This window comes from Akebia trifoliata, chromosome 2 (genome assembly GCF_017979445.1).
Source record: "Akebia trifoliata isolate Shusen 1 chromosome 2, ASM1797944v1, whole genome shotgun sequence".
Taxonomy (NCBI): Eukaryota; Viridiplantae; Streptophyta; class Magnoliopsida; order Ranunculales; family Lardizabalaceae; genus Akebia; species Akebia trifoliata.
Window position 1 is genome coordinate 1 of NC_141376.1, and position 58,567 is coordinate 58,567.

The 58,567-nt window shown below is 35.7% G+C and overlaps 6 protein-coding genes across 18 annotated transcripts; 5 read left to right on the forward strand and 1 right to left on the reverse strand.

Moving 5' to 3' along the window:
• The first annotated feature begins 4,167 nt into the window (after positions 1-4,167).
• Positions 4,168-11,634, forward strand: CLC-E (chloride channel E). The gene is given in 8 exon segments (XM_086418390.1): positions 4,168-4,629; positions 4,760-5,189; positions 5,320-5,520; positions 5,842-6,308; positions 9,794-10,136; positions 10,139-10,356; positions 10,732-10,946; positions 11,044-11,634. Coding segments are annotated over 8 exon segments (2,253 nt in total). The 5' UTR covers positions 4,168-4,290; the 3' UTR covers positions 11,084-11,634.
• Positions 11,635-13,264: 1,630 nt separating this feature from the next.
• LOC147408472 (uncharacterized) lies at positions 13,265-14,263 on the forward strand. The gene has a single exon (XM_086418400.1). It carries the CDS (start codon positions 13,450-13,452, stop codon positions 14,050-14,052), a length of 603 nt encoding a protein of 200 aa, XP_086274526.1. The 5' UTR covers positions 13,265-13,449; the 3' UTR covers positions 14,053-14,263.
• Positions 14,264-15,330: 1,067 nt separating this feature from the next.
• Positions 15,331-23,158, reverse strand: LOC147408473 (secondary thiamine-phosphate synthase enzyme). The gene is made up of 7 exons (XM_086418411.1): positions 22,872-23,158; positions 22,189-22,249; positions 21,986-22,080; positions 21,862-21,895; positions 16,307-16,361; positions 16,166-16,208; positions 15,331-15,610 (listed from the first exon to the last, which is right to left on the reverse strand). Exons 1-7 carry the CDS (start codon positions 23,043-23,045, stop codon positions 15,539-15,541), a joined length of 534 nt encoding a protein of 177 aa, XP_086274537.1. The 5' UTR covers positions 23,046-23,158; the 3' UTR covers positions 15,331-15,538.
• Positions 23,159-24,751: 1,593 nt separating this feature from the next.
• Positions 24,752-33,349, forward strand: LOC147408474 (Calcineurin-like metallo-phosphoesterase superfamily protein). 7 transcript variants are annotated; one of them, XR_015170634.1, is made up of 11 exons: positions 24,752-25,072; positions 25,761-25,988; positions 26,157-26,278; positions 26,464-26,626; positions 26,951-27,091; positions 30,917-31,024; positions 31,208-31,436; positions 31,640-31,891; positions 32,925-33,092; positions 33,169-33,217; positions 33,302-33,349. XR_015170634.1 is itself a non-coding variant. In XM_086418416.1 (9 exons), the coding sequence occupies exons 1-9, from the start codon at positions 24,908-24,910 to the stop codon at positions 33,005-33,007; spliced, it is 1,491 nt and encodes a 496-aa protein (XP_086274542.1). In that variant the 5' UTR covers positions 24,752-24,907; the 3' UTR covers positions 33,008-33,349. The 7 variants fall into 7 exon arrangements, 3 of the variants coding, with proteins under 3 accessions (XP_086274542.1, XP_086274566.1, XP_086274556.1); XR_015170619.1 differs by having other exon boundaries at positions 32,925-33,217; XR_015170624.1 differs by having other exon boundaries at positions 33,169-33,349.
• Positions 33,350-41,068: 7,719 nt separating this feature from the next.
• LOC147408475 (uncharacterized) lies at positions 41,069-42,043 on the forward strand. The gene has a single exon (XM_086459902.1). The coding sequence runs from the start codon at positions 41,069-41,071 to the stop codon at positions 42,041-42,043; it is 975 nt and encodes a 324-aa protein (XP_086316028.1).
• On the forward strand, positions 41,959-53,135 carry LOC147408476 (dihydroflavonol 4-reductase-like1). 7 transcript variants are annotated; one of them, XM_086418471.1, is made up of 7 exons: positions 41,959-42,099; positions 48,825-49,705; positions 50,177-50,346; positions 51,426-51,614; positions 52,136-52,298; positions 52,431-52,623; positions 52,822-53,135. In XM_086418471.1, exons 2-7 carry the CDS (start codon positions 49,396-49,398, stop codon positions 52,958-52,960), a joined length of 1,164 nt encoding a protein of 387 aa, XP_086274597.1. In that variant the 5' UTR covers positions 41,959-42,099; positions 48,825-49,395; the 3' UTR covers positions 52,961-53,135. The 7 variants fall into 7 exon arrangements, with proteins under 7 accessions (XP_086274597.1, XP_086274612.1, XP_086274585.1 ...); XM_086418459.1 differs by having other exon boundaries at positions 41,962-42,099; positions 47,533-49,705; XM_086418450.1 differs by having other exon boundaries at positions 41,967-42,099; positions 47,262-49,705.
• The last annotated feature ends 5,432 nt before the right edge of the window (positions 53,136-58,567 follow it).

Consider the following 58,567-nt stretch of genomic DNA (forward strand, 5'->3'; position numbering starts at 1 on the left):
CTTTTCAAAAAATGTGATTTCCGTGAAGGTATCCCTTTTTCGAGGCAAGACATCGATATGTTTAAATAATCATATCTCATCACCGTAATGTTCATATCCACACGTCTGTACAAACATTAGGTATGACTCCATGTTCTTTGATTTTTTTTTCATATCAACAACCTTCCCGAAAAATGTGATTTTCGTAAAAGTATCTCTTTTTCGAGACAGGAAATCGATGCATTTAAATAGTTGTATCTCACCACTCGTGTATTGGGTTTAATCATAACTTATGTCCAATTGTCTATATGGAAAATAACTACATTTTTCGAGAAGAAAGATCTTCGATAAAGATTTATATTCTTTCCTGAAAATAGTAAACAATAGGATACTCCGCATGAGTACTCGTTCTCATCGAAAACTTGAAACTTTTGACATTTTTTTAAATACTCATAGCTTCTTATCTGTTAAATTGAAAAATTCATACTGTATATTCATTCATATGTATGGACGTTAGCTACATCTTTAAGTTCCTAGATTTTTTTTTCATACCCACAACATTCTCAAAAATTGTGTTTTTCGTGAAGGTATCCTTTTTTCGAGGCCAAACATTGATTGCATTCAAATGGTCATATCTCATCACTTGTCTATTAGATTTAATCATAACTTATGTCACCTCATCTGTATGGAAAATACTTATATTTTTTGAGAAGAAAATTTTAGATATAGATTTACCTTAATTTCCAAAAATAGTAAACAATGGCATACTCCGCATAAGAACTCGTTTTCATCAAAAACTCAAAAAAATTTACTTTTTTTAAACACTTGTATTTCCTTATCCTCTCAACCAAAAAATTCATACCTCATATCCACCCATTTTTACGGACGTTAGCTACGCCTTCATCTTCCCAAATTTTTTTCTCATACCAACAACCTTCTCAAAAAATGTTATTTTTGTGAAGGTGTCCCTTTTCCGATGTAGGACATTTATACATTCAAATGTTCATATCTCATCGCTGGTCCATTAGATTTAATCATAACTTATGTCTACCCGTCCATATCGATAATATCTACATTTCTCGGGAAGAAAGATTTTCGATATAGATTTATCTTCCTTACCGAAAATAGCAAATAATGGGATATTTTGTACGAGTACTTATTCTCATCGAAAACTTTAAAAAAATTACATTTTTTTTAAACGCTCGTATCTCCTTATCCGTTCAACCAAAAAATTCATATCATATATCCACTCGTTTGTACGGACTTTAGGGACGACTCCATATTTCTAGATTTTTTCTCATACTAGCAACCCTCCCAAAAAACTTGATTTCCGTGAAGGTATCCAATTTCTGAGACAAAACATGGATGCATTCAAATGGTCATATCTTATCACTCCACTATTGGATTTAATCATAACTTATGTCCACTCGTTCGTATGGAAAATACCTACGTTCCCCAAGAAAAAATATTTTCGATATGAATTTACCTTCCTTCCCAAAAATAGTAAACAATGGGATATTCCGCACGAGAACTCAAAATTTTTAAACGTATGTATCTCTTTATCCATTCAACCAAAAAATTCATACTGTATATTCACATGTCTATACGGACGGTAGCTACGTCTCCATGTTCTAGGATTTTTTTCTTTATTTCGACAGCTTCCCAAAAATTTTATTTCTATGAAGTTATCCTTTTTCTTTGGTAGGACATAGATGGATTCAAATGGTCATATCTCATTGCTCATCAATGTATTTAATCATAATTTATGTCCACTTGTCCGTATCGAAAATACCTACGTTTCTCGAGAAATTTTTTTGATACAAATTCACTTTCCTTCCCAAAAATAGAAACAATGAGATACTTCTCACGAGTACCCGTTCTCATAAAAAACTCAAAACATTTTACATTTTTTTGAACGTAGTATCTTCTTAGCCATTTAATCAAAAAATTCATACCCCATATCCACTTGTTTGTACAAACGTTAGCTATGTCTCCATGTTCCTAGATTTTTTTTATCTTATCGACAACCTTATCAAAAAATGTGATTTCCTTGAAGGTAGCCTTTTTTCTGAAACAAAACGGAGATGCATTTAAATGATCATATCTCACCGCTCTTCCATTGGATTTAATTGTAACTTATGTCCACCCGTCCGTAAAAAAAATAACTACGTTTCTTGAGAAGAAAGATTTACAACAAAAAAATTCATAGCGCATATCAACTCGGATGTTACCTACATCTCCATATTCCCAAAAAAAATTTCTCATACAGTCAGCTTTCCCTATAAATGTTATTTATGTGAAGGCATCCTTTTTTCAATGAAGGAAAAAAGATGCATTCAAATGGTCATATCTCATCACTCGTCCATTGTATTTAATCGTAACTTATGTCCACTCGTCCGTGTCAAAAATTCCAATGTTTCCCTAGAAGAAAGATTTTCGATATAAATTTACCTTCCTTCTTGAAAATGACAAAGAATAGGATACTCCGCACAAGTACCAATTTTCATCAAAAACTCAAAAAAATTTATGATTTTTTAAACATTGGTATCTCCTTATCCATTCTATCGAAAAATTTATACTGCATATCCACTTGTCCGTACAGACGTTACTTACGTCTTCATGTTTCTAGATTTTTTTTTCATACCGGCAGCCTTCTTGAAAAATGTGATTTTCGTGAAGGTATCCCTTTATCCAAAGCAAGATATTGATGTATTCAAATGGTCATATCTCATTACTTGTCTTTTGGAGTTAATCGTAATTTATGTTCACTCGTCCATATAAAAAATACTTATGTTTTCCAAGAAGAAAGATTTTGGATACAAATTTACCTTCCTTCCAAAAATAATAAACAATGGGATACTCCGCACAAAAACTCGTTCTCGTCGAAAACTTAAAAAAAAAAGCTATTTTTTTAAAAATGACCTTATCTCCTTATTCGTTCAATCGAAAAATTCATACTGCATATCCACCCATCTATACAAACATTGGCTAAGTCTCAATGTTCACGGATTGTTTTTCTCATACAGACAATCTTTCCAAAAAATGTTATTGCTGTGAAGGCATCCATTTTTTGAGGTAGGATATATGTGCATTCAAATGATTATATCTCATCACTTGTTCGTTGGATTTAATCGTAACTTATGTCCATTCGTCCATATCGAAAATACCTACGTTTTCCAAGAGGAAAGATTTTTTATACGGATTTACCATCTTTCCCGAAAATAGCAAACAATGGGATATTCTGTACGAGTACCCATTCTAAAAAAAAACTCAAAAAAAATTTACGTTTTTTTGAAACGCTCATATCTCCTTATCCGTTTAACCGAAAATTTCATATCACATATCTACTCGTTCGTACAGACATTAGCTATGTCTCTATGTTCCTGAATTTTTTTCTCATACTAGCAGCCTTCCTGAGAAATGTAATTTCTATGAAGGTATCCCTTTTTCGATATAGGATAGAGATGCATTCAAATGGTCATAGCTCATCGTTCATCCATTGGATTTAATCGTAACTTATGTCCACTTGTCCGTATCAAAAATACCCTTTTATTGTTAATTTTGAATATATATGAGAGAAAAGAAATGTATCGTTTAGCTTCTCCTTTTTATTAGTAGGGTATAGATTCCAAGATTAATCAATAAATACTAGTATATTTGTTGATTTATTCGCTTACTTCTCAATTCTAAGAATTTTACAAAAAATTGAAAAATTTTATGACTATGTTGAGGAGGGCACACGTAAAAGTGCAATAAATACACCTTGGGAAGATGCATCTAGGGTCATTGGTAAAAAATAAAAAATAAAAGCATTTTCTATACAAAATTCAAATTTTAGGTGTATTTAATGCACTTTAACATGTGCCCTTAGGGCAAATGTTAATAAAAGTCATGTTGAAGATAGGAGGACATGTGGATCATAAAAAAGAGAGAAAAAAATGTTCATAACAAATAAAAACATCATCTTATGACATCCAAAAACATAATTTGATGTCAATGGGATGTAGACGAAATTCTAAAGAATTTGGAAAAATAATTGTTAAAAAAGATTTTATTTTTCACCGTTGAAATTTAATTTTTAATGAGTTTGGCCGACCATTTTCAACACCTTGGCTCAAGGAAAAAAAAGAGGGAAAATGATTTTTAATTTTTAATTTTTAATTTTTATATATTTTTTAATTGTCTCTCTCTCTCTCTCTCTCTCTCTCTCTCCAACCCTTCGATCTGTTGGCAACACGACAGACCGTATTCACTCATTCATTGGCGAAGGTGTGCATCCTAATCCCAATCCCAATCCCAATCCCGATCCCAATGAGTTTAGCCTCCTGCTGTTGCTGCTTCCCCAAATTGAAATTGGGTTCTTCTTCCAAATCCAAGGTGGTTGCTTCACTTCTGACATCTTTCTGCAAAACGAAGTTGGAGCCCTACACCATAAAATTATATTTTCAATGCCACCGTAGAAATTCGGTCATGTGTTTGAGGCGTCCCGATTCCATCAGTAAAGATAAGGAGGAGAAAGGTCAAAAACAACAACCAGTTATTTCTGTTGTTCACCAAGAAAAGGATAAGGAGAAGGAGAGTTTGGGAATCATAGCTGCCTGCCTTGTTGGACTCCTTACTGGCCTTAGCGTTGTACTCTTCAATTACACGGTGCGTCCTTTTCTTTTTTTACTTTTCTGCTCTTCGCCATCAGTAATCACTACCCACTGAAATGAATCCGTGAAGTAAATAAATAGAAAATTTCTTTGTTGAATCGCATTTGGTTGTTATGTTATGTTAGGTGCATGAAATACGAGATTTCTTCTGGGATGGAATTCCTTCTCGAGGTGCTTCGTGGTTGAGGGAAGAGTCCATCCAAGATAACTGGAAACGTGTCGTTTTAGTACCCGTTTGTGGGGGTGTTATGGTATCAATATTGAATACTCTCCGTGGCGCTCTGGACACCAACGACCACCCCCCTTCCCCACCATCAGCAATGCCAATCCTGCTTTCTAATATGAAGCCCGCATTGAGTCCCCTCTTGAAGACACTTGCTGCTTCCATCACCCTTGGCACTGGCAACTCTTTGGGACCTGAAGGTCCTAGCGTTGAAATCGGCACATCCGTAGCCAAGGGGATCAGTAATATATCTGATGTCACAAGGATTAATAATACTAATAAGAAAAGTCTCTCTCTTGTTGCTGCAGGATCAGCAGCTGGTATCTCATCAGGTTTGTATTAATTCCCCACACCCACACCCACACAACTGCTGCTGCTCTTCAATCCCCCACTCCTCCTTTTTATTATTATTAATAGCTATATAATTTTTGATTATCCATTCCTCTGCCCAACTTTTTCTAGGCTTCAACGCTGCTGTTGCTGGATGCTTTTTTGCTGTTGAATCTGTCTTATGGCCATCATCAGAAGATTCATCCCCATCACTTGCAAATACTACTTCAATGGTGATACTCAGTGCAGTAATAGCATCTGTGGTATCAGAAGTAGGTCTTGGTTCTGAACCAGCATTCAAGGTCCCCGAATATGATTTCCGAACTCCCAGCGGTACGCCTTTATTTATTTCTCCTCAATCTACCAAGCTTTAGATAGTGGAATCAAATTGTGTGGGAACTCAAGTCCAAGCTCGCTCAAACTCTATAAGTTACTTTGACAAGCCTTTTCTTTAGAAACTTATAAAAAAAATATGTATAGTGATTTGTTAGATCCTTTGTTTTTTCCAAGTATTTGCTTAAGGGTACTTAACTCAAGATATTTTTAATTAACTTGAACTTGTGATTCTTTTTCCTTTTTTTTTTAACATTAAATATATATATATATATATATATATATAACTGATATTGTTATTTTGATTAAATACATCTTCAGAACTTCCACTGTATCTTTTGCTGGGTATCCTATGCGGTTTGGTTTCATTAACCTTATCTAAATGCACATCATATGCAATTACGGTTGTTGATAATGTTCACAAGGCAATAGGGATACCAAAGGCTGTGTTTCCTGTACTGGGTGGCTTAGTTGTTGGGCTGATAGCATTAGCATATCCTGAGATTCTTTATTGGGGTTTTGAGAATGTTGACATTTTGTTGGAGTCTCGGCCACTTGTAAAAGGCCTCTCAGCCGATCTGTTGCTTCAGTTAGTAGGTGTTAAGATAGTAGCAACTTCCTTATGTCGGGCTTCTGGCCTAGTGGGGGGCTACTATGCCCCATCTCTCTTCATTGGTGCTGCAACGGGCATGGCATATGGGAAATTTGCTGGCTATGTGATGTCCCAGTCCAATCCTATATTTCATCTCTCATTCTTGGAAGTGGCATCACCTCAAGCATATGGCCTGGTACACTTCTGAGACAATTCTATTGTCAGTGTCTGGTAAATATATTTCATATTAGAAGTTAACTATTTTCAATACTCATTTATGTTGAGATTGAAGACATTATTTTCAAAAAAAAAATTCTACTGTACTTATTTTTGTTTCACATGTTTTCCCGTCTTATACTTTTAGTTAACATCTTTGAACAATATGCTTATCAATCTCATCCTATTTATGCACACCCTGAGACCTTGACACCTTGTGGAACATTTAACCTACTTCATTGAAGTTACATAGCTCAACTGCTATTTATCTTATATTGGGCTGAAGGTATTGAATTTTGATTTCGTTCATTTCAATCTGTATGGAAATAATTAAATTTTCATGAATTTTTTTGGAACTGATGGAAATACCAAGGAAAATGTCATTGAAACTATAGGAAATGTTAAAATAGATATGAAAACACACTAATAAGTCATGAACTATAATAAACAACCATATGGAGTGTGAAAATAAATATCAATAGCATCCTGCTACATGTTGGAGCATGTACTTGAGGGCTTGATAGCCGAAAACAACTATATTCTATATAGAAATAAGAATGAGAATGCCATGTTAACTAATAAGTACTACAAGGTGTTCCAAGGCAAGGAGAGCAACTCCCAAACAGTGTACATGGAGATTTTAGGGCTGTTATTTTTTTTGGCTAAGTTAAGTAAGGATTCCGTTGGGTTCTCTTTCAAGGACTTTGTATTTAGATGGGATAACATTTGTAACTAGTAGGTTTTCCTTTTTTCTTTTTCTATTTTTTTGCTTTTCGGCTTGGGGGCTCTCTCGGCCTCCTTTCTCCTTTTCTCTTTCTCATTGTAGCAGAAGCTCTTGGTAGGTTGATTGCTAAGGCAGGTTCAAATGGGGATCTCTCACATCTCCAATTTGCAGATGATTTGCTGGTATTTACAAAAGACTCGCATAGGTAGTTGGGTGTCTTAAGTGGGGTTTTTGTGGGTTTGAGGCAATCTTGGGCTTAGCCATTAATTTCCGCAAAAGTAAGGTGTTCATGATTGGTAATCTGCACAATTCTGAGTTCCTGGGTGCCACTCTTGGATGCTCGGTGGGGGCACTTCCTACTAATTATTTGGGGTTGCCTATAGGCGCCCCAGCTAGGAGCAAGATAATATGGGATCCGGTTCTAGAAGAAGTCGAAAGGAAGTTGGCTTCGTGGAAGACAAGGTATTTGTCCAAAGGGAGTAACCTTAATCAAAAGCTCGTTAGCATCCATTCTTATCTACTACTTGTCACTGTTTCATATCCCAAGAAGCGTGGAGATGAGGTTAGATAAAATATTTCGAAATCTCTTATGGCATAGAGAGGGGAAGAGAGTTTCATCTTGTCAATTGGAAGAAGATTTGTATGCCGAAAGATATAGGGGGTTTGGGCATCAAGAGGTTGGGGATAATGAACACTACTTTATTAGGAAAGTGGCTATGGTGATTTGGGATGGAGGAGAACAATTTGTGGAGAAAGGTGATTGCCTCAAAATTCGGAGTGGAAGAAGGGAATTGGGATAGCAAGGCTCATCGAGCTCCTTTTGGATGTGGTATTTGGAAAGGAGTAATTTCTCACCTACCGACGTTCAATGAAATTGTAAGAATGAAGGTTGGAAATGGATGGCGGACTAAATTTTGGGAAGACACGTGGTGTTTGGATATGCCCCTAGCAACTCTATTTCCAGAGTTCTATGGGTTGTCTAATAAAAAAGGACTACCGGTGGCTTCTTTCAATTCGAGAGATGGAGACGGGTGGGCGTGGGACTTTGGATTTAGAAGGAAGTGACTCCATTACTCAATAGCTTGGAGGGGAAGGAGTTACGGACTGAATTTGAAAACTCGAGAGTGTGGCTTGGAGGAAAGGAAGGGGTTTTCACTGTCACATCTTTCTATTCTCGTCTAGTAGATCAAAATTTGCAAACATTCCCGGTGTCTTCGATTTAGAGGACAAGGATACCCTCAAGAGTGGCTTTCTTTGCTTGGTGTGCATCTTTGGGAAAAATCTTAACTATGGACCAATGCATGAGACGGGGGGTAATGGGTCCAAACATTTTTCTCTATGCCTATGGAGTGAGGAAACCACAAGCCACGTCTTGATCCATTGCATCGTGGCAAACAAGATTTTGAATCACTTTTTTCAACTCTTTGGGGTGGTAGGGCGTATGCCATTTTCGGTCATTAATACGTTCGAATCTTGGGGTTCGTGGGGCAAGCCATTTTGTGATGCTAAAAGAATTTTGTGGAGAATCAATCCTTTCACAATTTGTTGGGGAATTTGGTTGGAGTGCAAAAAAAGAAAAAAAAAAAAGTACTACATTTACATATTTTGTACATTTTCTTTATTTTATATATATATATATATATATATATATATATATATATATATGAATATGCTTCCTAGAACATGGATGATTTTATAAATAAGTTTATGAACACGTTAATATGCTTAAAATACATCAAATAAGATGATATGTTAATACCTACTTAATTATAATTTGTTTATACTAATGTATAATTTATAATTTTTTTTATTTTTTATGTAAAATTTGTCATTCTTTTAAGAATATATTTTTTAAATATAAGAAAAGGAATATGTCAGATGAATTTTATCATATATCCAAATATTTTTTCCCTGAAATCATGTATTTTTTATTCCTGAAATTTATTTATTTCAATCAAAATTTACTATTTAGCAAAATATTTCTCAAAATGATTAGTAATTTCCACTGAAATATATAAAAAAGGAAACTGGCGATTAAATTTCGTGTTGAGCCTTGTGAAAATTGAAATATTTCATGGAAATATGTTGAAATTTAGCCCTATGCATTTTACTTTATTTTGCCTCTATGCATCAATTTAGTCCTTACTTCATTCAAAGTTTCTTGCTGTGAAATGCTGCTGCCATTGTCATTATAATGGTGATAGAAATATATAAAAAAGGAAACTGTCAATTAAATTTCGTGTTGAGCCTTGTGAAAATTGAAATATTTCATGGAAATATGTTGAAATTTAGCCCTATGCATTTTACTTTATTTTGCCTCCATGCATCAATTTAGTCCTTACTTCATTCAAAGTTTATTGCTGTGAAATGCTGCTGCCATTGTCATTATAATGGTGATAGAAATAAGTTATACATCTGGATGTTGAACTCTAAAATTGTTGAACCGTGAAAATAGACCTACTGCTTTTCAACTAGAAACTACTTCCTTTAGATACACAACATTCTTTGGATTTCTCTCTTTTTACCAACTTCAGTTTACTTCTTTGCAAGGAATCAGTCCATGTAAACCAGCCAAACCTTCTGTTAATTAAGTTTAAATCCCAAAGCACCTTAATGAGCTATTCTAGCATTTGGAGCCATAGCCCTCATGATGCTGTTGACATTAGTTTCCATATATCTGAACTTTAACTGAAATTTTGGTATGCTTTATTACCGCTGAGATAAAGAGATTCCCTGTGCAGGTGGGGATGGCTGCTACTTTAGCAGGGGTATGTCAGGTACCTCTCACTGCAGTTCTGCTTCTCTTTGAACTGACACAGGACTATCGCATAGTTCTGCCACTACTGGGAGCTGTTGGGCTGTCATCATTGATTGCGTCTGGTCAGACAAGTAAAAGGGATGTTGGAAATAAAACGACATCTTTAGGATCAAAGGGCTGTAACAGTCAACAACCTAGAAGACTTTTCTTTAACTCAAGTGTGCTATCTTCTCATTCTGCTCTTGTTGCAGAAGTTTCTAATTCAACTGACTTGTGCGAACTTGAGATTTCACCTTGTGTAGATGATGACTCTTGTACAGAGCTCAAAATTTGGAAGAGAGGATTTTGGTTTCAGAAGCCATGCGAACAAGATATGTGACTGTCCTGATGAGCACGTTGCTGACAGAAGCAGTTACTCTCATGCTTGCAGAGAAGCAGTCTTGTGCAGTAATAGTTGACAATGAAAACTTTCTGATAGGTTTCCTGACACTTGGAGACATTCAAGAGTTCAGCAAATTAGCAAAAGATGGAAGTTTGCAAACTGAGGTAAAATACCCCACATCCAATGTATCAAGACCCAAATCGGCTCTGAAGTCATCTTCTGATTATGAATTTGACATAAAACAAGGAAATTACTAACATAGCAACTAAGCCTGGTTAACCAAAACTAATTCATCAAACAGTGTGACAAAAAAAATGAATTTAGGGTGATTCTTCAGGCTTTTGCATTCTTTAAACTTGGTTGAGCCATGGAAAATTACATTGTCATATATTAAGACCAGAGCAGTGTCAATTTAGGTACTGTGAACAAGGATGTCGCCAAACGAATTTGGAGTCTTTATGTGTCATGTATTATTTTACGAAATACATGTCAACTTCATTTTACATACCTGTGTGTTCTTAACTAAATTGGCTTATCAGGTAGAGAAGTTTCAAGTTTCTGAAATGTGCCAAGTGAGTAGTGAAAAATGTCGAGTATCATGGACAGCAACACCAGACATGAATCTCCTTTCTGCACAAAATATTATGAATAAACATGGTGTATCCCAACTTCCAGTTGTTTCAGAACATGTTGAAGGCTGCAGAGGATACCCAGTTGGTCTCTTAGACAAGGAGTGTATCAGTCTCACTTGCAGGTAGTTTTACTACTTTACCTATTTTTCGAAAATCGTATATATTATCATGCTCCCCTTTTTTAAACAACATCTTTGCTTTTCCTCACGTTTTATCCAGAGCTATAGCAACCCAACAATTCCTCAGCTTGTACTCTTAACTGAAAGGGCACGAGAAAGAAGTACATGCAAACTATTCATGCTAATTTTTTCATAGGTAAACCTGGATAACCTGTCTACATTGAAACACTTAGGGGTGGTGTCTAAAGGATTTTCAGAAATTGTGTGTGTTCCAAATGCCCTCGACCTGATATTGGGTCAACCAGCTTAAAGATGAGACCAGCATAACCTCCTTAATGGGTGAGGAGTTATTGAAGGACACACTTCTAGGTTTATGTGCTTGATTACAGATTCGATGCTACTGAAGCAGGCCTTTGTGACGCTTTTCTTCTCTACTGAAATCTCAAAAGCGTATCCATCATTCTTAGCATGAAGTCGTGAAACGTCATTCTCAAGGAGCATTCATTGTTTACTCTTGACCTTGAAATGATGCTTTATCTCGTGCCACTTTGTCATTGTGAAAACATCCAACTATTCCAATTCTGTACAGTTGTTTCTTCTTCTTTTTTCTATTATCTATGTCTTCGCTCATATTCAAAATGCTTGTATTGGTTTGGAAATGTCTTCGCTGATATGTGTATTTTTCTGTTCATTTTGCTTGCTTTTACTCTTCAACTGGAAGGATTACTGGCTACAGCATAAATGAAGCTTATAATTAGACTAATGATAATTTGACGCTCTCTTTTAAAATGCCCTTCATGCACTCCCTAGTCAGGTAGTTACAGAACCATAAATATTTTTCTTGTGTATCCGAAGCAAAGGATCTACGGTTCTGTGATGGGGGCATTTGAAAAAAGAGCATCCAATTATCATGACTCTATTATTTTATTAGTCTCTTAATTGGAAATTCAAAACATTTTTAGTTCGCTATAGCTCCAAACAGGCAAACAAACTGATTCAAACCCAAGAAATGTTCAAAAACCTTTTTATATTTCTTGTGGGGTCTACGTCTACACAAAGTCTTACATCTTCTTATAAACCTTTTTATATTTCATTTTAAAGGAAGAAAATAAAAAGACAAACCAATTTTTACTATTAGATTTAAATTTTGATTTACGAGTTCAATGACCATCCAAAAGTATGTGATGAGAATTTTTTTTTTCCATACCTACTTTAAGTTTAAACCATAATTTTAAAACTTGACTTGAATGTCAATCGAGTCGAGATAAATAAAAAATTTAGGAGACGGTCAAATCAAATTAAAATATTTAAGTACTTTTATGAAATATTGTTTGCTTTTTCTCTTACAATCAATTATTGTAAGATTTATTATTCTTATTCAATCTTAAGATCTAAATGACGACAATTTTTGTGTAGACAAGGGATTTTAGGAGAGGTTGAAGTGAATCCATTATAACAATTAGGAAATATAATCCCTTCTAGATTTTGGTGGAACCTTCCAAGTTATTTTATTATTATTTTTAGATAAGTAAAGTGGTAGATAGAAGTTAGAAGTGAATCCATTATAACAATTAGGAAATATAATCCCTTCTAGGTTTTGGTGGAACCTTCCAAGCTATTTTATTATTATTTTTAGATAAGTAAAGTGGTAGATAGAAGCGAGGGAGGAAAATACGACGTAGGAGATCAAAATCATATAATAGAGAAGTGGAGAAATGTAGTTAATAACCGCATACGTTCATCCATTGTTCTTTTGACCTCATTCCGTGCGTTAATCATGGACATTAATATACATCCCAAAATATCGGTTGACGTTACGTCACGTCACAATGGTGAGATTGAGATGCACGCAGTTAGAGATGACTCCTTATCTCACACTACGTGCTTAGCTTAGCTACGTGGAGTAGTCAAGATCCGTCCATGTAATAGCAGCTGCACGCGTTTTCTTTAGTTTTGACTTTTGACCTTTAATCCCCATCCAGAGCCAACACAAGTACAGAACATTCCACAATGTTCATTTAAATTATAATATATATTATTATTATTCTATTACGATGAGATGGTGGTTAAAAGAAAGAGTTAACGAAAACACGGAGTATGAAGATTAAATGAAGACCCATTCGCATTGCTAGCTTAGCTTAACTTAACTATGACCGTGACCGACACAACCAATATAATTAGGTACCCCGCGGCCCCACACATCATCGCATCGATTACCACACGAACCTCACCTTATATGTGAAGCTTCTAGGACGCGTAAAACCTTGAGAGCTGCGAACCAACTAGCAAATAGACACCGCCCACCGAATAGATATATATATGTATATAAATACAATGTTCTCTCTTTAATTGATAATTTGTTCTACTTTCAAAAGCTTATTACAAAGAACGAACAGACCACCCCAATATTATTTTTGTCTACCCTACCTTCTTTCTTATTGTTATACAACTACTAGCTACTAATTATACAAGTTCAATCTTGTTTAATTAATTCTTCCCAACAGAAATGAAAAGTGAAGTTAGTTCTTCTTCTGCTTCCTTGGAGAATATTGATTCTGATGATTGTAGTAGACGACCTACAGAAGGTTCAGGTTGGTCTCCAAAGTCTGCCTTTCTGAGATTAAGCAGGAAATTATCTCCCCCAAGCCCCAAGAAGACAGAGCAGCAGCGTAGTCTTTCCATCGTCCCCCAAATCAGTGAACTGGAACATGTATTCGACTACTTCGATGAGGATGGAGATGGAAAAATCTCAGCTGCGGAGTTGCAGAGTTGCCTGAGAGGCATTGGAGGCGAGTTGTCGTTAGCGGAGGCAGAAGATGCGGTGGCATTGATAGACTCGGATGGTGACGGATTGTTGGGTTTGGATGATTTCGGAAAATTGATGGAAGCAAATGGAGAGGAGGAGAAGAAGAGGGATCTAAGAGAGGCATTTGGGATGTATGAGATGGAGGGATCAGGGTACATAACCCCAAAGAGTTTGAAGATGATGCTGAGTCGACTGGGTGAGTCCAAGACGATTCAAGATTGTAAGTCCATTATTCGTCTCTTCGACCTCAACAGTGATGGTGTCCTCAGCTTCGAGGAATTCAGAGTTATGATGATGACTTGATTCATTCCTCCCCTCCCCTCCACTCCACTCCACATATGCATATACATACGATACGGACATACATATATGTTTCGAATAAATTCTCCTTTACTGTGTTGGTTAATTATTATTTCATTGGATTTAATTAATTTGTATTTACAGTTACAGATTAGGTAGATTTGTATTTGTACATTTTTTGTTTTTGTGAAGAAGATTTTCCTCATTTCTCCTATTCCTCCTCTTCTCTAAACATTTGAGCATCTGTGCTTAATTAAACTCCTAATATTTAAGCATTGTCTGTGACTAAGAAACCGAGTTAACTTGGTCTGATTAAAATGGGATCAATAATGACTTTGCAATTCAGGTTGAATATTATTGACATTTAACCGTGTCTGTGAGTGGTAATATCACGATCTGGGTTCAAAACATGGTTTCAAAACACAGTTTGACATCTCATTCGTGTACGAGTTGTCTCAGACGAGACAACTCAACTTGTACATGATGAGATAAACCATTTAACTTGGTTTAGAATTATTTATCTATATAAAAATAAAAATAATTTTTATTATTATAAAATAAGTTAGATTATTATTTTTATTTATATAATAAATATTTAAATCTTTAAAAATTAACTCTTTTAATTAAAACATACAAAATCCCAATTGATTAGGACGAATTTTCCTGACTCTGGCTGAGATAAACTTGTCCAAGATTTTTCAAAATATTGTCCAAGTCATCTCGTTTATCATAGTGAGTGACATGCCTTGTCCATTTATCTCTTTCACGGACAATACTGAGATGATTCGGACATGTCATCTGAGTCTTGGACGAGATTTAAAACCATGATTCAAAATCATATCTTTGACAACTAATGTCGTTTGCCCAGCCAAAAACACAGAATTGCTAATACAGTGAATGGTATAATTCCATACATTCTGACGCAAACCATGTAAGGGTAATTGGTAAAAGCAACGGATGAAATATAGATGGACCAACAATGGCATGCATCCCTGCACATAGAGGTGTCAAACCAGAAGAGAGGAGATTGGATAAAAAGCATGTTATAGAATTCCTCACAAACACAACTTCAGGAATTGCAAATTGTTTAATCTCTCTCCTACGTAATTAGATGATAAATCAGCAATCAATCAATAGCACATTCATCTTTTCGACAAGGAGATTTAGTATGGTAATTGAAATATTTTACATCTCACAATATTTTTTCTGGATGGGTAAAAGCCTTGTTAATAACCTCAAATTCAATTTCAAAACCACCCCATCACATTCAACGAACACAGGTAAAGAAAATTCGCATTTTTCTTGACAAAGGCCTATGAATTATGGTGGCTAGTACAAACCTTATACACGAAAAAAAAAAAAAAAGATCAACTTATCACTTAGCGGCTCCACAGGCACGTCTTTATAAATGCATTTGAACCAGTATGTAAAGTATATTCTCACATATAAACATATAAAATAAAATAAAAAACCAAATAGGCTATATCCTTCACACTCCATTAAGAGTGACCACGATCTTGCGAGGAGTTGCATAATCACGGTGCTCACAGAGCCATATTCCCTGAATCAAAAGAAAAGAAAAAACACCTATTAAGAGGGGGCTATTTCTCATCCGCAAAAATGTTGTCTCCTGCATCTCATACCCAATTCAGCACCCACAGAATTGTTGCTTGGTGTAGTGCTAGTGCAAAAGGTAATCCAACCTCTTGATGGACCATTGCAAAAAACCCATACCAAATCAATCATCTAAACCCTTTAATCAAAAGCTAAATGTTGGGAAACCAGAGGAGACGAAAAAAATCAAGAAGAAGGTCTAGATGTGGGGTTGTCATTAAACAACGACTGTCCATATCGATGAATCACAGGGCCATGAGTACAAGAACCCACCCCCCTGCATATCCATGGTTCTTAAATAGAAGATAAAGGTATTCCACTTTAATAGCAAGTGGGATGTGGGTGTCAAACAAGGCCAATAGGCAACTGTTTTTTAATATTATCTGGGATAAAAAATGACCATTAGATTGTCACCCTTCATCTGAAACGGTGACTGAGACTGTTTCCATGGGTAGAATACAAGGCCTTCAGTTATTTTCAAAGTACCCAAAATGCTAGTTACCTGCCAAGTTCCCATATTGAGACGACCATCGGTAATTGGAACACTGCACACATAAACATCAGTTTACTGGTAAAATGGGAAAAGGAATTGGAAACAAATGAGATGCTTTAATTAAAAATATGAGTAAGAGGAGATCCACACGTGAGGGTGCAGCCAAACATTGATGATTTAATGTGTGCCGGCATGTCATCAGGACCTGCAAGAATGGCACTCACCAAATTCAAAATTAGCACTAAGGTGAGCTTGCAAAATAAATACAAGAAGCAAGTTCTTTTATGGAAACGACAGTTGCTTGTTCATTTTAACAAAATGTTCCTTCTTGTATGGCATTGCAGCGCAGACCACATCTTGGTGTTACAAGATTTTATTCTCCCTCTCAAAAGCATGAATCCAAAGATGGGCAGTCAGCTCTTTTTCACAGCGAACCAATCTCTAAATTCTATTGATTTTGCTTGTTCATCTACTCAACTTTAGAATTATAAGGGTAGGGTAGAAATACTAAGGTACAGAAATTTAATAGCAAAATTCGTTAGCCCTTGTATCTTAACTTCACAACGAAGAATTGTTTTCTTTTTCTTTCTCTATTTTTTTTTTTTTTTTAATTTAAGATCCAATGAAGAATCAACGAGGATCTTTGAAAATTGGGGACAGCTAGCAAAGATGGTGGGGCATATGAATCCCACAAATATACGTGCAAGGTAGGAGTGATGCATTCAATCTTTCTTGTACCACGGTTTTGTGGAGCCTAATAGTACCGCTCAGCAAGGAGTATTATTCATCACTTCACAGTGCTTGTCCAATCAAATTTGGTGTTGAGCTCATCTGGGGGCTTGGGGCCCCCTTTCTTGGAAGGTGGGGGGTTCAGTGGCAGACCCCCCGAAAGAAGTTTCCTAACGGCATTGTCGTAATTTCACTGGTATTATGTAAAATCCTAATTATGTTTTCTTGGGGTGTATATATAGATATATATATATAACTCTTTTCAATGAAAGGGTATAATCTGTAACTGAGAATTTTTTCTTCATAGTGGAATCAATGTGATTCATGGACATACCTCAATCTTGATGGAACCACGCAAAAATCTGTGTTTTCTTTGTGTTTGCATCTTGTTCTTTCTTTTCTTTCTTTATGGTTATTGGATTGATTTCTCTATATCCCCCCTACTCTTTCCCCGTCAACACAAAAACTCAACCACCCAGTTTACAGTTTGAAAAATTCGAGAACTAGGTCGGGTGGTTCGTCACACAAATCACAAGGTGTGTGAGAAAAAGCAAAAAAAATGTCACACAATTGCCAAAGGTTCTTTTATAAAAGTTTGAGATGCAATTCTCATTGATTTTGGTTGACTGAAGTGGCATTAAGATGCTTTACAAAGAATGTTAGGGAATTAAGAGACATGTTCACAATCGAGCATAACAAAGACAAGGACGTTGAGATGGATGAATGGAAAGACAAAAAAGATAAAATTAGCAAAGAACGCAATCTTGAGAATGTAGAAATAGCCCAAATATGTGATACGCTAAGGAAAAATAGGTTGGCTTGATCATGTACAACAAAGACTGACAACAATCTCAGTTAGAAGGAACTTAAGGTTCTAAAACAATGCAAGGATGACCAAAAAAGACATGGATTGAGGTAATAAAAGCAGATGATGAAGGGCAGTGATGTTTATGATAAAGAAAGACTAATAGGTAATTGAAGTAAAAATTCTAAAAACAAGCACAATCACACTAATAAATTCCCTTGAATGTTAGAACGAAGGGATGCTAATGGAAGATTGAACTTCCTCTAGCTTAGGGTTTCAGTCCAATATTCAATGAGACTTTCTATTTAATTTTTGAAGGCCAAATCAACAATAAAATTCATCAACTTATTAGAATCAACCATAAAATGAAACAAAATCAGATTGAGTTAAGGAATTTTATGGTGTAGGTTAGGGAATTAGATGATAAGATAGGTTAGGGAAATTGGGGAATAATTTGAACAGGATGTCTAGGGTTGATAATAGGGGCAGGATATAGATTATGGGAGGTTTAAAATGGTTTGCAAACAGGACCAGCAGGGTTGTAGGCTGAAATCAGGGTTGAATGGTTTGTTTAGGGGATGGAAAATGTGGCTGCAGTGGTATTTAGCAGATCTGAATTTTTTTTTGCAGCAGTATGAGTTCTTACAAGGGTGGCTTGGATTGGGTTTTAGGAAATTAATGAGGCTGTAGGGATGGTGCAGCTTAGTTTAAAATTTCTAATAGTATTTGCCGCAGGTTTTGTGTAGAGGAGTTCTAGGGGTCAAACTTATATTGGTTGGGATAGGGTTTGATGGGCAAAGCAAGGTGTAATGTTAAGATAAAGAGAAAAATAAGGAAAAGAGAAGGAGATGAGATAGAGAAAAGCTAAGTGATTTCTTACCTTGGAATCACAGCAAAGGTCATTGATCGAGTTCTTGGCTTCACACCAAGGCAATCATGGCTTCACACCATGGAGAGTTCTCTTAGAGAAACCTGTAAATTTTTACTCAAAAGCTCCTAATCATTAAAATATGGAATAATGTCTTTACAACTATTTATATAAGACTCAAAACCATAATCTAATCCCAACCATACAATTAATATAACAAGGTCCAATGGCTGGGAATAGAACTTAAATATAACGAAAGAAAAAATGCCATCTATATTCCAATCCTGTAACTTTATCTCCCTTGAATTTTCAACCTATGAAAACTCACTAGAAAGACGTGATAAAATTACCAAATTGCCCCTAAACATATATACTATAATCATGGACTAAGAAAAGATAAAAATAAACTCAAATACTAGCCCTAATCACTAAAATAGACCCTTTTAAACATTAAACTAAATATAACATAAAATCTAACTAATGGACCAATGAAAAAGGCCAATAATCTTAGATGTCCTTGTCAACAGATTTGAATACTATTGAATAAATAGAAGATCTAGATTTAAATAGAATTCAATGGAGGGATATGATAAATTCAGCCAACCTAAATCTTTAATGATGATGATGATGAGGTGACCTCAGCATGATGTTTATGAGTTGAGAAAAGAAAAAGGGAAAGGAAGAGGGAACAAGGGGAAAGAAAATTTTTGACTTCCTACAAAAGCACCAAGTTTTGCATACATTTTCAGAGCAGATATTGATGCCTAAGTAGATCATGTAAATTGAGAGGAAAAAGATAGAGAAGGGAAGAGCAAAGGAGAAAACCACACCTCTCTTGAAAATGGGCAGTGAATAAGAATATGATCACTAACCTTATACCTCTCAAAAAAATTTGATTAGTCGATTTCCCACTCGATTTACAAAGATAACATAAATAGGCTAAAGAAATATCTCCTACCATGAGCATGTCCATTGTAAAAGTCTTACCAAGGAATGCTAACCAAATAAAGAAAGAGATCTTCGATGGCACTTTTAGTCCTCAAACGGCAATTTCCGGAAAGGAATGTTGGTTCAAGGAATTCGACGAATTATAAAACAAATTGACAGAAAAAAAAAATGCATTATCTTTGGTAACGTCCCCAATACGAATGCCCTTCCCAAAGAATCAACCTGAGGTTGAGATATAGTACCAATTAATCTAGACATTTCTTGAATTTTCCAACCATTGAAACTTCTTTTGAAACCAAATAGCCATGCAATTTGATTCTTGGTTTGAACCATGGATTCCTTGATCGAATACTGTTCTTTCTGGGATACGTTAAAAAGGCTGGGAAATAAATTATTGAGGGAAAGAGCTCCACACCAAATATATTTCCAAAATCATACTCTAGATCCCGACTCTATCTTGAAAACAGCCATTTTCCTAAACTCCGGAAAAATGTTGCAAAAGTCTTTCCAAAGGCTGCACCCATAATTGTAGATTCATCATCCCTAACTTTCGAATACCAAGGCCTCCATTTATTTTAGGATGACAAATCTGAATCCACTTAATGAGATGTAATTTCTTATTCCTTTCTTTATCATTCCATAAGAAATTCCTAATCATTTTCTCAATGCAAATCACAACACTTCTAAGCATAGTGAACAAATATAAGAAATAGATTGGGACAATTAAGAAAGTACTATTGATTAAAGTCACTTTCCCTCCTTTTGAGAGGTACTTTGAGTTTCAAAACGGTATTCTTTTTCCTAAGCGCTCAATGATTGGGTCCCAAATGGATTTGCTTTTATAAGAGGCACCCAGGAAAAGGCCTAAGTAAGAAGATGGGAGGGATTCAACTTGGCATCCAAATAAACCCACAAGGCAAGACGTGATCGTGGTTGGACCAACCCCAAAGATCTCTCTCTTTCCTATGTTTATTTTAAGCCTCAAAGTTGCATCAAAACAGACCAACAACACTTGAGAAACTTTATATGATAGGTGGATTCTTACCAAAAAAAATAAAAATTGATGAGTATCATCCACAAATGGTAAGCATGAAACCGATGATTGTGTCACCTTTTGATCCTACTTTAAATCCTGATAATGCTCCAATGTTAACAAACCTTCTCAAAATTTGGCTTAAAGCTTCAGTCACTATGGTAATGAATCTCCTTCTATTTGACCCCTTAACTCTTAAAGTATTCTACTGAGCTCTCATTCATCAAAATGGAAAAGGATGTTGAAGAAAAATTTCATTATCCATCCAATCCATCTTTCCCCAAAGCCCATATGCCTCATCATATACTTCAGACATTCCCAATTAACATGATCTACGCTTTATCCATGTCTAACACCACGCCCGAAATCCCTTTCTTCAGTCTAGAGTCAATGCATTCATTGGCAATCATCACTACATCTAGAATTTGCCGACCTTCAACACCAAATGCAAGACTCAATTGATCAACTTTCTTCGTTGCATCACACAACACATTTACATGAATAAGATATAGTTATTCATGGTGAAAATCCATAGAGCTTTCTTCAAAATAATGTTTTGCCTCCTAGATTTAATTTTCCCTTTTCTCCATAGTAACTGCATTATTTTCTCCCACTGATTTGTTATTAACTTTTCTAAGAGAAACAAACTAGTAGAACACAACGAAAAGTTGAGCTACTTGTAAAGAAAGAATTTTAATAAGGGTGCCGAGTGACTAAAGATACTCCAGATAAAGGTCCAAAAAATCTCAAGACCATCCTTATGAAATACCAATTTCCTGGAAACTGCTGCTACTATTAAATTAGAGGTAATTATCTTGAAGAAAGCAAAAACCTAGACCACCATCTACCCTAAAAAAAACGACAAACTTAATGATGCGATAGAGAGAAAAGCAATCCCACAAGATGATAAACTTCTTTTCAAAAGTTTCATGCTAAGTAAAAAAAAAACCTATCTAAGGGACTCCTTGTGAAAAACCATTTTAGGCACTTTGAAATTAAAACTGCCCTTTCTTACAGTTGCTTCAAACTGCTCTCAACAATAGAAATAATGGAACATAAGCCTTGATTAATTCATCCTACCTCAACTGACTCAAATATAAACTTCAGAAGTAAATTTGCTTTGGATAACCTACTAAAAGTTTGACGGAAATTGTCATGTATCGGAAGGAGGGCTACCGAATGCATCTCAGATTAAAGAAGAACAGTGAGAAACAGGCATTAAAACAAGATAACATTCTAACTAAACTTGAATGAGCCGAGTCAAACGCATACTGTCCCTTGAACAATTTTAACAGAGAACACACAGGTGTTCCTACACTAACCTTCTAGTGTGTGCTTCCAGGGTGCGGACCGTCCCTGAAAAAATACATATCAAAATACCAAATCAAACCCTTCCTTGTATCAAAATCACTCACTCATACCAAATGAGGATGAAAACATACTAACCTCCGGAACTATTTTGTTGAGGAATGTCTCAGTGTCATCCCGAACATCTGAATCGTAATTCTCGTTTATAGTCAGGGAAGCACTTGTATGTTGCACTGAAAGTGAGGAGACAAAAGAAGTGTGCTTCAGAAAACATGCTGTATCAGATCATGGCCTCGTGGGCATAATAAGGAATGTCAAGAAACCTGAATTTGGACACTTACAGAAAAAATTTGCAAGGCCACATTTGAATCCTGACAAGTCTTGTTCAATTTCCTTCAGAATCTAATTTAAGAATCATCAACCATGCAGAACGGGAGCAAGAACAAAAAAAAGTTATTGTGTGAGTGCACGATCTTCTTTGGAATCTAATATGTGCCACAAAGAACCGTCAAATAAGTGGTGTGGCATGGTAATATGGCATGTTAAATTATTCAATTAAAAAAATGAACAAAGAAGAAAGAAAATCGACATTCATCCTAGATCAATTCAAACGTGATCATCCTCTGAAACCAAAGTAGTAGTATTTTTTGTTATCAATTGCTTAACATCTATGATTCAAGCCATACTTCCCTTCTATAATAGAAAACCCTAGATTAACCACAAAATAAAATCATATCATACATGTAAATAAAAACCAATACGACCCAAGACTGAGATCACTGTTTGGTGGGACAAAAATTATCAGAATCCATAACATGTTAGCTCAATTAGGGAAAAAAGAAGAAAACCTTCTTTTTTATGAATCATCTGTAGTGTACAGACCCAAGGCAAGGCGGCGATCTCCAAAACCCATCCCGCACAAGTCATAACTCGATTTATATATATAAAGACAACCAAAATTTAAGAAACTCATAAAGCAAAGCATGGTCTCGTAGACTTGGATTTGTTTGTTGTTGAATTTTACCTTTGGGGTGATGAGATGGCAGCCTCGTTTCTGAGGAGGAAGAGCGATGGTCTTCTGAGCCCACTTGGGTGCAGCCATTGTATTCGGTCTTTCAAATGTCGTTGGGTTGTTCAACTGCGATTTTACCACACGAGCAAAAGGCTTCGCACAGAAGAACACTGATGAGGCTTGCATCGCATGTGTATTAAACCAAACCACCTAACTTAATTTTCTAACCTCACCGAAGTAGCAAAATAAAACAAAAAGCATGAACCAACTATCGTCCTTATCATATGCTAACCGGTTATCTTCGCATACGACATTGCTCTTTATTTTTTATTTTCGTGGTTTAGATACGATCTTCGTTCTGTTTTGGAAAAATTACTTGAAGCGCCCTGGCGGAGGGATTTATTTTTAAATAGTCCATAAATTTTGAGAATAGTTCATTTAGTACTTTTCTTTTCTTAAGAATCTCTAAATATATCTCCCTCGTTTCTCACGATTGAATGTCTTAATCGTTAGAATTCATTGTCTTCAAATATAAAAAAAATTGGTTTCGGCATCTCAATCGAGTTTTGAAGACTTCATTTCATAAAAAATGATTTAAAAAAGAAAAAATTATTTTCAAAGATTTATTTTTCTTAATTTTTGGATGAAAAACAATCAAGAATGATTCTTTTAGGTTGAAATCATTTAAACAATTTGTTATCTCAAATTTTTAGTCGATCTAAAAATTCACCAATAAATAAAAAGTGGTAAACTCCACAATCCACAATAAATAATGGTGAGTTCGATAGTAAAAATCGTGAACTCTATACAAAATAAAAAAGAATCGTGTTAGACAATTAACAAAAAGTGGTCAACTTCACAGTAAATAATAAATTTTTTTTTTTTTAAAGCAGTGAATTCGTCAATAATGAGGGATCAATAAAAAAATAAAAAGTTTATTAAATGTCTCATCAAGTTATCGTGCAAAACTTAGGACAATTTAGAAATAAATCCATCTACTAGTGTTCTTTAAGTAATTTTCCCTTTTATTTTTTATGATTGATTTTTTGCTACAGCCCAACAATTGATTGACATATGACGCAAATGATGTAAGCAATAAAGATAAATTTTCTCTCTCCAACTCGCACATCCTCTACCCATAAATTTTAATTTTAAGATTTCAAAATTTAAAAAGGGTCGTGGATCCACATGAATTATCATATTGACAATTAAAAATTGCAGACTTCTAGATTTCATTAAAAAAAAATTTATGATAAAAAAAGTCATGATTTTCTGACGTCTCTTGACGTGGCATGAGCTAAAACCATAGATTTTCCCTCAAGATACACAACTGTACATCCCCATGATATGTGTAGTTGTGTATCCCAAAGAGAATATATGATTTTATCACATGCCTCGTCGGGGGCATGTGTAAGATAGGGAGTCAAAAAATCATAATTTAGAAAAATAATTTTTTTTGAATTTGATCCATGGTATTGAAAATAGACATAATCCAACACTTAATGAATAATGATTTTTTGACACCCCCTCTTACATACGTCTATCGATGTAGTATATGCTAGAATCATAGATCTTTTTTCCCAATGTACATAACTGCGCATATTTATGGGGATGTACAATTGTATATCCCCAGGAAAAGATATGTGATTCTAACCCACTCCACGTCAGAAAATCACGACTAAAAAAAGAATAATGATTTTGTGACATACTCACCCTATTTTTTATGTGACATAACCGTAGGTTTTCTTTCTCGAGATACACAAATGCACATGTTCAAGAGATATGAATTTGTGATTTCCGAGAAAAAAAATCGAAGGTTCTGTAGAATGCCACGTAGTATCAGTGTATCAGGGCAGTCAGAAAACCACAACTCAAAAAAAAAAAAAAAACAAAAGCCCGTTTACGCCTCGTACTTACAACGCGTGGGTCTTACGCGCGCCTGTCCGATGTGAAGTAAGCATGCTTCCAGACTCCGGAGCGAGCGCCAACTCTCGAATTTCGCGGTCTCATTCGTTTAAAAGATATCTCATCACGTCTTCAACGCTATTATGATTATCCCCTTCTCTCTCTCTAAAATGGAGAGTTCTTCCTTTAATCGAGTTGTTCAAATTGTCTGTATCATTCTTTTGCAACTCCTCAATTGCAGAGCTTCGATGGAACCTGTAATATCTCGAATCTCATTCGGATCATGCGCCAATCAGAGCGCTCCTCAGGTTAGGGCTCTAAATTCTTCTTCTTTTTTGTAATTCTTCGTAAAATTCATTTCTTCTGGTTTTAAGAATTCTGTTGATTTTCTATATTGGTGTGGAAATGATTTCCTGTATTTACCTGTCAAGATATAAGAATTGTAATCCCGAGTTTGTAATCGAGATTTTCTAGTTTTTTTTTTTTTTTCCTCGCAAAAAATGTGTAATATGAACCGTTCGGTTGTTTGATTCGCGAAACATGACGGAGCAAGAATCGCCTCCGCAGGGATCTTATATGGTTGGAGCATTTATTAATCAACATGTTTTTGTTCCTTAGCCTTTTCATCTGGATTTCAGTTAAAAGTCGTTTAAGAGAAGTTTCACTAGACGTGTGATTTCTAGGAATTAAATTTGAACTTCTTTTTACCGAAGAAAAAAAAACTTCTTTCACACAAGGATTTTGATCTTGTCCAGAGTAGGTGGTTTTCTGCTGTCCTGGCTTGATCTTGGTTCTAGTCAAGGCAGCAGCAGCCTTCTTAATCTCCTATTTTTAGTGACTTGATCATCTGTTCTCGGTCTAGCTCCTGCCCAAATCCTGTGAAACACTAAACCATTTCGGATGATTGGATATGGTAATTTCCTCTCTTTCTTAAAAATATGTTGTGATTATTCTATGTGAAAATGATTTGTGCATAAATCTTGTGCTTCGATGCAGCCCATTTGGAATGCAATCATTGACTTTGATCCCCAACTTTTTGTTTGGTTGGGAGATAACATTTATGGTGATATCCGGCGCCCTTTTAAATTTTTTGGAAAGGAAAGGACAATTGGACCATGGAAGAATGTTCCAAGGTTCATTCCTGTCACTGAGCAGGAAATGCAGTTCAAATATAAGAGGGCTAAGAGTGTTCCAGGATACTCTCTTCTTCGAAAGAGAGCTCAGGTACCTTCATCAAATTTATTAGAATACAACCGAGTAGTCTGGTTGAATGTTCATTTTTGCAAGCTCCATAAATTGATGTACGGTTCTTTTATAATTTCTTGATATTTTTTTTAATTATCTTTGGACTTTATTTAATGGTGTTATCCGATGTATGCTTGAATGTTGCAGGTGATTGGCACATGGGATGACCATGATTATGGATTAAACGATGCTGGGAAAGAATTTAGTGGGAAAAACATCAGTCAAAGGCTTTTGTTAGATTTCTTAGATGAACCCCAAGATAGCCCACGGTAAGTGATCTTTCTTCATCCATGACACTTCATGTTAACATAAACATCCTCAATATGTAGTTATTAAGAGTTGGTCAAACCATATTCAATAGCGTAATCAGTTAATGTATTTGAATTGGTCCATTTTCTATTACATTTGGTCCAATATGGGTACACATCATCGTGTGAAAGAAAATGTTATGAAGGCTTTACAAGAAGTTTCATGTAACATGGCTTCTTGTTTCGTTGATTGGTTCTTTTGGAGGCTTGATGCTGTTGTGCTTCTCACCATGGCTGTTTCATTATAGGCGCAAGCAAGCTGGTGTGTATGCCTCGTATATGTTCGGCCCCAACGGAAAGCAAATTAAGGTTTGCATGTAATGTTTTAAAATTTTCCGAGGGGAATTTATGCTTAATTAATTCTATAGATACTTTCTTTGTTGCACTTGGCTCATATTATCATATTTACATTCCTATTGAAGATGAATAATTTTTTTGGTAAGTTATGGTTCAAGAATATATTTCTTCAGTGACAAAATGAGCATATTTAGTCTATGGGTCATTGAAATCCAGTAAATATGAGAGATTTGTTTTTTTTTCAATTTTATCAAGAATAAGCTTGCTAAACAAGTCTGGCATTATGTACACGTATACAAAATCCATGTACTGATCATAGACAATATACTTATGCAGGTTATTCTCTTAGATACCAGGTACCACAGGGACCCACTGTTCAGTGATGGGAGTATTTTGGGGAGTGCCCAATGGATATGGTTAGAGAAAGAGTTAAATGGAGCTAAATCAGAGATTACCATCATTGGGTCTTCTATTCAGGTACTCTAGAGAATGCTTAATTTAACTTTTGTTCAGCTACTTTAACTATCGTCAAGGAAGGATACACACTAACTTGGCTTGAGGAAAGTTGATCCCATGACTCAAATGCTGTTGAAGCCACTTTCACTGCCATTAACCAGTAACCCCCCTTGCTTGCCTAACAAAAAAAAAAAAAAACAGAAGGATACACACTAATGTCTGGCTTTTTTGGGGTCATGGAAATATCATTATTGCCTCTTGGATTGATAAAAACCACTTCTTAGATAATAGATTCTGCATTATGAAGGTCTCCTTGCAATTTTAGGCACCAATAGTATTGGTAAAGTGAAGGGAAATGTAGTGATCATTTAGGAATTCCTTTTCTAAAAACTAAGGTGTAATGAGATTATATTTGGCTTTATCTCTTTATGAAGTTCATTTGTTCTAGAAGTTTAGAGCTTATCAGACATAGCTTGTGTGCAAGAGAGAAAGTGGAAAGGACAAATCCAAGTAAATTGATGGTTACAAACTCCTTTGCAGGCTACAAAGGAAAAGATAGAAATAAAAATGGAGTAGGTATACTAGTAGATAGAGATTTAAAGGATAAATTTGTAGGTTGATAGAAAATGGATAATTGATTATTATCAATAAAATCAGTAATAGGAGAAGAGATAATTAACATAACTAGAGAAAATAGGAAGAAAGTGAAATTTGAAGTTGGTAGAGGTGATAAAGTTTGTTTCTGGGAAGACTGAAGGTGTGGGGAGTCACCCCCAATGGATCAATTTCCAGAGCTATTTGAGTTAACCTTGAAGAAAGGTCTTCCCATGTCATCCTTTTTGTGTAGAGAAAATAGGGAGGTGGTGTGGGATTTTGGTTTAACGATTGGGAGTTGGAAAGTGTGGGCAGGTTTCTTAGGTGCATTGAATCATTTCCTTTTTCAGTTGATTTGAATGGCTGTAGGATTTGGGAAAGAACTTGGGATGGGTTATTCTCGGTGTGTTCATTTTATCTCTCAGGATTGTAAAATATCATCAAGGATTTTCCGATGTTGCATGTTTGGAGCCCAAAAATTCCATCCAAAATTTTGTTATGTATTTGGTCAGCGACGTTGAAGAGAATTGCTACTTTGGATCAAATTATCAAGAGAGGTTTTCCAATGCCAATTTTTTGCCCTGTGTGTAAGAACAGGGAATCGGAGGATCATATTCGTATTAATTGCTCCATGGCTCATAAGATTTGGTCTTTTGGCATGTATGGATGCTTTCCATGATTAGTCCAGTCATTATTTTACTCTAGGTTGGCTTGGGGTTCTCATTTTTAATGTCCAAAAGAATCCTCTGGAATCACACCCCATGTGCAATTTGTTGAGGCTTGTGGAAGGAAATGAATTCTCGCATATATGAGGACAAGGAGACATCGTTGCAGGGGTTAGTCATTTCTACTTTTGGGTCTTTTGTTTTTTGGGGGAAGATTTTCAAAGAATTTGAAGGGATTTTCTTTGAAGATTTCCTTGTTAGATGGGAGATGATTTGTAATATTCCTGTTAGTATGTCTAGTGCAATGGCCCTTGTATCAGGATAGTCTCCTTGACCCCCCTTTCTTTTTTTCTAATTTATAAAAAACTAACTAGCTTGGACACATAGAGCCGACCCCAAACTCTTTGGGATAAGGCCTCAGTAATAATGTAAGTGCTTGGACCGATAGCTCAGTTGGTTGACAAATTGCAATGCAACTTTGAGGTAGTGATTTCAATTCCAATTTACCTATAAAACAGAGTTAATGCTTATGAACCCCAAGTTGTATCAGGAACAAAAATTAAAAGATAATTTTGGGAAAACCTGGATGAACTCATTCAAAGATTTTTTGATGGAGAAAGAATACTTATTGGAAGAGACTTAAATGATCATAGAAGGATGGCAAGTAAAAGATATTAGAGGGTGCATGGAGACCCAGATTTGAGAAATAATTGAAATGGGAAATGTGATCCTTGAATTTGTGATGGTATATTATCTTGGAATAAGGCTTTGTTGTTGTTTATTATATTGGATTCAAAAAAGAGGGATTAGCATTTAATTACTTTAAATTGTGGAACCAATAAAAGTTAGATAGATATATTTTTTTCAACTTAAGAAAAGTGAATGATCAATATGCAAACATTGTAAGGTCATTCTTGGGGATAGTTTGACCTCACAACATAGGCTAGTGGTTTTAGATGTTTACGTCTAAGATAGAAGAGAAAAATTAAATAAATGTCTAAAGAATAGGGTAGTGGAATTTGAAGGGAGAAAAATGTTGTCCTTTGTAAATAGATTGATAGGGGAAGAAATGTGAAACCTAAAGGATCTAAGCTACATGACTCGAAGAGAAAGGGAAAAAAAAAAAAGAAGAATGAATAAGTGAGTGAGAGAGAGATAAACAGATAGATAGAGAAAATAAGTAAGAAATATTAAAGTACTTTTGAGGCGCGAAAGGAAAGTTCCTCCTGAGGTCACACCTCATGTGCACTGCCAAGAGACCTCTTCTGATCCAAGTGACTAAGGTAATTTTCCTACTATTCTTATGGTTGATGACTCTCAGCTTCCTATTACTAAAGGGAGTGAGAACTTATACTCAACATCTTATTTTCAATGTTCTATAGTTTATTGTCTTCTTCACACCATGCTTTTACTACTTTCTTATCTTTCCTGTCCTTCTCCGGTGTTGGAGAAACCCTTTTTCAACCTAAATGTGGAGATGTCATGGCCTAAGAGATGCATTTCCTTGCGAAGAATAACACTTGGGATTTGGTGGCATTACCAAGGGGCAAAGAATTTGTCGGTTGTAAATGAGCGTTCAGTGTGAAGTACTAGTCTGATGGTTCAATAGAGCAGTACAAAGTCATGTTTGTTGCCAATGGGTGTATGCAAATGTATGGAATGGATTATCAAGAAATGTTTCCTTTTCTTATCTTTTACAGCTAATCCAAATTGGTTTCTTCAACAATTTGATGTGAAGAATGCATTTTTCATAGTAACTTAAAGGAAGAGTTTTAGTTTTATATGAGAATACATATTGGTGTGGAATTCTCATCATCTAAAGGGAAAGTGTGTAAATTGAAGAAAGTTCTTTATGGGTTGACACTTGACACAGTCCCCACGAGCCTAGTTTGATAGATTCAATAAAGTTATGCTAAAGTATGGATATAATCTTTCAATTTGATCACGCATTATTCACTAGACACAATCAAGCAAAAATTACAGCTCCCATTGTGTATTAGGGTGGCATTGTGATGCCTGAGAGCGAAGAGGAGGAGATGACATGGCTAAATCATAGATATGCAGAGAAGTTGTTGGTTGAGGTAGTGAAGTGGCCATGGACACACTTATTTTAACCAAGACATGGTTTTAGACAGAATTGAATGGAGGAACATGGTTCATCTTCCGGACACCAAATTTTTGGGAGGAGGCTTAGAGCCATAGTAGTGTTAGGCTTTCAGCAAGTTTCAGGGTTGCTTTGAATGATAAAGAGGGTTTCCATTATTGAACCAATTTCATCAAAGCCTTATCCCACAAGTCCGGGGTCTGCAATTTTTATTGAGGTAACCTTGGTAAACTCTGTTCTGTATTCAAGAAGCCAGTTGTGTTTCTGAGATGATTGGATAATTCCTGTTACCTAAACTTACATATTTGGATACAGCATGAGCTGCAGCACTTGACATCTAAATAGCATTTTGGTAATGATAAGATGGAAGATCTTTCTCCTGATTCAGTTTTTATGTTATTTTTTTAAATCGGTTTTCTTACAAGTACTTAATATACAAAAACAACCGGGTTTATGTTACTTCTTCATTTTTTCTTCATTCAGGTAATATCAAATCTTTCTGCAACTACTGGCCCCTTATTTTATTTGGAGTCATGGGGGCGTTTCCCGAAGGAGAGGGACCGCTTGTTTAAATTGATAGCAAATAGTAAAGTGAGAATTTTTATTTATTTATTTATTTATTTTAAAGACTTGCTAACAGTTTCTTGCTCAATAGTAAGCAGCTGGAATGCTAGCAATGCTTTCTATCCGTGGCTTGACACAGCGAAAAATGTACTCGTGCTCTGTTGAAAATTACTTGATAATTTCTTTAACAAGTTATCATTTCACATGCAGAGGGATGGTGTCTTCTTCATAAGTGGCGATGTTCATTTTGGAGAGATAGCCCAATATGACTGTGCTGCTGGATATCCACTTTATGACATAACTTCGAGTGGACTTACTCAAGCTGTAGAGAAGGCAATCCCATCATCGTTGGCTTTCCTAGTGAGAGTTGTGGCATGGCTGACACCAACTACTATGAGAGTTGTCGGACCAAAATGTCGATACAGATCATGCACATATGGTACCATATTGTTTTGCAAGTAGTTATTTTCTGCTTTCCCTCTTTGAAATTTGACTTATTTACTCTAGTATCTTTAACTTACTATTGGAATCTAATAGTTAAAATTAACTTCCAACTTGCTTCACCATTTTTATTACTTTCTCAAGTAGTGGCTTGGCGTGTCTTTTTAAGTTATTAATGATCAAGAGATGAATATTGTCCAGGCATGCCAAACTTTGGGGCAATTGAGATCAATTGGGATGCTAAACCAGTGACATTGAAGGTTGAAGTGAGGGATGTGAATGGAGACACTGTTACAAGTGTAAATATTTCACTCTCGGAGTTGCAAATCCGTGGCACGCATCATGGGACTACCGTGAAGGCAGGAAAACATTGGCAACACTGTACTCTTGAAATTGATCTGCCATGGATCATCAGATACCGCTTGGCTCTTCTTTTCTTTTGTGCTTTATCTGGTATGCCATCTTAGATTTTGAAATCATCTCATTTAGTATTTCACATCTTCCTACAGCATGTATATCAGATGCACAGTTTACCAACAAGATCCATACTTGGCACTAGCACCACAGTGCACATATCAGTTGCTGACATCCACCATCATAAGTAATTTATCTGGTCTCTAGTAGGGCTTAAAACGGATCGGATTCGGTGCGGATATGAGTGTCCATATCCGTATCCAAATTTTTTTATCCGGATCCGAATCTGACTCAGATCATATCCAAACCATTTTACTTTTATTAAAATCATATTTGGGATCAATCCGACCGAATTTATTGATTCCGGTCGGTCGGGTTGGATAATGTCAACCCGTTTAAGATTATTTTAATAAAATTGCTAAAATATGACTAAATGGTGACTTGAACTCAAGACCTCTCCATTTTGAAGAGAAGCCTTGATCACTACACCCAACCGTTGTTGGTTGATGAAAAATGATTTAAAAAATATAAGAATACAAATTGCAAAGTAATATATCATTCGGATCTTGACGGATATAGGGATGGAACCATATCTGACCCGGATCCGACTTCGGGTCAAGGGACATCAACCCATATCCGAACCATATTTTAATTCGGGTATACTTGATGAAACCAAACCCGTTAAATTTGGATTCAGATCACTTGGATTTCGGATAAAATCCATACCATTGTAAGCCCTAGTCTCTAACCATGTGGTGTTCTCATGAACACGGTAAAGGTCTAGTTTCCAGATGATGGTGTTTGTGTCTTGGATAAGATAACATAATGCCAAGGACATGGACTGAGGTGGTGATATTAAGATGTGAAGAATCCTGAAGAAACAGAAGACAAGGCTTTGGATAGAATTGAATGAACATGATTCTTTCAGCTGGCGAAATTTTTGTGATAAGGCTTTGATGATGATGATGATGATGGAAAAATAATGTGACAATCCAAGACACGTTACATCATTCCTAGTGTTGTATTTATCTTATGGTCACCTTGATGGCTTTTTCACTTTTCTTTCTTGCAGGGTTGGTTCTTGTTGTGGTTGTGCTCACTTATGCAGTAATAATTGTAAGCAGACGTTTTGTTCACAAATGCAAATTTGATTGAAGAAACAAGACGGATGTGATCTTCGGAAGTTTAGTGAATTTTAGCTGAAAACTCACTAATTTGAAGGCATACCCGAGGAATCACGGTACACATGCCTTCCTGCTCAATTTACAAAACTTTTCCCCATTATCTTATTAAGGTCTCACTCTTTAATGTTGCAGCATCATTCAACTTATACACAAGACATTTCTGGTTAACTCAACAACTAATGTACTTTGCCTATCATATCTGTAACTTGTGTGCTACTACAGTGGAAACAGTTTTTTTAATTTTGCTGTAGCCTGTCTTTTGCAGTTTGAGGAATGCTAAGTGGCCTTGCTATGAGTACTAAAAAATTCCACCTCTTTGTTGGACAAATTGTTAGTGCAGGAATGCCCACACTACCACGTGTAAAGAATGGATAACACTACAATACTTACTACCTCTCGTATCTTGAGGGATTAGGATGATCCAATTTCTATAATTATGCAAGCATTGAATCATAGTTTCCAGCTAATCTTGTGTTTATTTACTTTTATTGCGCTGTTTTCCTAATTTTTTGTTGTTAAAAGAAAATAAAAAATAAAAAAGTTTCCAAGAGTTGAAACAAATTTCAGGGCATCTCAAAAAGAAAAATGTTCTACGCAAACCCCAAGGGGACTAAAGCTTGTCTGTTGTTCCTTTTTTCAAATAAAGCCAAGTTTGAATATATCTTTAGATTCAGCAAAATATATTGAAATTTTCATACAATCCCAAGAAGGTTTCTCTTCTGGGTTTTGAATTTGCAACAGCTGCAGTGGTAACTCCCCATTTTTGTATTATATCAGAATCTAAACATATCCTCTCTTTTTTCTTTTTCTTTTTTTAATGTAATTTCTTTTTTCTTTGTCAATTAGCCTTAATACGAAAAGGACTCATGAGAGAGGTCATAAAATTTTATTTATTTTTGAATTGTAAGATTGTGAAAGAAGAAAACAAATAAGATTGAGGAAACTTGTGATGAAAAATATGGCTCTGGTCTGGCAGTTAAAAGTTCTGTAAAAATTCCAATTCTGAAATTGAAAATGCAGCTGGCCCAGCTTTTCAGAAGGTAATTAATAAAAAATAAAAATAAAATATATGTGACACCATGTTGAGGGCTTCCCACCAATGGTCAAAGAATGAGCCAGTGAGTGAATCCCATCACATCCATCCACTAGTGTTTTGGTTTGTCGAGACGAGAGAGACCCACGGCACGCTTTTATTTAAGAGCTTTGACAGAAGTTGAGAATTGCTCGATGCAACATCCAAATTGACTACTATATAATGAATGAAAATGAACTCAATTTCTTAAAGGTAGTTTTGAATAACGGGTGAAGATGAACACAACTTCTAAAATGGTGAACAAAATAAAATGAATTTATATTATCATATTACCATCCGTATGAATGTTAGGGAAAGAAAGAAAAAAACACAACTGTAAGTCTGTAAGAGAGTAAAATAAGACCATACAGGTTGAAAGAAGAGCAATCCATCCATCTTTTAAATTAATAAAACGTAATAATAATCTATTAGAAATGTTGAAACAAATAGCAACCTACAAATAATATATTACTAGAAAAACCCCAAATACATCAACTTGTTGTAGCATAAATAAACATTTAGCTGACTACCTTCAAACCCATACCATATTTAAATTCTCAAACATAACGAAATTAAACTAAACAGAAAGCAAAGAAGGAGAGGGCTTGCGCCTAAAAGGGTGACAAGCAACAAGGTAAAAGCCGAGTTTGTTCTTTAATTTTCTGAGAAGCAAAACCTTGTTTTCACACCATCCAAGGACGAACCCAACTGATCTCTGTTTGAGTATAAGATTTATCTTCCCAGTAGTACCTTTGGCCTTGTTTGAGATGTTGAACATGTCCACAGTACTATTATGCCCTTGTTCATGATATTGATCTTCTCCATCATCTTCCCACTGAAGAGGGTAGCTCCTCAAGAAAATTCTTCTGTTGTTGTAATCTTCGTATCTAAAGCTCCTTCCTCTCTTTCCATTTTCCTCCTCGCGGCCAATGCCAGAGAAATCCATCACAGACAAAATAAAACTTAAAACAGACCTAACGACCCTTCTTCTTCTTCTTCTTATTGATGTACAACTCTCCCGGCATGCAGTGGCACTTCTTCTCCATATATTTATATTATATTCTAGAATAAGGCTCCAGTGACCTTAAAGATTAACCTCATGTCACACTTTCCTGACCTGGAGGTGTGTATGGACCATACTTCTATGCTTTTCGTCGAAAAAGCATCTATGCCCACCTCCACATCAGAAAATGTGCGAAATGATAGGTCAATCTTGAGGTCACTGCAGCACCACAATATGTTCTATAGATGAGTGCGGATTCTAAACTCACGGAGTAATTAATTAAGGTTAAATCCTTAATTGTATCTCATCTTTTGCCACATCATGTGTGGCACACTCCTTTGTACCTTTGGGCACAAAATCAATCCGATTAACTGACAAATCTCAATAAGTGAGTTTAAGTAGTTTTACATCAAGGACTGACTTGGAGATAACCACATGCCATTGGTCACAAAACCAAGGAGAAAGATAATGATAGTAATAAGGCGGAATCAAGTTTTACTTTAATCGACTTTGTTCTACTGAACTGAAGTAGTTCTTAAGTTCCTCTTATAAGCATTGGTGTGATACTTGCCACTAATCATCCAACGCACAAGTTAGAGTTACGGAGATAACAGTATTAAAGAAAAACGATTTCAGTCTTTGTTCTCTTGACCAAAAGAGATCATTTTTCTTCTATTTATAGTTCCTTCTTTCAAATCAGGATTTTCCCTTTAATCGGTATTCAATTACAGTGAATCCCTTAAGAATCTTAAACGGAATTTGAATCTCTCAACTTGAGTCCAAGATTCTTGGGGGATCTCTTCTGAGATCTCTGAACTTGACATGCGTAATCCAGAATTATGCAATTATTCGGATTAGATCTGTCCTATTAAACAGGCCAGGTCTCCCTTTATGCTATTCTATCTTATCAATTAGGCTTAAACGCTACTATCTTGGTCTACCTTATTGCTGGACAGGATTTGATTTACTGGTTCAATCCAAGTACCATTTACTCGGCTAGGACACGTGTATGATATAGATAACGTACCATTATTACCCTCCAGAATAACAATAAAAATATTGAATCGAGAACATTGTGTTGATGTGATAGAGAACCATACGATAGGGAAATCACTAGTGTTGAATGTAGTGTTTAAGAAAATAAATTTATATAACTCAAAAAATAATAATAATTAAAAAATATCCAATCATGGGAGTCATCCTAGAGTGATTGACAACATGTTTAACACTAAGTAGATGTGGAGGTGTACACATAACCGTTGATGCTTTCACTCGTATTGAGGAAAAGCATATACAATTCTATGCACACCTCCACATCATTTCAGTGTCGAACACAAGTCATTACTTTAGCGTTGTCCCTTGGAGTCATTCTAAACTCAAAAAGATCCTCAAATACATTCAACTAACGTATTATGTGCATGTACTCATAAAAAAAGATATATATTTTAGATTTTTTTTTCCCCTTAATCCACAAGGAAAAAATATATGATTATGAGTACATTCGCTTGTGTGTGTGTGTGTGTTTCTTTTTTTTTTTTTTTTTTTTAAGTCAGTTTACTATTATTATTTTTTATTATGACGGTGGATTTTTATTTTATTTTTTTCTCTTTAAAGATCAAGAGAGATGTTGTTAACATCTTCCTCAGTAGGTGGAAAAAACTTTGAAAAAACCCTCTCCATTTAATTACACGTGATATTTTAAGGAGTTATTTCAAATTTAAGTGGAAACGTGGGGTTTTGAAATAAATTCAAAACTCAACGTCTCTGGGAAAGAAGAGGGTTTCTTCAAAATTTGAAGACTCCGTAGGTGATAACGTCGTCACATGGACCAGACTAGTGATTAGTGTTTCTGAGGCTGAGACACAACGTACAACGTTCAGGCAATTGTCCTGAAATTAAATTATAAATAGTTTTGTACTTGTCAATAGGGTCAAATATTGTGGTAAGTTGGGCCAGGTCAAGCCCAAGGTGGTAACGAAGTGAAACTGTTAAGAGTTAGGTAACAGTATTCTTGTGATAAATAAATAAAAATGATTTTATGTACTACGTCAAGAAGCCGAGGTTGGACCATCATCAATCATCCACTCACATTGAGTCAGTTTTTGTTGACAAGTCAAGATACTGGCTGGCCGACCTAACATATTGACTTTTTAAATTGGTTCCCTCTCGTTGTTTCAAAAATTGAATGAATCGAGGGAGGGAAACTGGGAAAAAGAGAATTGAATGGTCTTCGCTTTCAAAATAAAGAAAAGAAAAGAAAAAGGAGGGGAAGGATTCTCTCCCTCTCTCCTTAGTTAGTTTGGATCCAGCCAGCTAGCTACCAGCGTACATTTGTACATTTGTGCGTGCCTGTACACTTGAAGCTGCAGATATTGAAAAAAGACACCTTCAGGCTTCACTAAAAAGGATTAATAAATTATAAATGAGGATTGATGTGGTACTAAAAAACTAGCTAGCACAATGTTGAATACCACCTTGAGATGTGCATATTTGATCACTTTAGCTCTTTATATAACACTGTCCTCTTAACAACTGGAACAACTAAGATTTTAAAAATAAAAAATAAAAATTTAAGGCTCATCCATCAAGTATGGAGGTGTTATAATAATAATGTAGTGGTTAAAATAGAATTAAATTTATAAATCAAAATATGATAGTAGAAAAATCAAGCACGAACATGAAAGAATTTAACGGGAATTAAGATGATACTAGATCAAGAATTTACCTAAATTAGCTGTAGGAGTAGAAGGCTCTAAAGAATATCATAAATTAGGCGTAGTTCTCTTTTCTATTTTGCTTCCCAAATCTCAATCATCTTCTTGTTTTGTTTGTGTGTGAACGTATGCATGTGTCATTCTTTCGTGCCTTACTAATAGCATATGACCAGTGCAAAGACATAAAGCCGTATAGCACCTTGGGATCATAATGTACGAGTACAACACTTGCGTCTCAGGTCCCCCTGGGACCATGCCTACTATACTAATAGTCCGGAGCATTGACGTTGGTCAATATGATCAGTTAAAAAACATGCCTCAAGCTGGGTCATGTGGAGCATGTCCCGGCCCAAAACTCCAAATTTCCCCATTATTTCCTATATAATCCAAAATGTGCTACAAAAAGACTGGCATCTCAACGTTTATCTTTGACGTCACCACATCAAAGCTTTGTTATTATGTTAAATATCCTAAAGCCGTGTCTTCTTTTAATTCATAGAATCTCAGAATTCGTAGTATTAATACATCTCCTATAAATTCTATTGAATATATTTCCTACTCAAGAACTATTAAAACAACATGAAATTAAACTATCAAGCCATCGACTACTCATGCGTATAAATGCTTAAACAAGCACTTAATATTCAAAATAATTATTTTCATGTAATATATTTGAATTAATCTTTCATGGCCAATATGGAAACAGTGGTGAAATTCATGATTATGTAAATAGAGTGTCACGGAGAAAGTGGCAACTCTCACGGGCCAATTAACAATGGATAACAATTAGGTAGAGCCTCTTGTTGCTTCATAACCATTGGTTTTGACCATTTTTTTGTACTCAAATCGAATATCTATATCACTTGTCTTTTATACATGATTGACACATTTTTTAAACAGAATTGTCACAAAGTTTGTGGCCCCAAATGCATGCCAAAAGAGTGCTCTACTCGACGTAGAGTTTCATAATGATTTATGTGAGCTACCCCTATCAAAGTTCTCCCTTAGTTTGGACGAAGTTATAGCAATGAAGTCATGGCTTACTCTACAGTGAAAGGTTGCAATGTCGCACATTCTTTCAAATCCTCTTCCCCCATGGACTTTCAAGTAAATAGATGAATCGGGACGTTGAGCTTAGCTTTTTTTTTGTTTTATCCTTCTCATTACCATGTTTAAAAAAGTTAGGGAACATGACATTTTTGACAACATGTCATGGATTTTCCACCAGTAGCACCATGTACCATTCAAACTATTTTCTCAATGTAGCTTCAATTAGCCTTGACTCAAATTTTCAATCCAACTAAGGCATCTACATACACAACATAATACTAGCTTATTTCTCTTAGGGTGTATTTGATTGCATGAAAAATTAAAATCCATAAAAAAAAAATTCTAGTGAAAAAATGATTATGATGAAAAACTTGAATCTATTGTTCGATATTACTTTAAACAAATAAAAGAAAAAAAAGAAAAAGAGGAGGAAGAAAGAATGAAGGAGAGGATGTGGTGGCAATCGAGGTGAGGAAGAGGGGAAGATGTGGTGGCTATGGTGGTGAGGGAAGAAGAATAAGAAGAGAAAGAAGGAGAGAGAGACAAAGGTGGCCAGTGCCGCATGACCGAAGATGGCCATGATGGTGATGATATGGTTGAGGTTGAATGTGATGTTGGCTATGATGGTGGTGGTGGGGAAGAAGAAGAGATGAGTTAGGATTTTTATTTGTTTATGAAAATCTAAGATAAGTGAAAAAATAAAATTCAGTTTTTATTGGACTTTTAGATGTTGGTGAAAAATGAATTTTCATAAAAATATATAACCAAACACATGAAAAATGTCATTTTTCACTCTAATTTCCAAGTGCAACCAAATTTTTTAGTGTTTAACCAGTTATAAGTTTTACTCATTCAAGCTTATATATGATCTCTTCCTATATTATAGACTTACAAAAGTGCAATAAAAATTTGAATTGACTCACATTATATCGGTCCAAAGTTTACAACTAACACTTAAAAAATGTCTACAATTTCATAAATTCTATAATTTTCCAATAAAAAATATCCACTCTCCTGTACATTTGATAATGCCAACATGAAGACATTTCAAGGGTCCTTAAGACTTTTTTCAAAGAATTTTGTAATGTTCTATCATGTACGTGAGAATGAAATAAATAGTGATGCTATAAGATTGGCCTATGTCAAAGAAAGGGATGAATTTTCGATTGTGAACTGAATTTGAGACAAAAGAACAAGAAAATCAATGAGGAAAAAAACATGTGATCTTGGACCTCCTAATCAACACAAAATCCATGGCAAGCAGATGAGCATTAGATAAGATTATCTAGTTCTTTATATATAACTAAGTATTGTGTGCTACATCTAGAAGCTTTTGATGAAATTCGTTGTCAGAATTTTTTTTCAATGTTGCATGCCTAGTATTTGTTATTCTTTTAGATTGTTTGATTTTTTTTATTTTATTTTTTATTCTGATTCTTTTCTACTTTGAGGAAAATAGAGAGGAAAAAGAAATATAATTTTGTTTGCCTTGTAATGGAGAAAAAGGAAGAAAAAAGAACCTTGTTTCTCTTCTTATTTTCTTTAAGATGCAATATTTTATTATTAATTGTTTAGGAGTGCAATCATATGAATGAAGTGCAAGGGAGGTTTTTTAAGTTATGGGTTGCAACTACATCTAGTAGTGTGCAAGTGATTGCTTTATTTTTAAAATGATGACATCATATCATCACATAATGATTATGTTACATATTCGTCCAATGGACTTGCTATTTGCACCCACTTTGTTGTTTGTTTCACTTCCCGCGTAAAAAGTGGGTGATAGGTGCAATTTTAATTTTACTGATTTCACCCACCCTCCCAAATTAAATCGGATTTGTTGTTGTTGTTCTTCTTCTTCTTCTTTTTCTTTTCTCTCTCAAATTTAGTTAAATGAATTCAGTAGGCTCCCAGTGAATTTGATAAGATCCTACCGAATTATAATAAAAAATTTCAGTAATTATATATTAAATTAAAAATTGATCTTTTTTTTTTCAAAGATTTATTTATTCCAGTACGTGGATTCCTATCTAATCCTTTTAAGTGGATTGGGTAGGATGCTACCAAGTCTCAATGAAAATTTTTAGTTACTTCCCCTCAAACAATAATAATAATAATTATTATTATTTTATTTTTAAGCAGTTGAGAAAGGAAAAAGGTGGGTACAAAATAGTCCAGTAGTCATGACTTATGAACATGATTGCGGTGGAGGTAATGAAGAGGATCACGTTAGCCATGACCGTAGAAAACACGGCTTGGAAACCGGTACTGGTGAAGAAGACCTCTCCACTCGCCCATAAGCGCATCGCTTACACGACACCGCCAAACTACGCAGACAGGTTATCTCACGCCCTCGAGTTCAAGGGTTGTTCGAACACTATCTGGTGTCCTACCATCCTCGTCGAAACCACCCAACAAACTAAAGACTCCATCAAACCCTACCTCATATCAAAGTCCAGGCCCAGAACATCCCCTCTTCTTCAACATTTTTCCGCAATCGCATTCACGTCTCGAGCAGGTATCTCAGCTTTCTCAGAAATCCTAATGGAAATCGTCCAACCCCCACTGTTTCAATCCCAAACTAACGAAACTTTCACAATTTCCGCACTCGGAAGGGATGCTGAGCTTCTAAACGGGGATTTCGTCTCCAAGCTCTGCGACAACCCAAATCGAATCAGGGTTCTAGTTCCTCCAGTCGCGACACCCACGAGTCTGGTAGACTCACTTGGACTCGGAATGGGACGGAGAGTCTTGTGCCCCGTTCCCCTCGTAATCGGACTCGATGAGCCTCCGGTGATCCCCGATTTTATTCAATCTCTAGTTGCAAACGGTTGGATTCCAGTTAGGGTTTCAGCGTACGAGACAAGGTGGGCTGGACCGAATTGCGCAGAGATTTTTGTGAGAAGCGAAGAAGAGAGGGTGGACGCAATTGTGTTTACTAGTACGGGAGAAGTGGAGGGATTGTTGAAGAGTTTGAGAGGATATGGGTTTGATTGGGGGATGGTGAAGAAGAGATGGCCCGGATTGGTTGTGGCTGCTCATGGACCGATCACTGCTGCCGGGGCGGAGAGGTTGGGAGTCAATGTTGATGTTATAGGCTCCAAGTTTGGTAGCTTTGATGGAGTCGTTGAAGCTCTCGCCCTGAAATGCAGTGGAGTTTCTGATGCTTAAAATTCATCTGCAAAAACAAAGCAAATTTTGTTAACCCCCCTCCTTTTTTTCCCCCTGTAAGTATTCTATATGAGTATTAATAAATTCCATTGATCTTAGATATGTTATACTCATTATGTGGCCATAGTTCACACAAGAACTATGAAATATGAATTCTATGACAAAGTGGTGTGAATTAATATTTTTGTTCCCACACCTTGAAATTTGTATATTTTTATTTTTATTTTTTTTAAGTATAAAATATATTGATGAAAGGAGGAACAAAATACAAGGAGAGAAGACTAGGTAGCCCCTCATAGAAAAGCAAAACCAACGCAAATAAATCCAAAACATCAATGATTACAGAAGGAATTCCATTTAAAAACAAAGTCATCGAAAGTAGTCCTCATAAACTCAATGTTCAATTTTGACCAAAGGTATAAAAAGCCTTAGATCTCCAAGAAAACGTTATGAGAGCTTTTCGCCTTACTTTTGAAAACCATGTTATTTCTTTCGTTCCACAACCCTCAAGCAATAGCCGAGGGAAGTATAATTCAAAAGTATCTTTTTCTAGAGGAGAAAACATTATTGGCTCACTCTTCTAACAACAAGAAGAACTTTCAAAGTAAGATCTAGTTAATACAGTATAACCCAAGGAAAAATGGACCAAATATCATGAGAAAAAAAGCAATGAATTAAAATATGGTTAACAGATTCTCCATCCCTCAAACAAAAGGGGCAGCAGGTGGGAGTGATCCAACCCCGGACAATCAAATTGTCCATCATAAGAATCCTCCCTAAGGAAGTCAACTAAATAAAAAAATGAGATTTTAGAAGGAATTAACTTGAACCAAATGATAGACTCTAAGAAGGAGTGCTTAGCAAAAGAGATAAACTACTTATCGAAAGAACGGACAAAGAATCTCAGATCCTTTGCCTTCGTCCATTCCCACCTATCCTGTTTGCTTTCGTTGAGATGAAATGAATACAAGAGATCAAGGAAAGATGTCACCTCTGTTAGTTCTCAATCATTAAAGTTTCTCCTGAATCCTGAATCCCAAATCCCAAATAGAAGTGAAGTCGTTGTGAATCAAATATTGTTGGATCGAGCAGGTCTTCTTTAAAGAACATGCATAAAAGGACGTAAATTAAGTTGTCAGAGACTATTTGCCATACTAACTATTTTCTCAGAATTTGATTTTGTCCCCCGTGCCCGTTCTGAATCTAATCCATCTCTCAAAGTCCTCGTTCACCTTAAGAATCCCCTTTCACACACTATACTCGTACGAGCCTTTAGCTTTGTTGTTATACCACCCTAACCTTTTATCCCTGTACTTAGCCATAATGACCCTCCTCTACAGACTATCCCTTTTTTCATCGAACCTCTAAGTCATTTCCCTAAAAGCACTCTATTAACTAGTCTAAGACCCCTAATCCCCAGCCCTCCCCCAAATTCTTTTGGGGCATGCAAATCAACTTCCATTTGATTAGGTGATACTTCCTCCTCTTACCATTCTTGTCATTCCACAAAAAATCTCTCATAAGCCTTTCCAATCTGATTTCAACGGACTTAGAAAGCGAGAAGAAAGAGAGGAAGTATATCGGGATACTCGTCAAGGTGCTTTTGATCAAAGTTACTTTCCCTCCTTTTGATAAATAATTGGCCTTCCACGTGTTCAACTTTTTCTCTAATCTCTCAATCACGCCTTTCCAAATTCTGTTACTATTGTAAGGGGCTCCCAATGGTAAATCCAAATAAGACGTGGGTAAAGTATCATGCTCACGGCCCAGAGTTGCGGCCATCAAATGAATATCACTCACATCTCCTACCCCAAAAAGTTTACTCTTTTACAAGTTGATATGTAATCCTGAAATAACCTCAAAACAACACAATAAAACACACAACACTCTCACTTGATCCCTCGAATGGTCAAAAAACACCAGTGAATATCATTCACCTTATGTCTTCATCCATGCTTCTAATTCATCACTAATGGAAAAGTAATTAGTACTTATGTAAGGATTTATTGAGGAAGGGTAATAATTTTAGTCATTAAAAATGGTTGGCGGATGGAAGATTGTGTGGGAGATCCAATCCATATGTCATAAAGGGTGATCGCCACATAAGTTGAGATAAGGACCCAAATCTTGAGTCTCTTCCACGTTTGTGGTTTAAATTAAAAAAAGAGAAACACTTCTCTCTCTAATAGTGATAAATGAAAATTACTTGTGTTGTGAAGGGCATACATTAATTCTCTTGAAAAATCATGATTAGGTTTCTTGAAATTCAAATTTGATAAAGAGTGATTTTAGGGAGTAGACTAAGTCTTATTCTAATCTAGAAGTAACCATGGGTCATTCTAGTCTATTAAAGAATGAGGATAAAGTAATGCAAGATGCAAATCAAGCCAACGGTCATGGGCTGCAACTAATTTTTTGTCATTATCTAGGTTTTCACTATTTGGGTATAGATTATTTTCTTATTCATTCAAAATTATTTTAAATTAATTATTTTTTAGTTTTGAGTTGTCTTTGGGTTATTTTAAAAGTTTAATTTGAGTTTAGATAGTACTATTCACATTATTTCTATTTAGGTATAATTTTGAGGGGTCAAAACTTGTCGTATTGGGTTGATTTTTATGTCATTTGAAAGCTTATTAAATTACTTGTTTGACAAGTCAAAGTTTTCACAATTTTGATGAGTCTTGAGAAAGTTATGGTCAAAATACCAATGAGATTTCAGTTCTAGATGGGATGTCAAAACTGTCAATGTTTATGTAATTTTAGGATTAGATTTTGAGTTTAGCCTATATATATGGCTATTGTAATTGATTTTTAATAGTTTTTGAATAAATTTTTTTACAACTCTTCTAGAGATTTTTTTAGTGATTAGAGATTGTTCATCTTGGTGTGATTTCAAGAACCCTTGGTATGATTCCAATGTATTATATTCTTCTATCTTTTTTATAATCTTTTTCTTCATCTTCTAATTTTTTTTTCCATTTTTTTATTTTTTGTTTTAAATAATCTTTAACCCTTATCCAACTCCAACCAATTACCCTAAAACTTTCTCCAAAATTAAACACCCTATTGTAAAAAAAATGTCGTAATGGAAAATTTTTATGATTTCCCTTTAGTATATAGCCAGCCAATAGGGATTTTTGAAACCTTGTTCCAATTTTTTGTTTTGGTTTTCATTGCCACCTAATTAGCCTTGTCCACCACCCTTCCTAAATTAAAACAACCTTAGAATCAAACAAATCTAGGTTGTCCTGCACCATCGCTCCAATTGCCATTGAAATTTAAAACACAAGCTCTCAATATGTCTTATAAAATCTGAATAACCTTCTCAGATTGACCATCCATTTTGCGAACGAATATGCAATATTGAACTTTAATTTGGTCTTTAAGGCATTCAACAAACTCTGTCAAAATTGAGATGTAAATCAGGAATCCCTATATGAAACAATCAACAAAGGCACTCCATGCAATATCATGATCTCTTGAACATAAAGTTTACTTAACATACCCAAGGAATCTGTCATTTTTATCCAAGAAAATGTGATGATTTGGTCAATCTATCAACAATCACCCTAATGACATTATAACATTGTTGATTATTTAGTAATTCTAACACAAAGTCCATAGTAATATGGTCTCACTTCCATTCAGCTACTGACAAGGGCTGCAACATTCCTATAGGTCTCTGGTGTTTTGTATTCACTTGCTGACATGTAAGGCATTTAGATATATATTCAGCAACATCTCTTTTCATTCCTTTCCACCAAAATTGGCGCTTTAGATCATGATGCATTTTGGTGCTTCCAAAATAAATGCTATATCTAGATCGACGAGCTTCATCAAGAATGTCTTTCTTAGCTAGATATAACTTGGCGCACACAATTTTCCCAGATTTCTCAATCCACCATCTACACTCATCGACCATTCCCCTTGGCTCTTTCCATTTGTTCTCTCCGCTCGAATTCCTTTAAGCTTATCATAATTCCTTTGTGCTACGATCAACCTCTTGCATTTTCCACCTTTGCAAAGTTAAACTAGTTACCAAACCTTGAGATTTCCTATTGAAGGCATCTGTTACAACGTTCGCCTTACCAGGGTGATAGTGGAGACTAAAGTCGTAATCCTTCAGAAATTCCATCGACCACCTCTGTCTCAAGTTTAATTCCTTCTAGCTGAATATAACTTCAAACTTTTGTGATCTAAGTAAGCTTCAGACTTCTCTCTATATAAGTAATTTCATTAGATCTTCAAGGAAAAAACAATTGCCACTAAGTCTAAATCGTGTGTAAGATAGTTCCGTTCATGATTCTTCAATTCTAGTTTGGTTCATGAATGTTGTTTAATGTGGTATTTGATGATAATTTCTCGATGTTGTGGTTTTAATTTTTTTCAAGTGTCTTATTCTACTCAAATGATACATTGATAATTAATTTTTTTTAACATCATGAAATATATAATTATGTGCTGAAACATGTTATCATGCATAAATATTCATAGTATTTTTTTACTCAAAAATATACTGAAAACTTAAATACATGTTTAGTATACTATTTTGTATATTTTATAATTTAATATATTAATATATATATATATATATATATATGGGAAATGTTCAGCAACAAACATTTTGGCAAAACATTTTTCAAAACATGGGTTAGAGGTTTTGGAATGGGCTGATTTTTGGTGAGGATGATCTCTATGATGAGGAGATCATCATCACCAAAAATCAGCCCATTCCAAAACTTCTAACCCCATCAAAAATGGTTTGCAAAAAATGGACGGTCCACAGTTTTTCAACTAGTAAACATGGGGCTAGAAGTTTTGGAATGGGCTGATTTTTGCTGAGGATGATCTCCTCACCGTATGAGATCATCCTCACCAAAAATCAGCCCATTCCAAAACCTCTAACCCATGTTTTGAAAAATGTTTTGCCAAAATGTTTGTTGCTGAACGGGACCCTATATATATTATATTAACGTTTTTTTTTTTCCCATTTTACTCGGGAGCAGATCATCTATGACGAGTTTCTCTTGTAGCTCTTGTTATATAGTCCATAGAAAATCACATTGAATAAAAATAATAGCATAGTCCTCTTCGATTCATGGTTTATATCAAATTTAAAAAAAAAAATTTTATCAAAAAAACTTTTTTTCTAACTCTAATTAAGTGTTTGAAATGGACGGTTACTGAACTCCTAAATTTTAATGATTGGATGTAGCCGTCTTGATGATGTGGCAGACCCTCAATTGTTGATAAGGGCTACATGAGTAACTCTCTACAGAGGATCTGCTCCCATTTTACTCTTGCCTCTTTTCCAAATTTTTCCGAGGTTTTTAACCAGTATTCCGACTTGGTGAATATGGCCCTGACTGGAGAAAATTGAGGCACTTTTGATTAGTTTGCATGAGAATCTTATCATGGAGAATAAAGTAATTAGTCAACTTGAACACTTCTTTATACATATTTTATGAGTTCCGGCATGCCTACAGGTGAAAGCATTTTTCCTTTCCATGGGTCAATCCTTCCAAATATTTAATCTAGAAGAGGCTGCCAATCACGAAGTTTTGCCAGTGGGGACACAAACATTTTCCATGATTTGATAGGCAAACACAATAAAACCACGGTAGGCGTGCATATTTGGTCTGCAATATGAAGTTCTCTCATGTGATGTGAACCTCTAATTTCCTATGCATGCACTACTGGCATTTTTAGGCTTGGTCTAGTAATCATTGTTGGTTTCAAATCTACAGACAGTACTTAACAGAGTATGTTTATTATGTAACATACATGTGACCACTGATTCCAAAATTTTCAAGTCCTGACGAATAATCAACTGTTCTAAAGCATTAAGGGTGTGCTTATACAATCCTTGGTCACGAGGAAATTGTATGTCTTTTGAATTTGACTGGTGAAAAGCTTATGCCTATAGTGTTTTTCTTAGATGAGACTTTTGAAGAAATTACATATGACATGGCAACTGTGTTGCTGATGCCATTGAGGTAAGACATACCAAAGGCTACTTTTAAGTCTTTGTTTTAAAGAGAACAAATGGGAAATGATTAACAAAGGATAGCATTATACTCCTTGATGTGCAATACACAGTTTTGGTTATAAAGCTAAATTGGGTTATTAAGATGAGTTTGTTTCTAATTATTTTCTCTAATGTAACTGCTATTTTTCTCTCATTTGGTATATCCTGACTTGGAGTGTTCATTACTCTTCTCCTGGTATCAGTAATTGGAGATTATATTGAAAAAATAGAGGAAAAGCTGGTTAATTTCATCCCCACTGTTCAAAGAGTGCATAAGAGCACCGGAATCTGTTGGTACTTTCGTGTATGTGAAATTACTTTGATGTATAAGAGTTGGTTTTGTTCATCAGATTTAGATTATATGCACGTTAAATTTTTGATGGTGTTAGAATTTGTGTACATCAAATTGTCCAATTCTTCAAACTACTAGAATCATCAATAATTGGGAAGTGGGTGCATGCGACATAACCAATATCATCTTGGGTTAATTTGCTTTATCATCATATTCATATTAATCTACTATGCCTTGTCCCAAATCCCAATTGATTGGGGCTGGTGACATGATTTTGATTTCTCCATTCAACTATATCTAAAGCTATTTTTCATGTTCTTCGTTATCATCCTTTGAGAACTCTTAACTTGATCTAGGCCATCCATATCATATATGCTTCTCAAATCCCATGCTTATCCACCACTATTTATCATAATTTCCCTCTTAATTCTATCTGTTGAATTTGTTGTTTTTAATAGATGAAGACAAAATAAAAACATCTCCCTTTTCCACGTGGGGTGGGAGTCTTATTGAGCTGGAGCATTGTCACAAGTTGGAATGCTGATATGTAATAACTACGTGTGCCCTTGGGGAGTGGAATTGAGAGATTTTTTACATAAAATGGCCTGTATGTATTATAAACATATCTCTACATAATATTAGCCTGGACAGGTCAGGCTAAACTTGGCTTTCTGTGAATTGATTTGAGCCAAGCCTATTGATCTTTTGGACTAAAATTTTCAACCCAGCAGGCCTCAAGGCCTAGTACGAACCATGTCTGAAGCCTACTGTAAACAGACACGCACCAATGCACACACACACGCATGGTGTACGTTTTTGTTTTTATTTCATGGTTACAAGTTTGATTCATGGCTAATATCTCTTAGTTACCTAAGTTTTGTGTCAACTATGGTTTTTATTGATAGAAGAGAGATGATACCATAAACAGAAAATTAAATCTATTGAAAAAAAGAGCATTAAATTTTGCAGCTAACTTCAACCTTCCAAGTCTTCGCCAAACAAACAAACAAAAAAATCTATCTAAATTAAATGCATAACATGCTTATCCTTTCGTTTGAGACACCTACTTCTAACCTAAATTTTCACTTCACTAAATTAAATCACCACAAGACTAGAGTGACTTATCTTCCCACAACCTCATTTCCAACCATATTGCCGCTTGCCTATAAAGAAAGCTACCAGAGTGGTCAATGTGAAAAGCCGACAAAGGAAATGGATCGAGAGATTGATTTCAAGGGCAAAGTATGTGTGACAGGTGCATCCGGGTATCTGGCTTCTTGGCTGATTAGGCGACTTCTTTTGTCCGGGTATCATGTGAGAGGAACAGTTAGAGACGCAGGTCTCTCTCTCTCTCTCTCTCTCACACACACACACACACACACACACAAAATCATTCGGGCGGTCAAATAAATAAATGTTTGCATTAGTGACATGGTTTTTGTGCACACATTGTTACATTGCCAATTCTACTTGGCTGTGTGTGGGAAAAGACAAATATACACTTGGGCATGGCTAAGTAGGGGCGACCCCCACTAGGACGGAATGCTCTTTCATATGGTAGAAGGGAAAATGAATCCAACCTTCAGTTCACATGCTTAAGTATCATAATATCAGTGGTCCATTGAGTTTCCAACATCAAGATTATTGAGAGAAACTATTTTTGACACCCATATTCCTTGGATTTTCTTTCAAATAATTCCTTGACTAGTGCATGCTCCACATCAATCCAGTAGGGGGCTTCAATTTCTCCAAGTGGCCTATTATTTAGTTTCTTCATTTGAGTTCCTAAATATTTTCTGTGATTGAGCAGGCAATTTAAAGAAATTAGCGCATCTATGGCTGTTGGAAGGCGCAAAGGAGAGGCTCCAATTGGTTAAGGCTGATCTAATGGAGGATGACAGCTTTGATGATGCAGTCAACGGATGTGACGGTGTCTTCCACACTGCCTCTCCTGTCTTGGGACCAGCATCGGATCCAAAGGCATGCAACAATCTCCCTTTCTGTATTTCCATTATTGTGTGTGTTGACACCTCAAGAATGTCCTCTGTTATTCTTTGAGCTCAGATGGCTTCCCATCATCCCATGTTGACGGTGTGATGGTCGACATCTCCCTTTCTACTCCAAGCCCGTGTTGACGGCCCCCCATTTTTAGTGTGCACTCCCCTGTTTCGTCCTCTTCCCTTGACATATACTCCATGATGCCCCATCATAAAGTTATCAAAATTCAAACTAGTATGATCACAATCCATGCTGCCATCCTAGTTATATATCATAATCATTAACTTGCCAAGAGGATTGGGTCTGATAAGCACTCCCACTCAATTTTTCGATGTTTTTGTCACCACACACTTGAAGGTTCACTAATATTCTTAAAGACTTAATAGGATTGCTTCCCAATCAGATACAGAATATACTTTTTTTTATTTTCTTGTTTGCACGCACTCAAAGGTTCATCAATATTATTAAAGACTTATAGGAGATATACAATACCTGATGTTCTTCGACACTTTATTACTTTCTCAATTTCACCCTTGTCTTCCCCTAAGAATCTTCATTATTGTACTTTGTCCAACATGCCAATGAACTTGACTCTGAGAAGCTCTACTCTTACGTAAGCGCTGACCAGGTCATTAAAAATTTCTGCATCTTCCCAGAATGGGGCCCTACTAAATTGTCTCTCTACCTGTGTGACAATCGGTTGTGCACTCTGACCCACACAAGGACCATTGCCAAACAATCATCTATTTCATCATTCCAAACTCCTCTCAAACAAGAGCAGATTGTGCCTTGCAAGACAATGCGCTGATCGATGGAAGGTGAATGGGGACTAACCTTTTATTGGGTCTATCTTAGCTTTCATTATAGGGTGGATTAGTAAACACGATCAGAGGGCAAAGCTAAGGGTGTTTCAGGTTTCGGGGTTACTTCTGGCAAGTCAGGCCTAATCTTGTAGTATACATTTACTTTTTCTGATTTGGCTGCATGAGTTAGCAAGTGGACTCTGTTCATTCTATTTTTGCTGCCTATAATTGATATTAGGTTTAATGTCTTCCAAGTAGGCTGAAATTTTGGACCCAGCTATTAAGGGTACCTTAAACGTGTTAAGATCGTGCAAGAAAAGTCCATCTCTTAGGCGAGTCATCCTCACATCATCTTCAGCAGCTGTAAGAGCAAGGCAAGATTTTGACCCCAAAGTTCCTTTGGATGAATCGTCTTGGAGCTCTGTGGAACTTTGTGAAAGGCTCCAGGTAACTAGCAAACTGATTGTTACTAAATTGTCTATTTCTTTTGAGATTTGGCCACAAAACATGTAATGGTTGAAGCCCAGGTGGCAGTTTTAGTCTTAATTTTATATTCATTAAAAATAACAATGATTAACGTGAACCTGTGCTTAATCATTCAAGAAGCCTTGGCACTCTGAAACAGTGATAGGACAAGTAAACGGCTTATGTACCTGAATATTTTTTGGGTTCGCTATAATGGGCTTCAGTCATCCAAGTCTGCCCGGCCCATATAATTTATGAGCCGTGCGTATTTTTCCAGGGAGGAGCCCTTGTGCTAATAGTTTTGTTCAAACTCTTAAAAGTACATGTACGTATACCTCTATGGTTACGAAGGTATTCTTTGATTTTTCTGTTTCTATTAACAGAACAATGAGTTGATGGGCCTTCCTAAGTGAGAGACCCCTTAGGGATGATTGCCCTAACTGCCCATATTATTAGAATGAGGCATAGTTCTAATGCTTAACTGTGACATTGTGGTCCCTAAGATTTGGTACGCGCTGTCAAAAATCCTAGCTGAGAAGGCAGCATGGGAATTTGCTAAAGAAAATGGGATCGACTTAGTTACAGTTCTTCCCTCATTTGTAATCGGACCAAGTCTGCCACGTGACTTGTGTTCTACTGCATCTGATGTGCTTGGCCTACTTAAAGGTATTCTCTTAGCTTGATCATTTTTGCTTATTGGGTTTGGATTTTGATACAAATTGGTTCATAGTACACATATGTTAGGCCTAATTGCAAGCACATGAGTACCAGTGTTAATAAGTGGAGGTGATAAAACAGGGGAGACTAAGAAATTTGCGTGGCATGGAAGGATGGGTTATGTCCATATTGACGATGTTGCACTCAGTCACATCCTTGTTTATGAAGAGGTTGCTGCTCAAGGAAGGTACCTCTGCAGCTCAGTAGTACTTAATAACAATGACTTGGCCTCATTTTTGGCCAAACGCTATCCATCCTTACCTATACCCGAGAGGTTGGTTTTCTTCTAACTTGGAAGCCTTTTATTTTGAAATTAAAAATGTCAAGGTCTAACTTTGGGGTAGGAGGAGGTTGTAGAGAATGAGTTTGATGTGAGCTACTCATTGCATATTTAAAAAAAGAAAATAGGGGGAAAAAGGGGCTTATATGAATAAAAGATCTGAATGTGCATGATTCGGGTCTGGTTTTTCAGGTTTGAGGGGCTGGAAAGACCCAATTACGAGTTGGATACATCTAAATTGAAGAGTTTGGGGTTTAAGTTCAAAGGCATTGAAGAGATGTTTGACGATTGCATTGCATCACTCAAGGAGCAAGGACATATTCTTTCTTAGAAGAGAACTAAATTGAGATGAGATTTGGTTCATTAAGCATGTGTCATCTCAACATATAAGGAATCTACTATTATTACCTGTGATGATCTATATCTTAGATTGTTTCTTATTCCCTGAAAAGTGTCCTTTCACCATTTACATTTATCTATATCTATTAATTAATGGTTACTCTCTCTCTCTCTCTCTCTCTCTCTCTCTCTCACAACTGGTGCTTGGAAGTGAGGACAGAACAATGTCCAGTTAATACTTGACATGTTGAAGTGCACTTTACAAAAGCTGGCTTTGGCCGGCTTTACACCACACTTAACACAGACTAATTCTCTTAACGGTTGATGTGCACATGATACAAATCTACTTTGATCAGATCACAAAAATAATAAAAGATGAAGAAAGATTATAAATTGACCTCATTCGAGGGAGATCAGTCCTCCAACGTAATTGATTAAAGATAGTTAATCTTCAAATCCCAAAGGATTATTAATAATAATAATTTTGTTATTTAAATAGATTTTACAAAAGTTTAACATATTGCACCACTCCTAAAAATTAGAAAAATTACTTTCTAAAACATGTCCACAACTCAATTATTTCCTTCTCAAAGTAAAATACTTAACTTCCAAAACCATCCCAACATAATGACCTTTTCCCACGTAACACATACATTCAACTCTAAAACTTGTGAATTAGTGATCCTATGTTCCTTAGCAACCCGAAGCTACAATAGTCCTTTTTCAAAATATAGGCACGAAACAGCACGCCACCCATCTGAAGACGGAGGAGCATCTATGTATATTTTGTCTACTCCGTGTGCACGTGACCAAGTGTTAGAGAAAGTGGGTTAATCGTAATTCCACCATTGTATAAACTTTTGTTTGTCTGTCCTATTACAGAGATATTTAACAAAGACTGTTTGACGAGAATGGTGAGGCAATACTTAAATAAGGTTTGTTTAAAAAAAATAAAAATAAATAAAATCTTTGATGCATGGGTGGAGTTAGGTGAGTCCAATTCATCATCATCCCGTGAAATCAGTTAGTTAGCGGGTGGGGGCATGCGCATGCGTAGCACACACTCCTTAACATAATTGTCTGCTTTTTTCGTCTTCTTCTCTGTAGAAGCCCTTTAATCATCGTAAGATCATTGATTACATAAAGCTGAATCATTGCTACCCACACCCACATGTCTTTCTTGCGATTTCCCAACATCTATTGTGGATTCATCAATCAATCAATCAATCAAGATCCATAAAATGCAGCCAGTAATATTTTTCTGGGACTAAGTGATTGTCCCAATTCACGGTACTGTTGCAGGTGGGCACAGCATTCTAAAATAGCTCCTGCCATGTTTTGTTCTTTTTGCACCCCCAAATAGATATCTACGGGGCAATCAAAATTTTACCACACCTTTACGGTTGCCTTAAGCCTAACCACCGTAAAGGTACAATCAAGAAAAAAACAGTCTCACTGTGGGCCTTGGAAATAATTCTTTCATTCTATGACTATCATCATCATTATCATCAAAATCAACCTTGCTCTTAAACTAAAGTTTAGGTGGATTGGACGTATCATTATGTCCCTTTATTTAATTTCGTCTAAAAGTTAAATCATTTATAAATTCTAGTGTATTCATACCCGTTCTCATTATTTCATCCTCATTTTATAATCTTAATCTTTTCCAATTTTTATAATCTTCAACTTGCACAGTAATTCTATAATTGACCTTTACCGTACATATGAACCAACAAATGGATCATGAATAACATTTGAAAACCCTAGTATTTGGATTAGGGAGATGACTCTTTAGTCTACTTGATTTGGTCAAATTTCGATACTAACTAAATTTCTACAACATGAGTTAACCTCCCTAGCCAACTTGAAATTTAATCAAGTCAACTTGTGTCCCTGGTGATGATTGATCCGTCTCCACTAAATAAAAGCAATTTTACAGCTCTTGCTGGCAATTTCATTCAGTATCACTTTCATGTCCAGCTTTGCATATAGAAATCAGTGTACTGTTTCAGTATTTGACATATGTTTCTTTCTCCATTGCATTGCACTGCACTGCACTTCACATACAAATGTCTAAATTAGCTATAATCGCCAAATAACTTGATGCACAGCCACCGCTTTCTTAGAGTGAAAATCCCTTCGAACCACGTCCTGTTGACAAGAGGAGGAAAGGCTGGGCATTTCATTATCATAGAAAACAAAATGTTTTTTTTTTCTAAATAAATAAATTTTATTAAAAAAACAGAAACATGTGTAGTAAAATAATAACAGGGAAAAGCAGGCTTGGACTTCTCTTGAAGGGAGACATGGGCTTAAAGCCGTCTGGCCGGCATCTTTCTTCGTAGGTGGATGCCGTCCACACTCCACACTCACAATCCTCTTCAAACAAATGAAATAATTTAGGATCAAACAAAAATAAGCTTGGTCTTTGGCATTATAACGGTTTTGCCATTTGCATGGAATCTAAATCCTTAATTCGCCTTTCTTAATATGCTACTGGCTACACCTATAAACTCATAACCTATGTTACCTAGTTTGTCCGTTCACCATTCGTGGTTTGCCACTCTTGAATGAAACCCTCTTCGTAGAGGTTTTTCGTAGAGGATATTTAAATCGATAAAATAAAATAAAAACTCAAATATACTCAACTGATGTAGCATATGTGCAGAATCATAGATTTTTTTTTTTTTAGGTTCATCTTGTTTGGTGTTGTTGACGAACCCACTACGAACCGAATCTCAAAATGATTTGGTTTGTATCGAATTTTGGTTCAGCACTATATCAATGAACCCAATAACACAATTCAAAACATAAAAAATGTATCCCTCCATGTTTTGATGAACATTTGAGATATCCCTTCTGATTTTCAGACTAACTATCTACCCTTACCTCAATCTTCTATGTTGGGTTAATATTAAATGCCTTTGTATTCATCTCTTCAAAATTCCTTTGATTATTCTTTTCAAAGCTAAAAATCCACCAAATCTCAAAACATTATAGGATTTTCATAGAGTTGGAAATGGTGAAAAGTTTTAGCAAGATATTGAATATTAAACTTTGAGATTCGAGCATGTATACAACTATCTCAAATAATAATACTTGGGGCAGAAGGCCAAGACATGTCAACCATGTGATCCACCCCTAGGGGTAGCTAAAAGCCCAATCCATTAATCTACCCCTAGGGGAAAGAAACTCAACCATACCCATTTTGGGCATTCTACACCCCTAGAGGCTGAGGGATCTAGACCATTTTGGGTAGTTTATTTTGTAAAATTCTTAGTTTATATTTCATATATTGTTGTGAATAAGCTTTGAACTCAAGACCTCTTGAATGTTTCTTGTAAAAAGTAATTTTTTTTTTCTTTTTTCCCTTTTTGTACTAGTTGAAAGTCAAAGATTCATTTTGCTTTTTTGGTTATAAGAGTTGTAAAGACAACTCTTCATTCTTTAGTCCCACATCGGGTAAATACAAAGAAAGTTCTCAACTTATTTATGATCCCTCTCTCTTTATTGCTTGAGTGTGAGAGATAGAGACTGGACTTCACACATACATGGGGACCTAAGGCATTGTAGGATTGCAGCCTATTGTGTTTGGGGTCAACTTGTCGAAAAATCTTAGTGCGCGTGTGTGTATACAATGCGCCCACAAGGGGGGGTGCAGACGACGTGTCTTTATTACAATTGTGAACCGTTGGGCCTGTTGTGGGACGATGTCTTATTGTTTATAAAATAAGTTTGTTCCCTTTTGTTTAAGAACAAAAAAACGTATAGTAAAATACATCAAACTTTCTGAAATCTCTTTTTCTTTCATGTTCTCTCCAATACAAAATCTTGTTATTTGTGCAAAGTTCGATCTAATCGAATTAACCGTAGATCTATTATTTTCGAGTGCACAGTTAGTAGATAGTGACTGTTGAATCTTGGAAACTAGATGCCTGAAATCAATTGCACTAAGGATTCAATCCTAATGGGGCGAAATTGGTTTTAAGGACAACGGTTTATTCGTGCCTCAGTCACCGATAAGTTCTTTCAATTTCTTTGAGTTATTTACATTATACTATTGCTTATAATTCATTGTTTCAACAAACCAGAATCTAAATTTCTAACAGTCTATCCCTTTAATTTAGAGTGCTCAACCATTCTTAGTGAAAGGAATCCACCCACCAAGAAGTAGAGTGCCCAGTATTCCAAGTCAACAATCAAAGGGTAAATCATTCGGCCCAAGTCCCACCTCTTAGGGTGAGATCCTCAGATAGTAAACAACTAGGATAAATTGTTCATACTACTTAGCTAAACATGTAACTATTATATGGGATGACTAGGATATTTAACAACTATGATAAAATCTCTAATGTATTGTTGAGCCAGGGTAGAGACTAATTCCACGATTACATGCACCGCCCCCTTGGGAATTTTTATGTGCAACTGGTTGAATCAAGGGTCAACTAGACCTAGGAGGGTGGCCCCAAGGAATTCATTGTTTCGTGGGGTTTCGAACACTTGACCTACCCTTCCTAAGGAGCTTATCAAGGCTTGGCCTGCCACTACACCAACCCCTTGGGGTTCCTGACACCTATATATTCACACAAAAAGGTCGCAATAAATCCAAGAGATAAAGTTTTAATACAAAAACTGATATATATAAAAACTCAGTATTGTCAGTAAAAATCTTCCTGTGCTGTGTATCTTTTCTCAACATCATTGAGTTTGTGACTCTCCTAGGCAATTGGGTGCCCATCCTGCAACAACTCCCCACCAATAACATAGTCGGATGCTAGGTATGCACTTCAAAGGGCTTGATGATATAGAGCCAAGATGGGTTGGTGTTGAGCTTAAAGAGATAGAACCCCTCAACTCAATCCAAGCATCGAGCTTGAGCTCATTAACCCAAACTCAAAATGATCTTGAGCCTATAAACTCCGATTGAGTTTGGATTAGCTTGAGCTAAGGAGTTTTAGGCGAGTTCAAGAACATGCATATACATGGCAATGTAGTACATCAATAAACTTATGATGAAAAATAGAAAAAAAAAAGTAATGTTTATTTTTTCCCTTATAACAAATATATGTAGTAAGAAATAATTAAAAATACTTTAAAAATAAATAAAAATGTATAATTAACATAAAAAATTTATATGTGTAGAGGGAAATAATCACTTAATTATCTAGGTCGTACACGTGTCAAAGTCGATTAAGTGGTACCATGCGTAAGTCAGCATTCGTAGCACTGCCCAGTCGTAGGGCATGCTAAGATAGAAAATGCTTGACCTGGCTAGAAGGGCAGCACAACCCTAGGACCTACCAAACAGGGCAGACATAATCAGATAATATTTGTAATACTGATTTGCCCATATCAAGCTCAGAGATCTCGGAGGAGATCTTTCTAAAATAGCAAATTCAATCCTAAATATCCCAATTATGTTTAGGATCCTGAGAATCAGTGGATTCTCCAGGATTGCATCCTGAGATGAGGGAAAATCATGATTTAGAGGAAGGATTCATAAATAACACGATTTATAAAGGCTTACGGATCTTTTGGTCGATTAAGAGTCAAACCAGTAAGAACGATTATTCTTCTACAACTCTAACTTGAGCATTGG

Coding starts and splice junctions, on each gene's coding strand:
- LOC147408473 (XM_086418411.1), bottom strand. CDS start 23,045: ATGCAAGCCTCATCAGTGTTCTTCTGTGCGAAGCCTTTTGCTCGTGTG. Junction 22,250..22,871: donor GCCATCTCATCACCCCAAAG/GTAAAATTCAAC, acceptor TTCTTAAATTAG/ATTCTGAAGGAAATTGAACA. Junction 22,081..22,188: donor TGGCCTTGCAAATTTTTTCT/GTAAGTGTCCAA, acceptor CCTCACTTTCAG/TGCAACATACAAGTGCTTCC.
- LOC147408474 (XM_086418416.1), top strand. CDS start 24,908: ATGATTATCCCCTTCTCTCTCTCTAAAATGGAGAGTTCTTCCTTTAAT. Junction 27,092..30,916: donor TCATTGGGTCTTCTATTCAG/GTACTCTAGAGA, acceptor TTCTTCATTCAG/GTAATATCAAATCTTTCTGC. Junction 31,892..32,924: donor TTTCTTTTGTGCTTTATCTG/GTATGCCATCTT, acceptor TCTTTCTTGCAG/GGTTGGTTCTTGTTGTGGTT.
- LOC147408472 (XM_086418400.1), top strand. CDS start 13,450: ATGAAAAGTGAAGTTAGTTCTTCTTCTGCTTCCTTGGAGAATATTGAT.
- LOC147408475 (XM_086459902.1), top strand. CDS start 41,069: ATGATTGCGGTGGAGGTAATGAAGAGGATCACGTTAGCCATGACCGTA.
- LOC147408476 (XM_086418471.1), top strand. CDS start 49,396: ATGCATAACATGCTTATCCTTTCGTTTGAGACACCTACTTCTAACCTA. Junction 50,347..51,425: donor GACCAGCATCGGATCCAAAG/GCATGCAACAAT, acceptor TCTTCCAAGTAG/GCTGAAATTTTGGACCCAGC. Junction 52,299..52,430: donor TGTGCTTGGCCTACTTAAAG/GTATTCTCTTAG, acceptor GTGATAAAACAG/GGGAGACTAAGAAATTTGCG.